The 61,415-nt window shown below is 37.9% G+C and overlaps 3 protein-coding genes across 4 annotated transcripts; 1 reads left to right on the plus strand and 2 right to left on the minus strand.

Moving 5' to 3' along the window:
* Positions 1–23,787: 23,787 nt before the first annotated feature.
* On the plus strand, positions 23,788–44,138 carry bmal1b (basic helix-loop-helix ARNT like 1b). 2 transcript variants are annotated; one of them, XM_058400796.1, is made up of 19 exons: positions 23,788–23,932; positions 26,344–26,403; positions 29,979–30,038; positions 30,142–30,289; positions 30,653–30,691; positions 30,824–30,862; positions 31,890–32,047; positions 33,647–33,726; positions 33,812–33,904; positions 34,052–34,169; positions 34,402–34,551; positions 37,301–37,547; positions 39,103–39,209; positions 39,425–39,575; positions 41,015–41,100; positions 42,112–42,220; positions 42,451–42,547; positions 42,646–42,739; positions 42,872–44,138. In XM_058400796.1, the coding sequence occupies exons 3-19, from the start codon at positions 30,026–30,028 to the stop codon at positions 43,030–43,032; spliced, it is 1,890 nt and encodes a 629-aa protein (XP_058256779.1). In that variant the 5' UTR covers positions 23,788–23,932; positions 26,344–26,403; positions 29,979–30,025; the 3' UTR covers positions 43,033–44,138. The 2 variants fall into 2 exon arrangements, with proteins under 2 accessions (XP_058256779.1, XP_058256780.1); XM_058400797.1 differs by lacking the exon at positions 26,344–26,403 and having other exon boundaries at positions 23,859–23,932.
* A 1,017-nt stretch (positions 44,139–45,155) lies between these two features.
* On the minus strand, positions 45,156–53,469 carry btbd10b (BTB (POZ) domain containing 10b). The gene is made up of 8 exons (XM_058400798.1): positions 53,288–53,469; positions 50,201–50,397; positions 49,180–49,447; positions 48,958–49,060; positions 47,518–47,638; positions 47,167–47,364; positions 46,964–47,074; positions 45,156–46,150 (listed from the first exon to the last, which is right to left on the minus strand). Exons 2-8 carry the CDS (start codon positions 50,352–50,354, stop codon positions 45,825–45,827), a joined length of 1,281 nt encoding a protein of 426 aa, XP_058256781.1. The 5' UTR covers positions 50,355–50,397; positions 53,288–53,469; the 3' UTR covers positions 45,156–45,824.
* Positions 53,470–53,577: 108 nt separating this feature from the next.
* pth1b (parathyroid hormone 1b) lies at positions 53,578–54,696 on the minus strand. The gene is made up of 3 exons (XM_058401307.1): positions 54,639–54,696; positions 54,430–54,538; positions 53,578–54,316 (listed from the first exon to the last, which is right to left on the minus strand). The coding sequence occupies exons 1-3, from the start codon at positions 54,694–54,696 to the stop codon at positions 54,112–54,114; spliced, it is 372 nt and encodes a 123-aa protein (XP_058257290.1). The 3' UTR covers positions 53,578–54,111.
* Positions 54,697–61,415: the final 6,719 nt, after the last annotated feature.

The raw sequence follows: 61,415 nt of genomic DNA on the forward strand, positions 1-61,415 counted from the left end.
TTCCACTAGTGTCTCCAATGCGGTCTCCAACACCGTCCCAAATAAAATCACTAAAACTGTATCCAACACAATCTTGATGTATCCAAACTCCAATACAGTCTACACAATCTCAAGCATAGTCACCAACAGTGTCTAATACAGTCTCTATCATTGTCTCAAACAGTCTCCACCAATACCTTTGGAACAGTCGCAAACCCAATCTAGTGTCTCCTCTACCATCTAAAAATACAGCGTCTTCAAGAGTCTCCAACAACATCAAGCACAATCTCCAACAGTGTCCAATACAGTGTCCTTCATTGTCTCAAAAAACCTCCACCAGTTTCTTTAGGACAGTCTCAAACACATTCTACAACAGTGTCTCCACTACCATCTACAATACTGTCTTCAAAAGTGTCCAGCAGTATCAAGCTCCAACAGTGTCCAGTATGGTCTCCATCACTGTCTCAAACACAGTCTCCACCAGAAACTCTGAAACAGTCTGAAACACTATCTAAACCAGCGTCTCCAATACCGTCTACAATACAGTGTCTTTAAAAGTGTCCAACAGCATCAAGCACAGTCTCCATCACAGTCTCTAACACAGTCTCACACAGTCTATCACAGTCTCAAACACAGTTTCCATCCTATACTATCACACGTGACTATCACAATCTCTACCACATTGTCAACCATAGTCTCCTATAGTCTCAAACAGTTTCCAACAGTTTCCAACATGCTATGCCTGTTATCAGTAACATCCATCCATCCATCCATCCATTATCTATACCCTCTTTATTCCGAATTAGGGTCACGGGGATCTGCTGGAGCCTATCCCAGCACACATTGGCACAGGTGGCTCAGTAACATATAAACAATATTTCAACCACGTTTAATGTTAGAAAATTTAAGTCAGAAAAAGTAAATGTAAAGATCCAATTCCAGCTGGGGAAGAGAAGCATCAAGGATCATTTAGCAGCTGGTTATGTAGGGTTATGTCCCTTTTGCTAAGGTATGTAGTCATTCAACATTAATGTTCTAGACCTCTTTCAGCAGACTAAATACAATTATCATCGACTTCCTAGTGCCGTTTACAGGCTCTTTACCTAATATGATCTTGGCAGGCAGAAAGCCTGCGAAAAGGTTTAAAAGTAAATACAAATATGTTCACTTGCTTTTAGTAAAATGTATTTCTTAATCTATATTAAGGGGTGTGTTACAAGAACAAAATAAAGTTTTAGCTATTTGCCAGAATTGAGCCAGATTGATACCTAAAAGCTTTTCTAGACCAGGAAATAGAAAATGCAACTAGTGAATATTTTCAAAATAATAAAATGCCATGACTGGCAGGGATCCTTTAAAAACATCTCTCTGTAAACAATATGTACTCCGACGCAAGTCATCTTTATTTTTAAGATCAATATGTCAATAACTAGGCAACTTGCCTGAACAAGACGAACGTGACAATATATTTCTCTAGCGCAGGATTTTACAATCTGGGCTTGTCATCAGAGCAAATTGTCTGAGTAAACCAGTTCTACTTTACTAAGGCTTAATGAATTTGGCATGCAATGAGAGCAAGTTTCTATGCAGTGTTCTGAATGTTAGGTAGAATTTGTTTGTTTTTACAGGATTATCAGAACAACTAGAAGCCCTATGAGCTATAAAATGGGAAAAAGCTTCATTATAACCTGTTCCTCTGCAAATTCCATAATACAGCTTGAATTCACTGAAATACAACTTAGTAAAGTATTCATTAATGATGGCATATGGAATTGTAAGTACAACATGTTTGCAAAAAATAATTATTAGTATTAATATTATTAGCATTAGCAGCACAACATTTTAGAAAATCTTTTTCAAACTTTCCGTCTCATTTGAAAGATGTTTGAAGAAAGCACTAGGGTGAGGAAACCTATTGTGTCCTGTCTGTTTGTCATCTACCTGTTTGTCCACAATCCATGTGACTAGCTATAAAAATGTCATCCATATGGTGGCACACCCTCACGAAGCTCAGTGTCTGTGCATGTGTATATTATGCGTGTGCCTACCTGTAAGGACGATGCCATATGTGTTTAAAGCACTACAGCCACCTGAGCTGCAATTAACCTGAACATGAACTTTGTTGTTTTTTGTTGGCTTGTAGATTTGCCATCAAGAACACCACGTTAGGATATCAATATACAGTCTCTATTGTTAATGGTCATTAGGTGGTGATTAATTACATATCATATATATTTTCTATAACAGCAACTCAGATAGTAGCTCTGGTTGTAAGGTTTATATTAATGTGACCTTTAATATATCATCCTAATAGCAATAACAATACACACACAGCTTGTATGACTGAGGCTCCAGACAAACTGATAAAAAATGTGTAATTGTATATATGGTAACGTTTTCTGTGACTTATAATTAAGTTAGAATTAGAATGAATTTCCTGGCAATTTTGACCATATAGTACACAGATATAGAAGGGAAATTGTTTTATAGTCACACTATCCCCCAAAATGAGGATTTTCAACCTGTTTCCTCTAAAGGTTTCTTCCTCATACCGAGTTTTTCCTGCCATGCTCAATAGGGATTTAAAATGTATAATTTATGTCAGGAATTTATATAGTCCTGTAAAGCTGTTCACTATTAAAAATGCTATGAAAACATTTTAATGTTTAATTTTTTTTAATTCTTTAATTCAAAACAATTACAAACATCTTTCATTATTTTTATTCATTGTACTTTTTCAGCTGCAAAACATTTAGACTTTCACATGTAAAAAGGCACAAAATTACGGCTTCCACAACATATTAAACTTAATGTACAGACTTCATTTAGCATCTTTTCTATGCCTGGAATACGCCTTTAATTTGGCCTAACGTGCAATGCTGAGTATAGAACTCAATGCAATAATGCATTACAGGTCAGATGAGGTTTCCTGAGAAACATCTTACAGAATAAACATCTCCACAGTACTGTACATGGCCCTGTGTTTGTTCAACACTTTGTAAATCTGCATAAATCTTGTTACTAAATCAGTCTTCGATGTCTTCTTTCATCTGCATGGAAACAAATGAGCTTGTGACAACCAGGTCATGTTTGTTCTATATTTTGTCTGCGAGTTTACACACTAGGATTTCTGTCAAGTTGTTATGTTTGCTTCCTGTGCTCTTGACAGCCTGCATCAATCATCTACGACTGTGTCATGAAGTTCAGCTCTCAAAGATGAACAATCATCTGGGAATTACAGCAACTTATTGCGTTTTTATGCCACTACAGAAAGCATGATTCCTTCCACACTTTATCATTCCTCAATGGAAACCTGAAATGTAATGTTACTGAAATGAGTTACACTCACAGGATATTAATCCAAATATCAGGATCTCTCTTTTAAAGTTTAAGATATTAAGATTTAAATCCCTTAAACGATCCCTTATACACTTTTATTAAATTTGGAAAATATGAACAATTCTTCTGGGTGGGGCACAGCATTGTATTTTATTTATTTTAATGAACGCACTGCAACTATTCAAATACTAGGCTGATTATTTCAAGTTGTACTAAAATACCCCTGTTAATGTACTTATTAAGAACTAATTGGAAAAGGGTCATGGTGGCTTAGTGGTTAGCACATCTGCCTCACACCTCCAGAGTTGGGGGCGGAATTCCCAATACCACAATGTGTGTGGAGTTTGCATGTTCTCCCTGTGCCTGGGGGTGTTTCCTCTGGGTGTTCCAGTTTCTTCCACTAGTACAAAGACATGCTGTAGGCTGATTGGTATCTCTAAATTGTCCATTGTGCCCTGTGATAGACTGGCATCCTGTGCAGGTTATACCCTGCCTTGTGTCCTAAGTCTTCTGGGATAATGGAGGGATGGAGAACAAATTTCTCTAAGCTGAGGGAATTTATAGTCCTACTATGTTTTTGTGTTTGGATTGAACTGTTTAATTCACGGGACCAGTCAAACTGGAAAATAACTATAAAGCTATATGACTCCTACAGCTATATAACAAATATATTAACTCTAATAATGATGGCTTATGATTTCCACAACTAGATTTTGTTTTTTATATTACAGACCCCATAGATATGCTTTCCAGAACATACTAAGGCATTATTGCTGTAAAAGTAAAATAACAGTATAAAACTGAAAGTCATTTAAACCTTTGGGGGTTTTAAAAAGTCCTAAGGGCATTAGAACTATGGCAAGCAGGTGATTTTTGCCCAACTGAATGTTCTGTACACATGTCCGAAACCATTTTACGAAACCCAACTGTTGAGTTCTTAGATCTGATTGGTTCGAATGCGTCTATTCATTTCTATAACAGCAGCTTTGACAGTCGTTTCAGCTGTAAATCAAGTCACAGGTTTTTATTAACGTGTTTGTTTTAATACATTACCGTTTCTATGGTAACAGTTCATAGCGACTTGAATGGTCAAAAAGCAACATGACTTAAGACTTAAAGATTTTTTTATTTATGGTTCTTTAACAAAGAAAAATGTACATTGTTGATATTGCCATGGGAAAGTCAAAGAATAGAGGATGTGCCATTTTCTGCTTGCTATGTGACATGACAAGCTGCATTTTTTGTCTTATTAAATGTCAAAAAGAGAGATTGGTGAAATAATAAGTTTATAATGTAAGAGACAACAGGATTTAACTTGTTTTGTAGATGTTGTACAGCATTAAATGTGAATTAAAGCAGATAAAAATTATGACCTGTCATTCTTTATTAGCTAAAAAAAAAAATATCATCTGTATCACACCACCATGTTGTTGATTATTTTTAGATGAGCACTATTGATTACTGAATCATCATGCCTCAGCGTGAATAAAAACTGTTTAACAATTGATCTTTATGCATGTTATTAAGGTTCACATCAATATATTTGCATGGATTTGATCACCTGAATCCCATAACTTAATCTAATTATGACATTTATAATCTTAAGATAACATCATGAAATAATGTTTGATGCTCAGTCAAGTTCCCAAATGTGGTTTGCCTGAGGATATTATCTCAACCTCAATCCACAGAGTGATCCAAGTGATCTTGTGCAACTCTTTGTAACCTGCCAATGAACCATGCCAGATCTTTAAGTTCTTTTGGCAACAATAAAGAAGAAACACAACAAAGGTTGAGAAAGACAGAATCTGCCCTAAGTATCAGCATGTGGAACTTTGCTGCATGCTTCACCTCGATGACACAAGAAATCTGAGAATCTGAGTCAACGTGACACCTACTTATCGAGCAGTTATGCATCTCTGGTCGGTGTATTCTACATCTATGGGGGTCTGAACATGACTTGCATGTCACATCCTCTTCTTGACCTTATAGCCTTGCCTGCTCTAGAAGGCCAGCTGGCTCTGAAATCCACATGCTGCTGTGAAAGAGCACAGCAATGTAAGGAGGGAGGGACACAGGGAGCGTGCAGGCTGCACACTCTCCATACGTCTGCTCTCAAACGGAACCCCTTTATGCTCAATCTGTCGTCTGTAAATACTATTTTGCATGCTTTTGTTGACAAAAGGAGGCGGTCCATCTGTGGGAAGCAGTTTGGCTTGATTTACTTCTTTTGTTCCTCTGGGCAAGTCCAGGATGAGATGGTTGAAGTGGAGTGTGGGAAACCTTATTAGGTGGTCTCTCAAACACAGTGTCCCATTTTAGTGGCTGGGCTGATACACAATCATGGTGAGCTCTTCAACTGATTAAATTACCAAAGGAATGCAAACTGCACTTAATGAAGGAATTAGTAAAGGCACTTTTTAAAATCATCTTGATGAATATTGTGCCTTCGGTATGTACAAAATGCAACTTGTGGTGTTTTTTTACTTAAAAGTCCAAAATACAAAATGATGTCAATGCAAGTCAATGAATTAAAAAACCACAACATGACTTACTAAACCTGAAAGTCCCACTGAGAATCACGACTACTAGAGAAAATGAGTACAACCGAAAACAGGTGCTATATTCAGTTTATATTAAGCTTTTATATTTATATTTATATTTTAGATTTATTCACCATATTTTGCACAGGACATAATATACTCTATTATTCCTTAAAAAGTATCAGCAACACACCCACTTTTTGCATATATACAAAATCCTATATCCATATGATCCCATGATTTGAAATCTTAGTAAATTACAGCCTTGCTTTGTTAAGTTAAATGCTTTTTTCTTTAATGGTTTATCTAATGATTTAGCCAGTACACATCTAAATATCTTATTGAAATCTATTCATTTTTTTTTATAAACCTTTGGGATTAAAAGAAAATCATCCAACAGCTTCCATCACACCCTATAAAAGCAAGTATATTTTTAGCAGAATGCAAAACACATACCTTTAAATCATTATATTCATTTGCTGCTATTGTTTTGAAGCCTGTTCTCGGCCTGCATGGCTGACTTAACAAAAAACTAATCTTAGGTCTCTGTGCCTTGTTGACATTTGAAAGCACGTTGTCACTTTGTTCAGACGGAGTCGTTTTTCTAGACTGTTCCACTTATAGCTTTTGACAGGTCAAATGTGTCACTGCAGATCTTAAGAGGAAATGAGGTGTTTATCCATGCCCTGTTTTCAGCAGCACTGTGTAAATGTTTGCTGTGGAGTTACTGCTCTGCCATAGGTACTAATAAACATCTCTGGAAATCTTCCAAAAAAGTAGCATCTATATTGTATATTGAGCTAAGGTTTTTTGTTATCTAACCCTGATGATCAGCCAGAGGCTACAGTGGCAAGGAAAGACATACTGAGACAAGTCATCGTCACAAAACTGTTCATTTCACATACACCATGTTCATTGTATTGTTCTTCCTGTAAAAGACAAAGAGTGTGAATGATAAGCATTTACACCGTTCTTTCATGAAAAGTGTAATTACTAGGTGGAGTCTTGTGCAGCTGATTTGTCCATTATTAGTGGGTGTGAAATGGCAAGGTCAAAGGCCAAAGCTGGTTTAAGAGGTCAAGCATGTCCCCAGGCATGGAAAACAAAGTTCGGCATCCCCCTGTTAAGAAATTCTTCTTTTGCCTCAGCATTGTGTGGAGTGCATAATCAGTGCGGAGCCTGATTTTCTATTCTCTTCACTGCAGACATTTGACTTGCACTCTTTGCCTGTATTACCTTGAAAATCTCATCATAGACAGGATATTAAAGTGTTATATCAAAACTTTATTGTGATGAAGTCATAGAACAAACAACAAAAATACATTAAAACAACAATATACAAAGTCTTGCACATTGTAGAACCATATTTGGCACTAATTCCAGCTGCAAGTCTTCTGGGATATGTTTCTATCTATCTATCTGGATCTTGCCAGTTATTCTTGGCAGAATTGCTGAGGCTCTATCAAACTGGATGAGGATTTTGATGAACAGAATCATTCAAGTCTTGCTACTTGGATTGATTTTCTTTTGGATTGATGCCTGGGCTTTCATTTGAGAATTTCAAACAGATTCATGTTCTTGGAGTTGAACCACTTCACTGTAGCTTTGGCAGTATGCTTAGGGTCTCTGTCCTATTGGAAGTTGAAGCTCCTGGAAAAGATTGGTACCCGAACATAATGCTGCCACCACTATGCTTCACTGAGGTAATGCACAGTGCTGCATTACGCCAAATTTTTGGTCTTAAAAGAGCCTGGAAATCTTTTTACATGTTTCCATCCAAAATATTATTTTATATCTGAACTGTGGATCTCTCCAGCTCCTTCAGAGTAACCCATGAGCACTTTGTTGCATCTCTGGTTAATGCCATCTTTAACCTGCCATTGATATTTGGTGGATAATATACTTTAGGCAGTCGTGCAGTAATCTTCACATTTTAATAATAAAATTAATGGCTCTGTAGACAGTTTGTCATCCATTTTTATAACCAAACCCATATTGGTACTTTTCCAGAACTTTCACCCAGACTTTGGTATGCTATTTGTATTGGTATGTTCTCAGGGGACTTTCAGGAACAGGTGTTTTATAGTAAGAACACACTACACAAAGGTGAACATCATTTAAATAATTATGAGAATGTTTCCAGTTAATTATGTAACTGGTTGCTCCAGAACTAATTTAGGGTTTTTATAGCAACAAAAGGTGAGCACTTATGCAATGACAACTTTTACTTTTTTTATTTGTAGGTGAAAATCCCAGTTAAATCCATTGCGGTTCCTGGTTGAAGCTGCAAAATTCAAAGTTTTCAACAGTTCGATCATACAATATACGTAGTCTCTCAGAGAGCTCAAAAAGAAGTGTTTACGTAAAGCAGATTTAAAATGCAAGACTTTATGATATTTCATTTACTGGTGTTATGTAAAACCTGTTCTGCTGTGACTGGTTGAGCAGAGACTGAGCAGGATTTTATGAAGTTCACATGAAACTCACATACTGAACAATAATTAATTTCCTTTCCTATCCTAAGGCAGGTCAATGTTTTGGCTTGTGCAATTTGTTTAACTATACACTTACAATCTATTATCTCATGTGTTTCCTCATTAACTGATAAAGCTGTAGTGCAAAACTCTGAACCTGTTATTTCTGTCAGTTTCTTATGATGCATATGCTGCCTCTGATTTTAATACGCCGTATCAGAAATTGTTTAAATATGTTTTAGGTTGGGCAGCTTGGTGGCTTAGTGGTTAGCACTGCTGCCTCACAGCAAGAAGGTCCTGGGTTTGAATCCCGGGTTTTCTGTGTGGAGTTTGCCTGTTCTCCCTGTACTTGCGTGGGTTTACTTTGGTTTCCTCCAAAAACATGTACATTAGGTTGATTGGTAATTTTAAATTGCCCTTAGGAGTGAGTGTGTGTGTGGTTGTCTGTCTATATGTGTGGCCCTGTGATGGACTGGTGACCTGTCCAGGGTGTACCCCTGCCTTTCGCTCAATGTGCGCTGGGATAGGCTCCAGCAGATCCCTGTGACCCTAATTAGGAATAAAGTGGGTATAGATAATGGCTTTAGGTCTGGGTTGCATAATAATGGAATGAGGTGGGGAGGAAGATGGGATGGAATAAATTAATGCTGATTGTAGTTCAAAAAACAATAAAAAGAAAATAAAACTCTAAAAGCATTCAATCTCAACATTTAATAAACAAGTCATTAGCTAGTTAGATACATGTTTCTTAAAAAATAATATTGCTGCATGTGTTACTGTGTGTTTTATGTATTAAAGTCTGACACATCATACATTTTATCCATTTCAAGTTACATTTAATATTGAATATGAAACCTTTGCTAAACATCTTACGCTATAGCAGCTATAACAGTTGTTCCCTTGCCTTTACCTCAAGCTCACATTGACTGAAAAATGTAAAGCACTAGCTTTACCTTTACAAAAACACTGATATTGGAGACTCCTTCTAAAAATGCAACAAAAACAATAACACCCACTACTACTACTAGTGCTATAAGAGTCTTTTGTTGAATTTACATCACAATAATCCTTCAAGATTAAAAGCTCTAAAATACTAATTTTATATCTCTGTTGATCCAAAGAAAGACTGCAAATCTTGTTGTAACTATGTTGCTGGTGTAAAGGTGCAAACGTCAAGAAATTGTTGTGTGTGAAATATTCAGGAGATCAGCAGGCTATAAAATACTCAAACCAGCCCATCTGGTACCATTATCCAATGCCACGAATCAAAGTCAAAGTCACAGAGAGCCCCCTCTTCATTCTGATGATTGATGTAAACATTAACCTGTATCTGCATGATTTTTTGCATTGCCCTGCTGCCACTCGATTCACTGATTTTGATAACTGCATGAATGTACAGGCGTTCCTAATAAAGTGGACTGTGGGTGTACATGTGAAATATACGGATACACATTGATACACAATTTATAGTATATTGATGTAGATGTGATATGTCAACATGAATCCAAAAAGAATGGGCAAAGGATTTAAGTTTTAGAATGTAGCTGATTTTTTGTCCTAAACCACATGTATGACCCCCTTTAGTGCCTCACAAATCAAGTCCAGTTTATAGGTAAGCTCACTAATTCTCACCAGCATTTCTCCTGTCAAAGTAATTACAGCAGGGGTTAAGTCTACATCTGTACATCCCTTTAGTATTGAGCAATTAGAAGGGTCCTTTGAAGTAAACGCTTTTCATCATGTGGGCTTGAAATGACCCTTCAAATGGCTACTGTGATGTTTTCATCTTTCAAGTCCCCTGTGTAAACTTTATCACTTCAGAATGGACCACACTAGAAGTATATGAGGGGTACAATGACAGCAGTTAACACTATATTGTATTCTGACTGTTTCATTTTTTGATAAACATTTCAATGGGAACGATCTCTTCCAGGATGACTCTAAGATGCAAACTGAGAGAATGTCTTATGGAAGAACAGTATTCACTCCAGTACGGTCCTAGAACCTTACAGATGCTGTACTAAGGTGCACTGAAGCTGTTCTAGTGGCTTGTGGTGGTTCAACACCTTACTAACTCTATATAACTATGTTGGTTTTTCTTTTCATTTGTTCCAGTTTTGTGTGTCAGCATATAAATAAGAAATGTAACGCACCACTAATGCATTTCATATCTGCATACCATGAAACACATGTAACTTTAATGTGTTACACTATATTTTTTGTTTGTTTCAATTCATTTCGGTATAAATGAATGACAATGTGCTTCATCTTTGTTTGGAATACAAAATGAAACCATTTACAGGTTCAGAAAATTCTGAATTTAATGGATTAAAGCAGGACAACTTACTTAAAGCAACTTAAATAGCCCAAGGTTTAAATGTTTTGAACTTATATTGACTTACTTGCTGTCTAGTAAATATTATTACTATAAGCTAATATCCAATACATTTGTCTCAAAATATTCATTATTAATATTATTATTAAATGTTATTAATATGCTAATTGTTAAGTTTCAATGTAGGGCTTTTATAAACTATTTGTTATTTTTATTTATTAATTATTTAAAAAATAAATCAAAATATCAACATAATATTTTAAAATAGTAAATATCTTAGATAAAACAATTATTAAATCGAAATACTGACAAACAATAGCGCTTACAATTTTTGCAGCAGTTCAGGGTTTCTGTACACTATTCATTTCTTTCTTTCTTTATATACTTACTTTACTATGAACAGTATTTACTACTTCATAATGCCATTTATGGAAGTTCATCATTGTACATGTTAATGCAATGTACAGTGGTGAATGTAGACTTTTACTGCAAAAACTGCATGGAAACTGATTTCATGGTTTATTTACTGTTATATTTTATTCCATAGCTTACACAATATCTATAGAGTTGCATTTCCCATTCATTATAAATACGGAAAGTGAGCTGTTAGAATTCGCCTCATGAAATTAATCCAAACCTTTTGTCACGGGAAACAAACTCCCCTGATACAATACTACAACAGGAGCAATTGTTGGGATAATATGATATTACGATAGTATGTCTTTTGCCCCAGGCCCATCCTTTTCACTCATTTTTTACAGAAAAGTTGATCATTCAGTGCAGGGCAGTGTAGTTTCTGTTACACCAAACAAATGCATGGGGCCTCCTGATATATTGTACATGATAAATCAAGCATTACTTAAGTGTTAACTCATTCAGGGTGTGGTTGCTAATTTAACCTGGGGTTTTGGCCCACTTTAACAGGAGGGTTTGTACAATTTAACAGCAACATTACCAATGGATTATCATAATGATGGAATGATTAGCAAGAAAAATGGGAATAGTCATCTATGAAAGCTTTCTATTGGTCATGTTTACCTAGTGGGAGTGTGCTTCAAAGATTATTATTTCCATTGATTCCATAATTACAAACTTAAATTACAAGTGTACTTCAGTCATATTATGTGATAAAGAGCAACTAAGAATGACAAAAGGAGGATTGGAAAAGCAACATAACCATTAAACTATCGGCTTTGGACTGCATTCAAGTCTCCGTCAGTGGGTTGGTAACTTCAACAAGATAGACTTCATGTTAAAACTTGAATGCATTTCCTAGTTAAATAAATGCATGTTTTTGACCCTATAGTACAAAGTTTTAAAAGGGAAATGATTTTTAATGACACTATCCGGTGTCACCCAAATGAGGTCGGGGTAGAGTCTGGTTCCTCCCAAGGTTTCTTCCTTATATCATCTCAGAGAGTTTTGCCTCGCCATCGTCACCTCTGGCTTGTCATAACGGATTAATTAAGAATTTCTATCCTGAATTTATATATTTCTTATTTAAGCTGCTAAGTGACTCCATTTGTTAAAATCCGAAACCGATGAAATTGAAGTGAAATGAATTCAATAAAAAAAAGTTATTATTATTGTAACTGGAAACTAGGCATTAGGTTTAACAACTAATGTTCATTGAGACATTTACAACAATGATTTAACATGCTGGTGCTTCTGAACCTTCTCCAAGACCAAACATGTTGATCTGATGGTATTTCCCCTGCTGGCATTGCCTGCCTTTCTCCTCTGGTCACACATCTGTGAGTTCAGACAAAACATCCAGAGCAAACAGCTTTAAAAAAGAGAGAGAAAAAAACCTGTTCATACCTGACATTCCTCTCTGTTCCCATGTCAGTGTGCAAGTGGCTGAAATTTCCTCAACAAGATCTGGGTCACTAAGGGTCACCTAAAGGGCTACTGCAATTCAACACGTCTTTGGCAAGCTTTAGCTCTTCATTCATCACCTGGCTTAAAGCTGTTTGCTTTTTAGTGCATAGGAAACCTCCTAAATAAAGCTAATCGAGCAAGAGATCAGTGAGAGTTCTCAGAAGGATAATGACTACATGAGGCTTTAATGAATCCCTTTAACCTAAAGCTATACAGTAAACTGAAAGTTGGCTGAGGTGAAATTTTTTAGCTGCACCATTTAGAAATGCCCACATTTAAATTCACTCCGGTGTATAAAAAGAAAAAGTTTTGCCATTTTGTAATTTTTCAAATTTCCTTTCAGTTTTAATATAATCAAGTTTTTTTTATATTTATAGGCCTTTTAACATATTGTCACAAAGCTGATTTACAGAAATCCATATTTACATTTAGATCCCTAAAGAGAAAACCTGAGATGACATGAGGAAGAACTCTTGAAAGGAACCAGACCCAAAAAAGGAGCCCATGACACTGGACAGTGTGGTTATAAATCATTATTCTTCCACACTTTATTTTTACTTTCAATGTGTCAAAAGGATGTTCATTACAAGCTAGTGGAGTAAAAATTAGCCTGGGTGGTAGCAGGTAGCTCAGTGGTTAAGACGTTAGACTACCGATTGGCAGGTTATGAATTCAAATCCAATTACTGAAATTGCTGGGCCCTTGAGTAAGGCACTTAACTCAACTGCTCAGTTGTATTAATGACAAACATTTCCCTTTGGGATGAATAAAGTATCTATCTATCATATCTATCTATCTATCATATCTATCTATCTGTCATAAGCCAAATCTGGATAAGTGCATCTTCAAAATGTCAAGCATAGATTTAAAAGGCAACAACTGAAAAGTATTGAGGCTGTACATGTACACTGGATATTGACTTATCGTACATTTTTGATCAGTATAAAGAAATGAATTATTGTATCACCACAAGTCTGATATGAAATAAATCATGACACCGTTGGCTTGATATGTGTGAGATATGTTTTTACCTTTTTTTGGAAAACAGAATTTTAGTGGTTGAAGATAACACCTTCAAATTTTAGATGCCCAAGCACTTAAGGGCATCTAGGAGAGCAGAAATGGGCTTGATCAGCATTTACTTTAAAGACAGAAATATTTGTGTGGAAAAAAAAGGTTTTTTAGAGCGTTTCAGTTAATATATTGCCCCTAGGAGGCTAGGTAAAAAACAGAATTTTTAAAGAAAAACTACACATTCACTACTACACAAGTCCTACTTTCATGAGTCATTAAGCACCATTGTGTGTCACACTTTAAGCACAAGTGTGACATGACAAAGAAATAACAGGCACAAATTTGATTTTTTGGGCTCTGGGAAAAAGAGTTAAGTACAATTACTTATTTGGTACAGATTACGGTATATATTCCAGGTTCTTTGTAGTGTTTTGGACAGGAGGTGCAATCCCACATGCCTGCTAAGTGCTTTTCGTATTGCATTGGTCTGACATTGGTCAGTTTTCGAGCTGTTTTAAGAGTTCAGAGGTGGAGCAGCTGGTTAATAGAGGGCCCATAAAGCCACTCTGTCTTCACTGAGCTGAACGGTCAGCAGCATCTGGCCTTAAAGAGAACATCTCTGCCGTGTTAGCCTGCCTGAGTTCCATCCATAAAACAATAGTTCTCAATAAATGCCCTTAAACAATGGACTTGTGACGCTGACTGTGATATTAAAGGTTGAGTGAATCATCCTTGAGAAGTGATTCAATGCTTTTGTTTTGACTGGACCTGCATTTGCTATGACTGCACATGTTGGTGATTTGTCAGTAAGAAAACCACTAATTTTGATAGATGTGGTGTGCAAAATTTGAAACCTGTAAGCATTACTCAGAAAGCAAGTTGTGTAGTCAGTAACTCGGGGAAAATTCCTTTTAAGCGTGTAATTCCAGTCAAATTCATAATTTCCGTTACCTCGGGCATGAAAGCATGATAAACTAATAAATTAACGCAATGTAATATAATTCGGGATATATAAAGCTCGAACTTATCAGATTTCTGACTAAATTCCTTTCATCATTGAAGTAGCTGCCAATTGCAGAAACCTGGGCGTTTTTATGGCACAGGACCAGCTTTATTAAGTATTGGATATTTATTTTGGCAGAAATCATTTTCGAGGTTCCAATGGTTTAAGCGATCTGTATTTCAAACTATTAGTAATGTTTGAGAGGAAAAAGATCATACTGCTTTTAGTAGCTACTCAAAAATGTAACACAGCTAACCAGAATTATTGGCATTATTCAAATTACAAGATGGCTGTAGGGATACAAACAGCAGTCCACCAATCTGTGCTAGGTTTTTGTTGTTTTCTGTTTTGTTCAGCATCTTGATTGAAGCTAATTTTATTACCTTATTACTTTATTACCTGATCAATAAACACTTTGCATTTATAAGTTTGGTTTGTTCACTCTCATCCACACTAATCTACGTGCTGTTACTTTTTTCATTTTAAGTGTGTAATATAGCAATAAATGGCTCAAGACCTCACTTCATTGTGCACTATGCATAATGATAATAAAGCTGGCTTTGAGTTTGTGTTTGAAAGAATAGGTATATACATATTAAATGGCATACACTGACTTAAAATTTTCTACTCAAACAACATCCTCTATCATCATCCCCTTTCCTCTAAAATAATTCTCAAGAATAAAAAAATGCATTTTCCCTCAAAAACATGCTTCCACTTCTGAATACTGAAAATAATCATGCAAAAATGGTCCTTGAAAAAAAAAGGAGTCATTTTATTCTTGTGTCTTAACCGTCCTGTTGTCATTGGGGTCAAATTTGACCTGTTTTAAAATGTTTTTATATCAGAAACTGACCATGAATTGTACTTTTTGTGGTAATATGTGTACATGAAGTTAATTAAAAGGGGTAACATAGAAATGGGTGATAATTAATAATTAATAATAAAATCTTACATTTCGTGCTTTAAAAAGAGTTAATAAAAGTCAATGGGAAGACCATATGAAGGTTAAGTAATTGCTTTATCCTGGACAGGGCTATGGTGGATCTGGAAAACAAGATGTTAAGATGTAACTATTATTTAATTGTTAATATTGGTCATTCACATGTACCTCAGAGGCTGTTCTGTGCTTATTTAATTCCAAATGCACCAAGAATTAATGCATGTATTAGTTCATTACTATAAAAACCTTAGTTTAGAATTGATATATGCTTATTTGCAGACCTTATAGTAAAGGGTTACAAAATATTTAGTCTGATTTGCAGCTGACATGAACTTCCTGACATGAACCCTAGCAAATCCTGTCCCCAAACAGACAATGTGATTACTGACACTATTCATATTCACCCCTCGATGGCCTATTGTAATCTGTTAGGTGAACTGTTTTACAATACCACACCTCTCTTGCTGTGCATTAATGATTCTCAGAACAAGGGGCCTTCTTGGGGCTGTCTCAAATCTGTCCATGAACAGGATCAAAGTCCACATCGGCGTCCTAGTGATGACCAAAGCTGTGACTACAAATTCGTAAATAGTCACACAATCTAAGGACAAAGTTTCAAACCACAAACAAGAGAACAATGGCGCTGTACCTTTTCTTATACATCATTCAGACTCCTACAAGTTTTTTGAGAAATCGTGTTGATCGAGCTCTTAGGGACCATGCTCTAATGAGATGGAGACTTACTTTAATTCCAACAGACACTCCATCGAGCCCCTCGTCTCTCAGCGCTCTCACACCCCGTGCAGGGAATGTGTCCCCCAGGCTCAGTACCCCCCCATTACAGCCACTGATTTGGGTGAAGTGCACTTGAGTGGGTAAGAACACTGCCGTGGCTGATTGGCACCCTGCAGGACTGTGGACGTTTTGGTGAGTTTTTAATGAAAGTCTGTCTCAAGGCCCTGCCTTCATTAGTGACCGAGCAGCCGAGCTTGTGAACAACGAGACACGGCAACATAAAGTGACACATTCCAGGGATTAGCAGAGGGTGAAAGATTATGCTACAAGGGAAAAAAAAAGCAATATTACCTAGGGGAGTCAAGTTTCATGGAGAATAACAACTTGAAGCAGTGCCAAACATGGTCATAGCTGTTCAGATAAACTAATCATTTGAACAGTCTTACATTTCTGGTTTGAGAACGAGCCTGTCTTTTGTCAACCTTTTTGTTTTCAATCCCCATTCAATAAGAAAATGTTTGAGGTCCTGAAAGAAGACTCCTTTTTAATAAAATTGCAGTTAGCTAAGTTACATCTGTACCTCAGAGAAATTTAGCTAGCATCACAACATGCTAAATAGCAAGAGCAGCTCAACTACTTGTAGATACTGCTTGCTACAATTTTTCCAGAACCCACAATGGCCAAGAACTTAGTAAGTTCTTCCTTAGGACCTATTCCTATACCTGCTATAGAGCTGGTTTTATATGAAACAGCTCATTTGTGTTTATTTAACATTAGTGTATGTGGTTTTAAAGATGGAAAAATGGTTTAAATTGATTTAAAACGAATCAGTAGTCAAATGATAAACTAGTGTGTTTTAGAGACTTTATCATTTGTTGTTTTTTCTCGCAGATGACATCTAGCAGTGTGCAGAACTCTGCAAAGTGACTTGATAAAAACATCAAATAATTTGTGCATACATCATGCTTTCTTTTAAATTGTGTCTATCAGGCACTTCTAGCATATAGATTACATAAGCTATTATATACTCAGAGTGTGCTGTGCTGTTATAGGAAGATAATCAACAACAAGATGGTGTGATGCTGCCCAAACGCAGATTATGTTCCAATAAAAGCATGTCCCAAAGTGTTTTATTGCTGACACCACAGCCATCTGCCCATTAAAGAATGACACATCATGCTTTTTATCTGTTTATAGTTATGTTTAATGTTGTAGAACAGCAATAAAACACATTTTTGTTATGACTCATGCCATATTATGCCATATTAAAAAAACACAGCCGCTTGCCATTTGGGCAGGGAAGCAGAAAGCTCTCTGTACTGAAGCCATGGAGCTGTTGGCACTGGAGACTCCCTCCGAAAATGATGATGAATAAATAAAAATGAATTAAAATAAAAAAGTAAAAATGAAACAAAATAATGAGCAGGTTCTGAAAGGCAGGTAGTACGTATTATAACTTATATTTATGAGTTATATACAATATTGTATCATATTCAGGTAGAAGGATATAAACTTCTGAACTGCTCTTATATATTTATTTTCCTACTGTTAATATCTTATTTTTCCAATTGTCTTGCTTTTAGACACCAAGACACCAAATCTCTTTTTATAATTTACCTAAACAGCTGTATTTAATATGCAAAATTATATTTTGTGCTCCAGCAAGTGAATATTTGAAATAATTTATGCATTTGTTCTACAGATTTTATTTTTTTGTCGTTAGTTTCATGTTGCAGTGTTTCAGTAACCCTCTATATTCCTGTAAGCCCACTAGAGAAGATCTGCTGGAATCTGAAGGGTCCTTTCTGACAAATTCCTCACCGGCTGATTTAATGAGTCTGTCTCCTGGCAGTAACAAGGAAGTATGCTCTCTTTTCCAGTTCTGCACCTAATTGCCATCTCAGCACAGAGACTTGGTTGCCACTGTATCAGGTGTACAGAGCTTGTGTTTGGTCCTTTTTACAGGTGCATCTACCATATAGGTGTCTTTGGGGGTAGTATACAATTACAGCTGCTTTCTCACTGGACAGGAATCACTATAGGAACAATTCTGATTCGTCACAACATTATTTGGGTTTTCTCGATATATCAGTGGCACGGACATGGTAACAAATGTATAGATACAAAATACACTTATTTAATATGTATGAATATATTACAGGCGACACAAGAGGTATGTTTCCTCACATGGTTAAAAAAAACATGGTTACAAAAATGTTCGGGTTATTAACTACACCTCAGTTGATTTCTTGAATCTGATTGGTCCAAAGGCTTTTCTATAACAGTTCTAACATGACTGCTGGCTTTAATTCAAATTACAGGTTTGTTTTTAAATAATAAATGGGTTAGAAATATATTGTTATTTAACAAAGGAAGCGCATAATCATGGATAGCTTTTTATAAGGAGATGTTTATTTAACATTTATGGAAGGAGTCTTGGGTGTCGGTGCTTTGTAAGAGCGAGCGTTCTCAGGAAAGAGAATTTCCTGCTTTCCGTTTTCTTGTTTCCGTTGTTTTTTTTGTTTTGTTTTGTTTTATTCCGACTAATACAATACAGGATGGAACGGTTACAAAGACTGCAGAATAGTGACACTGTCTGATATGAATTATTACTAAATTAACTATTCTCACCTCAAGTGACAGTTAAAGTTTTGGGGAAAGACTTTATCTGCTATTATTACAACCTACAATGCTTGTTACATCACTGTATTTTCTTTATTCATTGATAATTAGCGTAATGTCAACTCTCTTTACTTGAAGGATTAAGCGAAAGCCACAGCTATTTGTCAGTAATGAACCATACGTTTAGCAGACAACAAAACAATATTTAATGGACACATAAAGAGTTTTTTTATTCTTTCTTCAAATGGAAATCCCACTGAATGACACATTTATAATGGCAAACGAAGCTGTAAAAAGCAATCGGTGCCCCTCAGCCTTGCACTGTATTGTGAAACATCCTGCTATAACTCATTTTGTGCCAAACACACCCTTTATGCTTAAGTGCACACACAGAACCCTGCTCTGGCACAATGACCTGAGTCACACTACCTGACTTCCTCCTGTAACCACATAGTTTTCATTCAGTTCTGCGGTAAGGTGAGAATGTGATGCATAAGCTATCAGGTTTATTCTTGAGGACATCTTTTCTTTTACAGCTTGTCTATTTTTCAGTATTTCAGGTATGCTGTTTACACTGTGGACCAACCGAGTCAAGTATTTCTGTTTTCACATACAGTACACTTAGAGTTTTAGTTTGATAATATTGAAGATAATGTAGTTTGATAATATCGAAGTGGTTCTCATTCTAAAAAAATCTGCCTAATGCTGTATGTGGTTTAAATGTCTTAAGTGTTTATTACCTAGAATTGTTTTTGTTTTCCAATGACATGGATCTGTACTTACAGATTCGAATTAAAAATATTAAATAAACCTACATGTGTTTTACCTAATGATATGCCTACAAGGATATTAAAGGGCTATGCAGGATTTTCCCCCCTAAAACATCAAGAAAAACCCCTATTAGGATTAACCAAAACAAGCAAGAAAGTAAGAAAGCATGTGCTTAGATGAGGAGCTGCTGTAATGATCATGAAGACATATCGTGTGGCAGTTGGAAATACAATTCTCAGACATTGAAGAAAGAAAGAAAGAAAGAAAGAAAGAAAGAAAGAAAGAAAGAAAGAAAGAAAGAAAGAAAGAAAGAAAGAAAGAAACGAACAAACAAACAAAAACAAACAAACGCAGGGTGAATTTATATAGAGTGTGAGTACTTGTGAAGCTTCTGATTGGTCATCAGGAGGCAGCTGGAAACACAAATGTCCAGGAAGAAAGGTAGGAAGGAAGGAGATGGTTGTTGGTCATTCAGATTTTAACAGTGTATTTCAATACACTTTATTCTGAAAAGTTTACCAGAACATAAAACTCACTGAAATTATGTGTAAAATGCTGGTTGTACATTAAGTGAATGAATTAATTACATTAGGGATTGTAGGGATAACATGGGATTGTAATTCTTCATAGCCCTCTTCTACAAACTATAACCAATTTTAGTTCATTTCTTAAAACAGGGATATGTCTGACTTGCACAATTTATTTGCCAACATGATTTTAGTCTAACTTTTACAAAGATTAATAAAAGGTTATATAAAGGTTAAGGTTATGATTAAGAGGTAGAGGCAGCTCAGGTTGCAGTGGAATTAAAACTTGATACATGAATATAATTATGGGACGTATGGTGCTGGGACTTGCTCTCAGAGCACATGAGCATGATCGTGTCTTTTCCTGAGATCTCCTGAGAACAGAGAGTTGTATTGCAAAATCTAACATTTTGTCCAGGGATATATTGGTTTGTTTTACTGGTTACTGAATTAGTCAGTGTGTATGTTCTATGTGACTCATGTTTGGTGTAGTCATTCTGAGCTCCTCCATGGCCCACCTCATTCAGATATGTATATTTGTTTGGCTGCTCCTCTCCTTCTGTCATTAGGCCAGGAACAAACCCCTCACTTTTTGGTTTCGTTTTCAGATTTAAGTAAATCAAAAGGAATCATAAAGACATTACCATAAGTCACATTATGTCATCTAATTCACTCTGCTGCATGTGTGTATATAGCCACGCATATACCATCTGTGTGATAAATGGTGCAGAGAGTTAAAGGGACCTTTGGGATCTCAGGTTTTGTGTTTGCTCTGTTTAATGGAAGCCTGGACATTGTTTCTGAGGGTCTGCACTGGGCTGTAATGCAGACACACACACACACACACACAAAAAGGTTCACACTTGCACACATTTTTTGACCTTTTGATCTGAACTGTATCCTTTGTGTTTTGTGCGCTCTGCTCTTTTACCACTGTGAAACAAGTGTTAACTCCTAGAGCAGCCTATTATCTAGTTTTCTTAAAGGGAATAATGTAGGTAATAGCTATTTCCTGGGAATGTATTTGTACTTCTTTTCTTGTGCTAACTGGCAAAAAAAATAATGTAGGTAATAATGGTTGTTTCTAGGAAATATGAATGTGCTCGTCTTTTTCCTGTAATAGGAGAATAAGAATAATGTAAAAATAATGGCCCTTTGCCCTTTTCTCTCTGTGTTTAATGCAGAAACAGTGTCCAGACCTCCCTCAAATGATTAAATCATGTCAGATATGAATGCATGGATTTTGCAGACCTCTTTATCTTGCTGTGCTATTTTTTCAGCCATATAGTGCATGCATTTACAGACAATTTATGGTAGATTAATGTGTTCTGTAGAATGATGTGTGTGTGTGTGTGTGTGTTATTCTCTAAAATATTATTTGCTATAATTTTGAAATGCCTTTCTGAATAATTAGGGAAGAACACAACAGCAGCTAAAGGTCTGGCAGTTCCTTTGCATTTGACTGGATTCCTTCTTTCTACTTTCATCAATAGAGATTTTTAACTGGATAAAAAAACCAATTGGATATATATATATATCAAAAGTCAAAAGATCGAACATCAGAACTGAGAAGAAAGTGTGTGATTGCTGTTACTTTCTCAACACCGTGTTGATTCCACCATTCTGTGTATTCTGTAGATCACAGCCGATTCTGTAAAACTCCAACCAGCTTCTGTTACCAACATCCTTGCCACAACTAAAGTCACAGAGATCGTACTTTATCCTATTCTGAAATTTAGTAACTGTAGCCTTAACCTGTATCTGAATGACTGTTTCATTGTGCTGCTGCAACATGATTGCCTGATTAGATGACGCATGAATGAGCAGGTGTACAGGTGTCCCTAATAAAGTGGACAGCAAGTGTATATGGAGATACTGTTCACAGGAGGAAAAAGGGGGAAATCCTAACAAATGTCTGTTACAATACAGGATTCAGAGAGTGTAACCAAATCATTTACAGTTCACCAAAATCCAGTGTCACTGCCTTAACTATTATGCCAGAGTGTGATACTGTATTAAATAAAGACTACTTGGTTATAAGGACTGACCACTGGGAGGCCCAGGGTATATGGGAAAAAATGAATCAACATGTCAAGGAAATGTACTATCAGGGGTATGTGTACCTGACAGAGAAGAGATCCTTAAATAAAGCTTTTTCAGATGTCTCCAACATATATCCTGGTCATTCATTTATTTACTTACTTGCCTGAGCAAAGAAAATTACAGGTCAGTGACCAGGGATCTTTGAACAGTAAACTATCTTTCTATTAAGCATGTTACTCTGCTACCCCCATGTGGTAGAATACTGAATATCCTTTTTGTTTAATAATGTCAAAATGTATTTATTCATCCAGTCATCCTACCCAACTGACCCCACCCTATTAGCACTCGGTGTGAGGATGGAATACACCATGGATGGAATGCCAGTCCAGCACAAGGCACCATGCACACACATTCACACATCCACTCAATTCCAGGGGCAATTTAGTATAGCTGATCCATCCACTGCCAGGTTTTTGTAGGAGGTAGGAGAAACCGGGGAACCAGGAGGGAAACCCATGGGGACATGTAAAACACCATGACAGTAAATAACTCAGGTTTAGTCCTGAGATATAAAATATATGTAACATGTAACACCTAACCCCATACTGCATTCATCATGTGGTAAAAAGTCATATGTAATTGTACAGTTTTTGCAAGGATGAATATTTTTTTGGGGTATATATTTGTGTGTGTATTCTTAGATGGGTGCATAAATGTTGGGCACCAAAAGACATCTTTAATTCTGATATGCTGATTGATATATAGACTAATTAATAAAGACATATGGTGTATGTATGTGTATGTGTGTGTGTGTGTGTGTGTTGTATCTTCTAACTGTCTAACCTGCTGTAACACAAGTATTTCCCTCATGGGATCAATAATGTATATCTATCTATCTATCTATCTATCTATCTATCTATCTATCTATCTATCTATCTATCTATCTATCTAACCAACTTTGTAACTAATCAGTGTTCAGATTTAACTATGAGCACATTTCAAACATCATTTTATTTCTCCAAAATGAAAGAAAATAAATACTTGTACACACCTGACATTTATTTAATCTAAATTTAAGTACTGTGATTAAGTTGCTGTTCTTTAGCAGGCAGGCATGGGGCGCTACTGAGCATGCGCAGACGTAATTCGTCTCTGAACAAATTGATAGTGCAACAATTGCTATGAAACAAATATCTAATAATAACAGTCATGTGTAAACAATTGTGTAACCAGTGATCAACGACTATGTGATGTTTCTTCACCTTATTTGCTACGCCATGTCTAAAAACCTCGAAAACACCATGATTGCACTGATTTTTCCACTTGTTGTGAACTTTAACCTCTGTTTGTTTATTTATTTATTGTTTCTTTAAACCCTTTCTCTCTCTCATCATGCTCTCCGCTGCCTGAATGCTTTACCGCTGTTCAGCTCTCGCGCCTGCTTGTATTTACGCTACGACTCGGTAACGACGCGAAGCCACGAGCACATTGGATGCGTTCTTTTATCCTCGCAGCGTCATTGGCTGTCGCGTACATAACCCGCTCTCTGATTGGTCGGTCAAGTCAAGGCTCGCTCTGTGCTGGCACGGGATTGGTCCGTAAGTAGGTTAGTGGCGCTCTGGTTATTCAAGGCGAACGAGGAAAAGTAGGTCAGTGTAAATACTGACGTTCTCCGCCGTCCGTGTTACCGTGACCGTACATGTGCCTTTTCTGCCTTCTTCATGTGAGTACGACTCTTTATTTCCCCTCCCAAAGCACAACATTTTTAGCTGTAAATAAACGTTGACGTGTTTTAGCCATTTTCCTTCGTTTGGTAAGAATATGAAGCTGACTCGACTTTAATGTGCGTAACTTTTAAAAGCCCGAACAGGTGTGATTGGGATTTAATACAGCTTTCATGGATAAATAGGGAAATAATAACGAGTCATGTCTTGACAGCTGTGCATGCTTATACGCAGTGTTTTACAGATATGCGCATTTTGGACGGAGCCACTCTTAGTGTAGTCCATAACGGTTCACATTATGTATGTGCGTTATGTCCAGCATGTTATATTGTCCGTGATGCAGAACGACAGATATTCCTATCCTTGTTCATCTGTTTTGTTGTTGTCATTGTTGTTTACAATTCCTTTTATACATAACACAGGCGACCAAAGCGACCCACGCGCGTGCTGTTCATCATTATATTCCTGACACGTACTGGTGCAGCAGGATAACAAAGTAGCTCCTGTTTTCATACATGAAGGTTGCCAGATTTGTGTAATGATCAGCTGTGCAAGAAAAGCCATCCAAAGCCCTAAAACGGATCAATACTTGAAAAGTGTAGGCGGGTGCAGGTGGGTGGTGGAGGTCTGGGGGCGTGTCCTAACGGCTAGCATACCTTCCCCGCACCTGCGTTGTTGTGGGATTGATTTCCGCCTCCGCCCTGCGTGCACAGAGCCTGCCTCCTCTCAAAGTGCTTCAGGGGTTTCCTCTGGTTACTCAGGTTTCCTCTCTTAGTACGAAGATATGTGTGGTAGGCTGATTGGCATCTCTGAAAACTGTCTGTAATGTGTGTGTGTGTGTGTGTGTGCAGTTTTGCCCTGCATTGGATCCAGGGTGTCCCCTGCCTTGTGCCCCAGGTCTCCTGGGATAAGATCCAGGCACCCCCTGAGTAAGATAAGCAGTTCAGAAAATGGATAAATGGACTAAAAAAGTGGGTGTGGCAACACAGGACAATATGGCAAAAATATCTTATTACAATCCTTATGGACAATTTTGTTGTATCATAATATTAGGGGTTTTATTTCTGAAGCTAAATGAGAACATTTGTAGTATGATCCTGAGCTCAGGTTATTGTTTGTGTGGAGTTTGTTCTGTGATGGTTTTCTCCAGGATCTCCAGTTACCTCCTGAAAGAATGTTAGTGGTTGAACATTAAAATTGCGAGAGTGTGTGTGTGTGTGTGTGTCTGGCGCACTACAAAATACTGGCGTTCCATCCAGGGTGTATTCCAGCCTCATGCCTGGTGTTCCACTAGAGGCAGTGTATAATGACATCTGGAGAACATCTGCCAACAGTGTGAAATGACGAACATGACTATTCTACGGCTGCCCTGAGAAGTACTCACAGATAACCGCAGCACTCCCATGACTAGGAGGGGTGATGTTAACCCTAACCAAAATTAGAAAATGTAAATGTTCAGGGTTTTGTTTCCACCCAACAGAGATTTCGTAACTGCAAAATATAGAGGGATAGTTTTAGTTTAACATACACAATCTAAATGATTTTGATACATAAATCAAGTGGGTTTTATTGCCCCATCCGTGTATAATTGTACACAGAATGAGTTTGAATTGTTATCATTGGCATAGGTCTCATTTAAACAATTTGATAATTGGCCTTTTTGTGATCCAGTGTGGTGATCTGATCAGCCAGACATCAGGATGAATTTATTGTGATTGGATTATCATTAAAATGTGCAATTGTATTGATTTTATTGATCCGATTTGAATTCAGAATATGTTTACACATCTACCAGCAAACTCTAGGGTTCAGAGGATTGAGTGAAGTGTCTGCTCAATACTGTGTTCCTGAGGACAGAAGGCTCAGTGTGTGTTAGGGACATCTTAGCTGTTTACCAAGAGCTTTGGGACAAATCCATAGGAACAGACTGCAGATTAACAGAAGAAGATTTCTCTTTAGAAAACTGTTTAGTTTAGATGCAATGAGTCAAGCAAAACATTCAATCAGTCGTGTGAGAAATTGCGATAAAGTTCATTTATAAATTGTGATTAATGTTTTTGTTTTTTTCATCCCCAATTACACATTTACATGTTACATGCAGGCATGTTGGCATAAACCTATGCGGATTTGCAGATATAAAATTGGCTGCCCTCATTCTTCATCGCAGTGCTCCATCTGTACATCTGTTATTCATTCTGTCTTACTCATCACCCTGCCTTACTCATCCGTCATGTCGTAGGCATCACACTGCTGCTGCTGCTGCTGCTCCTAAACTGCACTGCAGTTTAAACAGAATACTGTGCTCTCACTATAATCGTGATTAGTGCACTATTATAAATGACACTTAATAAAGATGGCAGCTTTAACAGCCTCTGTCACTTTGTGGTTTTTTTTTGCCTCTTATCTGTAGGTTTTGTGCCTGCCTGCATGTGTTGGGAGGTAAAAGGCGGCGCTGAGGACTGGAATCTGGGTAATGTAACTTATACACACCTTACACATATCAGTTTAGTTTGCTGACGACTTAACATTTAAGACGTACGACGTCATCAGCTTAACGTAAAAGCCATTATATAGTATAATAGTAGCAACGTGACGCCTAGAGAAAATATCTAATAGGCAGAGTTTGGAGTCATTTGTTGCAGACATTAAATGTTCTTTATAGTGAGCTGGAGGTAATCAGGATCATTTTGTCCATTAGTGTGTGGCATTGCTTTGAAATTTGTTGTATAAGAGGCCAGATATGTAGGCTGCTAACATTATTAAGTTTTGAGCTGCCTTTTAGTGTTATATAGACGAGCATTGTAGCTGCGATTTTCACTGAGATTTTAATAAAAACATTTTTTGTTCTCTTTTCATTTTGTACATTGTTGTGGACCGGCTTTAGTTGCTATGGCACAAATTCACCAGTGAGACAGATGTATTAAGAGCTCTAAGACCACTTACAACAACGCACTACCACAGAATTCTCTTACGATGGTGCAGTTTTGGACTGTGACCTAAATTTATACACAATACAGCAGCATTTAAAGCTTCACTGGGTGCAAACTTGCATTCCTCGTTTATAAGTTCCTTTCCTATTAGTTTTATACTTTAGTTGCTGAATAATTCAAAGTAGCTGAGTAATATGCTTTAAGATAAATTGTTGAGTAATCAGGATGCAGCATTGAGGGCTGAGGTTGTACTTTTTGTTCTGTGTCAGAAATTTCAATGCGCTGCCCTGACAGCGTGCTTGCATTTATTTCTGTTACATCACAAGCTAAACTGGGGTTCGAGCTGATGTGATACTCTGGTGCAAACAGAATAAAGTGAAAACTGTAGGTTGTCTATCTATCTATCTATCTATCTATCTATCTATCTATCTATCTATCTATCTATCTATCTATCTATCGCACAGACTCTGGATAGACTGGACATGTAACATGATAATTAGATGTCACAGTTTTCTTTTATAGTGAAGCAGCTAGGTTGGACTTTATGTTGGTCTTTAACAAGGCTGTGTGTTAACAGAATTACCCAGCTGACCTACATTCTCCCAGTTTTTGCTTTTCCTTTCTTTCATTTTTGGCTTGTTTCCATCTAGCTGGCTTTTATTTCCTCGCTGCTAATGCAACCAGGTTTTTTTTGTCACTGGGTTTTCCACTAGCAGGGCTGTAATGATTGACAGTTTGACTCACACATCATGTTCACACATATTCTTTTATTCACTAGAATAAGGCTGGTGTTCTAAATTTATTTTCAACAAAATGTCCTGTCACCTGACAGGCTAACAGGGCTTGTTATAATGTGATGAGAGTCTCAAAGTCTCTCGGCAGATGTGATTAGTTAATTATTTGAACAGTAAGTGATTAAATTCTCCCAGGAAAATGTGTTAGTCCACTTGATTTTGCTTGAGAAAGGTGTGTAAGGTGGAAACATTTCTGTGGTGGAAAACTTGCTAATAGAAAGCTCTGAAACTGGAGACTCCTTCCATAAATACCACATAAACATGTCATTACAGTGATTTACACCATGACAATGGTGGCTTTTCTTTGTAAAATAGTACCACTGTTTATCAGTAGGCTGATATTTTACTTGCTATATAAAGCTGATATAGCTGCTATACACTTGCTATATAAGGCTGTATATGTTTGCTATGGCTGTATATCCTTGTTATAGAAGCTGATATATACTTGCTATATAAGGCTGTATATATTTGCTATGGCTGTATATCCTTGTTATATACGCTGATATATACTTGCTATGTGAGGCTGTATATATTTGATCTATATTTAACTACGCTATTTTGCATTCCCGTTACTTGTATAGCTCTAAGGCACCATGTGCTACTTTATATACAATATACAAACTAATGTGTCTCAAATCGTTCTACTGTAGACCCATATTGAGTACTAACGCAGTAGAAACAGTGTTTGGATATACCTCTTAAATGGTATTGGTTTGGAAGTTTTCAAGAGAAACAGAGCTCACCTGGGGGCACAGTGGCTTAGTGGTTAGTTGCCCCTCCAGTGTTGAGAACTAAATTCTCTGTCCTGTCCTGTGTGCACATTCTCCCCATACTTCAGGATTTTCTCCCAGTACTATGGTTTTCAAAGACATGCTTTGTAGGTTGAGTGGTTGATGGGTGTGTGAGTGTGTGTGCAGTTGTGCCCTGTGATGGGTTGGCACCCTGTTCATGTTCATGGTGTCACCTTTGGATAGCCTTCAGGTTCCCCGTGACCCTGTGTAGGATAAGTGGTAAAGAAAATGGATGGGTGGATGATGGATGGATGGATGAAATGACATGGAAACCAGACAGACAGACATGTTTTGGCTCTGACATGCCATTTGATCTTTCAAACATGTATATAAGATACGTAAGCGAGTATGTGAACGAAAACGAGTATGTAGCAGCTGCATGCATGCTTGTTCACGTGATTTATATAATATAAAAAACCAGATGATTCACTTTGAGGAAATGTCTCATGAAGCCATGACACCCAGTCTGATCTGGATTTGCTATGACATATTGAGGTAGTAAATAGGAAATAGGACACTAAAAATCAATTCTGAGATGACTCACTGCTGATGATTCAGCAGTACATAACCTGAGGTCACCTGCTTTTCACACACCTTCTTCAAGTCTTTAATAAAGCAGATGACCAAGTGCACACATGTGAGGGAAAAGCATTCACTAAGAATGTGCGATAAATCCTGTTAAAATGTCAAGGTCACTTGTGTTAAGCCTTTGGAGATTTTTACAAAAATTGGTGATTGAGTCGATTTATTTTTTTGGGATGACTAAAGTATCTATCTCTCTATCTATCTATCTATCTATCTATCTATCTATCTATCTATCTATCTATCTATCTATCTATCTATCTATCTATCTATCTATCTATCTATCTATCTATCTACAACAGCAGCTTTGACAGTATTTCTGTCTGTAAAGTGAATCACAGGTTCGTATTATTGTGCTCGTTCTGATATCTGTTATCGATTTTATAGTAACAGCTACTTCCTAGGGATTTGTATCTCAGACACTCCACATAAACCCATAAAAATAAATGTTTAATAGTTGTTTTGCCACGGATTTATTTAGTAGTTATAGAAGAAGATTCTAGTTTCAGTGGAGTGTAACAGTTGGTTTTCCACCACAGAAATGTCGTCAGGAGAAAAGCATTGTGCTTTACAGTTTCTAGTTTTATTAACTTCAGGAAAGACATAAAGAGGAGCTGGTGAGGAAGGATCTGACCTGTTTTGTGGACACTTTAAAACTGCACCTAGAAATGTAAAAAGTACGTCAATATTTAATAAATAAAAAATCTACTTCAAAATGTGCAAAATAATCAGCTTTAACCTGACATAAATCACACCACCCCACAGCTGAATATTCTCATGTTACACCACACCCCAATATATTTTAATGCAATAACATTTTTCTTTCCTTTTTAATTACTTCTGTTTATATCCTGCATCATCTTGATAGATATAATGAATGTTTGTGTTACTGACTGACATCGTTATTACGTATCCTCACTGTCTCACTCGACCCTCCGTTCCTTGCAGTTTTACGGACAAACACTTCATGAGATGGTCTGAGAACGACAGTCCTCATGAATCTTTGTGGTGAGTCGAGAAAGCAATTTTTACCATGCCAGGTCTATTCTTCTCCAGTTCAGCGCTTCAGATATCAGACCTCTTCGACCGAGTGGTGTGTTTATTTCTGCAGATGATCTCATGGCAGACCAGAGAATGGACATCTCATCTACGATGAATGAGTTCATGTCTCCCAGCTCAACTGAGCTCATCAGCAGTTCCATCAATACGTCCTCCATGGACTACACCCGCAAGAGGAAAGGCAGCTCCACAGACTACCAGTAAGTCCAACTCTGAATTACATTCCTGTAGGTCATGTTGTACAAGTAGCCTTGTCATCAATATATTCCTGTCACCACCTCAAGGTTGATTATTTTCTTGTAATAGCATGTCCCATGTTTTTTTGCTTTGTCCATTAAGCAAATTAAGCTACTGTATAAACACTGTTTTCTAACCAGACAGATTTTTAAGAGAATATCTATATCTGTGTTATTTATTTTTTATAAATCTGTTCTTTATTTTAGCTGATCTTTAAAATCTATTATAGTAATTGAGTTTTTCCAGGGAAAAATTCTTACATTTAATTATTGCATTTATATTGTAATATAAATGTTGACCAAATTAATGCGTTATCATTTGTCAAGGGACAGTATGGATATGGACAAGGACAAACAAATTGGAAGGTAACTATGACCATGTTAACATTTTAGCAATTAAAATATTAAATGATGCGCTGGGAAACATGAGGAAAAGTCCGGTTGGATTTAATTTCATTTTGTATATTATCTTTCTTTTTTTTTTTTGTCTTTTAACAGGGAATGTATTGATCAACATGGAAGGATAAAGAATGCCAGGTAGAATTTCTGCATCTTTACCTCTATATATACCTCTTCTAATCCACATCGCTCTGCTGAATAAATCATGACCATTATAAATTTTGGAGAGTCATTTAGGTTTACAGCAAGATTCAAAATGTTGTGAATAATGTCGTTTTTGGAGCAAGAGAATGTCCTTCTCCAATATAGATTATAATTGAATTTTTAATATTTAAACATCCACTTTTAGAATTGTACACAATCACACAGTCAGCCAATCATGACGCAGAAATGCAAATCATATAATCATGCAGATGTGCATAAAATCATCAAGACAGAAATGCCTCGTTGATGAGAGCGGTCAGAGGAGAGCTGGTTCACAGAAGCTGCTTAAATAACTGCTTTTTACAGTTGTGGTGAGCAGAAAAGCATCTCAGAAAACATGGCAGCATGAAGCTTAAGGCAGGTGAGCTACAACATGAACTCTGCAACTTCTTTCAGCAAACAACAGGAATCTGAAGCTATAGTGGGCACTGGACAGATAAAGATTGGAAAAAAAACATCATCTGGTCTTTTTTGCAGCCTGGCCATTTTCTTCTGACCTGTCTCATCACTTTATGTGTGATAATTATGTGTGGGCTGTTATGTGTGAAAATCCCAGGAAAGCAGCAGTTTCTGAAATAGTCATATTAGATGGTTCTGGCACCAACAGCCCTACCACAGAGAACTGAATATTAACTGTAGCTTTTGGCGTGTATCTGCATGAGTTTTGCACATACGTGATTAACTGATTGGATAATTACATGAATGAGCAGGTGTACAAGGATTTATATTAAATTATCTGGCGAGTCTTTTGACTCAACTATCTGATGGCACAAATAGTTTAATGAGAGTTATTTATAGATAAATAATTGATATCAAATCATCATTTTTTTTTTATATTTATTCATTTTTATTTGCTGTATCCCATAAATTCAGATGATTTAAAATTTATGATATTTTCTGACACTTCTTTGTAGATCCTTTTTTGGTTGCTTCATTGATCATATTCGCGTGCTCTTTGCAGGGAGGCTCATAGTCAGATTGAGAAGCGACGCAGGGACAAAATGAACAGCTTCATTGACGAGCTGGCTTCACTAGTGCCTACCTGCAACGCCATGTCCCGCAAACTGGACAAGCTGACTGTATTGCGCATGGCCGTACAGCATATGAAAACACTACGAGGTAACAGTGACGTACAGTGCTCAATGAACAATGAACAAGGTCACAAAACAGCTTTAGGGTTAGGGTTAGATGTAGATTTTAAGTCTCTAATGAGCCAGAGATGAAATGAGGATAACAGCATGAGGGGAAGTAGGCACTGGCTCGGAGTGAGATGAGATTATTAATCATGAGTATAGATAGAAAAGCAAACAGTAATAAATGGATTAAAGAATATGAAGTGTTTGGGGATGAACATTTACTGCAGCAGTAGGAAATGCACATTATTCATTATTCAAGTAAAAAATTCAAATGAAACAGGAGGTTATAGACATACACCTTTTTTTTGGGAGGGGCAAGTAATCACCGCAATTACTGTACGTGAGCTACAAGTACAGAAGGCACCCAGTGATTAAGCAGAAAAACATCTAGTGTAGAATGTTAAAATCAATTACTCAGGTCTGAAGGGCAAGAAGAGCCAAGGGAAGTGGAAGCTCAGAGGATGATCAGAAGGTTGCGAGTTTGATTCCCAGCACGATTAAAGCTGCCAATGCTGGGCCCTTGAGCCAGGCCCTTTACCCTCAATTGTTCAGTTGTATAAAATGTGATAAATATAAGTCACTCTGGATAAGGCCGTCTGCCAAATGCAATATGCCAAAGCAGGAAAAATGTGTCAGGATCACCCCAAGCTGCAGGAGTACAGGTTAAGGCCAACAGCCTTAGCAGCAAGAACTGTTTGTCAGGTATGTTTAAGAACATACAGTGGCTTAAAAGTTTTATATTTCGATTAGATTGCGAGTGGGGACAGCAGAGAGCCAGTAGATAGATCCAGTTTACTGTAGCTCTCGGTGCTCCAAGGGCTCACTAAGTCCATGAGAATCCAGATGTACATGAGCTGTCTGACTAAATAACTTAGAAGTTTTCAAGTTAAAGATCAAGACCCAAATATTTGCTATGCCATCTTCATGAGCCAACTTTATTTTTTGACTTGATTATGATATGTTATTCCACAGCACTATTGAAACCTGATTCAGTAGCAAAGCCAAATAACAGGTTTATATTAGTGTGCTCGTCTTGGTTATTGTTATTGTCTCTATATAGTTAGGAAATTACAAGGGGCTTGCATAGAGAACTCCCCACATTAGGTAATATAAACAGATTTTAACTGATGATTTGATGAAATTATCGTGTGTTTATTTCGGACCTTTGGAAGGCGTCTCCGATGTCAGTCTTGTAGCTGTCAGAGCTGAAGCTGCATGTTTTTCCAACACAGAAAGGTCTTCAGAATATCAGTAGTTTAAGCGTTGTGGTTTCTCAGTGAAATGACAATGAAATGAAATGACTTTTTGTCTTATGAACTTCAATAGAAAGACAAAAAGATGCTGGTGAGGACAATTTTAGAACTTCTATAACAGAAGCAATATCAGGAACTTCATCGCTGGACATTTTAATAGATATTTAATGTGTCGTTCAGTAATAAACAAAAAATTGTTCACTGTGGTAGTTTATACGTGTGTTGTTGGAAGACATTAAACCCCAGTTATTGATTATTTTGCAGTAACAGTACACCCTGTCACTTTTCTTTTATTATGCTTATTATTCACTGTTGTAATTGTTATTCAGGTGCTGCAAACCCTTACACTGAAGCTAACTACAAACCAGCCTTTCTGTCAGATGATGAACTGAAACACTTAATACTGAGGGTATGTACCAATGCTTTGTAAGCTTAAATACTCGGACTAATGTTGGGGTCTGGGTTTTGATTATCATTTCCTGTCGGACCTGCAGGCTGCTGACGGGTTTCTGTTTGTGGTCGGCTGCGATCGGGGAAAGATTCTTTTCGTTTCTGAGTCTGTGTATAAAATCCTGAACTACAGCCAAGTGAGTTCAACTGCTTATGCATGGTATGACTTATGTAGTTCTTATTTAACAGCACAAATTGTGTTAATGCTGTATACGGAATATGGAGGCAAGACTGCATTATCTGAGACTGCCAGCTTACCCATGTAACCTTCTGTGTCTTGGCAGAACGACCTGATTGGCCAGAGCTTGTTTGATTATTTGCATCCTAAGGACATCGCCAAAGTCAAGGAGCAGCTGTCTTCATCTGACACAGTGCCAAGGGAGCGACTCATTGATGCCAAAAGTATTTTGGATTACAGATTTCCTGTTGGCCACTAAAGGGGTTGGGGATTAAGGTTACAAAGTCATGGTGTACAGACATAATGTCTCAAGCATATAAATATACCTTTAATGTAGCTCTGGTTTTATAGTTAATTCATAACTCTGGGTTGGAAAACATGTTAATTTACATTTACAAGTGATTATGAAGCTTGAGTGACCGCCTCATCAGAATGCGCCTCGTGTTAATCTTTCAGCCGGACTGCCGGTAAAAACCGACATCACGCCAGGGCCGTCCAGGCTGTGCTCCGGGGCCCGTCGCTCTTTCTTCTGCAGGATGAAAAGTAACAGACCTCTCATCAAAATGGAGGACAAAGACTTCGCCTCTACCTGCTCCAAGAAAAAAGGTGAGAACATTTCTAATGGTTATATGTGCTCTACTAATTACATAATGCGCCATAATGACCAGTGAATTGTCTTTAAAACCCAATACAGCTGTCAAAAATGGATACACACACAAACCGGGGAGTTTTTGTGTCTTAGAGAGAGAGCGTGCACACGAGATTGAGAGAGCTCACATTTCTCCCAGAGCTCAAAAGCAATAGACAACTCCCAAATGTATTTTATGGATGTTCTCATTGCCTAGCAACAGGTCATACAATGAATATAAAAAAAAAAACTACACACCCCGGATAAAATGACCGATATCAGAACTTATTTCACTGTCGATGCAGAAGAATAAAATAAATATAATATAATAAAATAAATATAATATAATAAATAAAAATATTAAAAACGCTCAAACTTTTTTAAAGAAAAAAATAATAAAAGCCTACAATAACCTGCATAAAGGTGCACATCCTGAAAAGTAACAGTACTAAAAAATCTTATTTTATTTTATTTATTTATTTATTTATTTATTTATTTTTTACTAATGTGGTCCTTCTGATTTTATTACACCACTCAGTCTATCAGCATGGTACATCCTGACCTGGCACTTTCACACTTTGAAAAATCATTCTGGATCCATCAGATTATTAAGGCATCTCCTGTGCACGTCAGGCCTGCTTCAGGTCACCCCACAGATTTTTAGTAGGATCAGGTCTAGGCTCGGTCGATCACTGATCTTCTTTTGGTTAAGCTGTTTCTTTGCTGATTTGCAGTTCCTGATTTGCTTTTGGTCATTGTCATCCTGAAAGATCCTGAAATTCCTTTCCACCTTTATCTTACTAGGAGAGACGTGAAGGTTTTGCACTAAACTTTACTGGTATTTTTAGCTGTTCATGATTCCCTCCACCTTGAGAAAAGCTCCAGCTGAAAAAGGAGCACCAATGCGTGATGCTGCCACCGCCATGCTGCACTATAGATATGGTGTAATTTTGTTTTTGTTTTTTTGCACCAAACATGCCTTTGGGATTTACTACACTGTTTGGAATTCTCATCAGACAGTAACACATTTTGCCATGATATTTGGGGTGATTTAGTTGAGCTTTAGATGCTTATTTGTGAGAAAGGACCTCCATCTAGCTGTCTTACTCCATATCTCAGATATGTGTAGAATATGAGAGTTTGTTGTCACATGCAGAGAGCAATCAGATATTCCTGCAGCTCTTTTCATGTGGCTGTGGGTCTCATGACAGCCTCCTTGGTAAGCTTTGGTCTTGTGATTTTATACATTTTATAGGCATGTCTTGTTTCTGGTGATGTCACTGTGGCACTCCTTTAGTTTTTAAATACATAAATAATTTGAATAGTATTTGAACAGTATTTGAAGTATCATAGGCTTTTGGAATCATAATATCTGTCTACATATTTTCATAGTAAAAGTTATCGAAGGAAATGGCACTAAAATGTGCTTTAAAAAAAATCTTATTAAGAGGATTGTAAGAAACTACAGACTGCCCCAACCCATATTCCACTCCACAGTACACATCTGAAAGAGCTCATTCCCAAAAAGGCTTACATATCATATAGAAATATCTTTAATTCAAACCAGTTTATCTATTTGTGGGTATTTTTACCTTGGCTTAAAAGCAGCCTTACCAAACATTTAGAACACTTAATCCAATTAATTATTAGTCTGGGAGCGGCAGCAGGACATCAAGAACCGTCCCGGAACAAAGGGTATACGTGACCGTGATTAGCATTTAGTGGCACCCGACCATTTGGGTGATAACACCTAGAACAATACCTAGCCAAGGTGTACGTGAACGTGATTACCATTGAAGGACCTCTGGCTAGACGACAGTATCATCCAACCCTTTGGGAATACACAGTTCTTACTGTAATTTACATTTAAAGTGAAACTCATTTAAATTACACACAGGAAACTCTGTATAAAAGGTTTGAGCAGGATTTGTCCAGCGTTCTTTTTGACTCCGATGAACCCAAAGTACTTTATGTATTTTGTCACTGCGACGCTGCAATAAACTTCTACATTAAGATCTTCCACGCCCTCATCGTTTTATTTTTCTTACAGGATCATTCAGAGCAATTCAGAGGCAGTTTGTTGTTTCAAAATGCAAGATTCACTGTATGAAACGTTCACCTAGAAGTAATGTTAAGATAAAACTTTATTGATCCCACAGTGGGGAAATTCAATTGTCACAGCAGTTCAACAGACAGTTAACGTGCAGGTTTTTAACCTAAAGATAGATGGAAAGAAAGAAATTTAAAAAGACAGATAGTAAAAGAAAAGAAATTATGTAAAAAATTATAAAAGAAAATGAATAAATAAAAAATATTATTATTATTATTATTATTATTATATAATAATAAACTAATAGCAATACAAATAGTAAAAGAAAGTAAGATTCTATAAAATGATATATAAAATATTATATAAAATGATAAAATGGTAAAATATTGCACATTGGAACATCACTGTAATGCAATGTTGTAAAGTCTGACAGCCGCTGGTATGAATGACCTGCAGTAGCTCTCCTTCCCACACTGGGGGTGTAGCAGTCTGTTTCTGAAGGAGCTACACATTATCTCCACAGTCCCATACAGGGTTAGACATATTATAGCAACTGTATAACTGTTTTAGGTTTATCATAATATTCAACAGTACTTTTATGTCGGATTCTCAGTTTACTGTCAATTGCAATTTTGAATTTAATCACTGACCTCATGCTATAACCATGTCCTCTGCAGCCGACCGCAAAAGCTTCTGCACCATCCACAGCACGGGCTATCTGAAGAGCTGGCCACCCATGCAGAAGGGCTTGGACGAGGACAACGAGGCCGATAACGAAGGCTGCAACCTGAGCTGCCTGGTAGCCATCGGCCGTTTGCACCCCCACATCGTCCCTCAGCCAATGAACGGAGACATCCGCGTCAAACCGACCGAGTACGTCTCACGCCACGCCATCGACGGCAAGTTCGTCTTTGTTGACCAGAGGTGAGTGGAACAGGCTCAGCCAATTAGAAACCATATTAAAATCCCTGGAATACGCAAACCTTCAATTTGATCACAAGAACTGATTTCTTCTTTATGTCCAAGTTTGTTTTTTAAACCAGTAAATATTGCACCTAAGAATGACTTTCCCTTAATAAAATCACTGTAATACACATTGCTTGAAGTTGAAATAGGATTCAGATCTTTTATGATTCAGATCTTTTATGAAATGACATGGTAAACTGAGCATTTTAAAATAAAATAGAAAAAGTAGATTTGGACAAATGACCTGTTAATCTGGATCAACGAATAATCCAAGAATTAGATCATGTGGAAGTCTTAGGCAGGCTTTGTTATGTGTGTCACAGACCATTCTGCAGATATTAAACACTTATCGTATTAGTCGGGACAAAGTATACTTGGAAGTGTAATTAGGTTCTAGATTTCTGTGTGAAGATGCTGAGGTCTCCAGTATGTGTGCATTGAATACATTTCTCTCCACAAAAACTGTTCCAGCTGAGAGGAAGTCTGAAGAAACAACATGACGAGAACCTATAATGTAGTCTGGCTAATAACAATCTCTCTCTGCGACGCTGTGTGATACGATGACAGTGTTTTTGTGGGTCAGTAGAGCATTTGGACACTGGCAGGTTTTTATGCATCCTGGGAAAACCTTTCCCATGGTCAATATTGACATATTCTACTACAGTATATAAACGTTATGAAAACTACTGCGTTACTGAATGCAAATTTCAGTCACAAATAAAGTTTAAATAATTGAACAACAAAACCTGCATTTTAAAGATGCTAACACACTGATAGTCTAAAAGCAACTCTTTTTTTTGCATTTAATTTAATGTGTCATACAAATGATATACATTAAACATAAAATGATAAAATCTGTGTCTATCTTCTCTAGTGAGATGCATAATTATTCACACACACACCATTAAACTTGGAACTGAAGTGGATTTATTTTAAATGTCATGAATCTATACAAAATATCCTGGAATATTGAAGTGGGATTAAAAATCTGTATGGTTTTTCATAATACAGTAAATCATAATAAAAAAGGCCCCAGAGACAGATATAGAGATATAGAACATAACTTAGAGATAGAGAAGATAACGTAACTAAACAAAATAAATATATGGGTATAAAAGAAAATGGAACATAGGGCAATGTTAAATCATAATTCTTGGAAAAATGGAAAGAATATGACACAACCTCTATCCATTAAATATCAGTCAAGATGGCGTTAGTCAGAGAATCAGCCAAAAGGCCAAGGCCAAATAAAAAGGTTTTAGTCATGTTTAGACAGACTCACTGTTTTATTCTTTTCTGCTACAATTCTCAAACTGCCTCCTTATCCAACATGTGCAGACATACAACCAAGGTGAGATTAGAAAGTAGCCTAAATAAAAAACATTAAAAAAATTATACTACAGGTTTTGGGTCTGATTTTTCATTGTTGTTTCATGGCTGTTTTGCGATGGCCATGTCTAGTTTTATTTATAATATTTTCAGTCATCCATGACAACTTGTTTCATTCCTCCAGGGCCACTGCCATTCTCGCCTACCTACCCCAGGAGCTGCTGGGGACGTCTTTCTATGAGTATTTTCATCAGGATGACATCGGACACCTCGCTGAATGCCACAGACAAGGTAACTGTCAGAAGACTGATTTCTACAAACCTTTTGTAATGTGTGTTTGTTTTTAAATCCTACTGTATGAGGCAGAAGTGTGCTTTTGTTTAAACATGTTTGATGGAGTGACAAAAAAAGAGAAGTGCTTTTGTGCTGTTTTTAATCATTTGCAAAGTGTGTTTTATTTGGAAGAGAACACAATCATTATTTTTTGCTGTTTGTCCTCTTTACAGTGCTGCAGATGCGAGATAAAATCAACACTAACTGCTACAAGTTCAAGGTTAAAGACGGCTCTTTCATCACTCTGAGAAGTCGCTGGTTCAGTTTCATGAACCCTTGGACCAAGGAGGTCGAGTACATCGTCGCCACCAACACAGTCGTCTCGTAAGTGATCAACTGCCTCCGTCAAAGCAATAGGTATTCAGTCCTTTATGGCAGTGTGGAAGAAAAACCTGCAGTAGTGTGCTGTGTATTTGTCTCGGGTATTTAGGAATCTGAAATGTCACGTTGGTTGCTGTTGGTAACTACACCACCACCTCTGCTCTGATACGTGAGCAGTGACAGGAATAGTTCATAAGCCAGTACAAGTCTATTTGGAGATGCTGATCAAGCCTGATCACATCAGCTGTAACATTTAGTTTTAATGTTTTTAAAATTAAAACATATTTTTAATATTTGTCTAATGTTAGTGTTCATTCTGCCAAGTGGAACGGAAATCAATTTATCAGACATTTTAATCAGTATAAACAAATGAATTATTTTATCGCTTGAAGTCTGATATTAAAATGAGTCAGGACTCTGTTAGCTTTCAGTGTGAGATGTTTTCCCTCTGTTGGATAACCTTACACAGATTTTTAGTGACTGAAGATAATGAATTCAAATGTTAAACGCTTATGAAAAAGCACTTGGGGCATCTCCGAGAGCAGAAAATGGGCTTGATATCAGCATTTACTTTGAGGATTTGTGTGTGGAACATTTTAATGAATATATTGCCCATATTAGGCAATGTAAAACCTGAAATACTTGAAAACTACTTCCTAAAGCGCCAACTTTAATATGAGTCTTAACCACCACTGTGACATAACAAAGACATTCAATGCATTCAACAAACAGGCACAAATTCTAGTTTTGTCCTCTGGGAAATAGAGTTCGTTTCATTATCTGTACCGCTTATACGGTTTATCCTCGGGTCATGGGGAGCCTGTGCCTATCTCAGGCATCGTCGGGCATCAAGGCACCCTGGACAGGGTGCCAACCCATCGCAGAGCACACACACTCATTCACACACTACACAATTTAGAGACTCCAATCAGCCTAGAAGCATGTCTTTGGATTGTGGGAGGAAACCCACCAAGCACGGGGAGAACATGCAAACTCCACACACACAGTGAGCAAAAGCGATATTTCCAATTAATTTTGAGTTCATATAATGGCAATTTACATACAGAGTAAAAATATTAATGTACAAGTAACATAAGGTTAGTTAAAGCTAACATGACAAGCTGTGTTTTTGTGTTATTAACTCGTTAATTAAGAAACATTTAAATAAGGTATATATGCTGGTAGGGAAAAATAATCACTGACAGGGTGGTGTGGTGCAGCCCTACACAAACTGACACACAGTGCTTTTGTGTAAAGGAAATTAAACATCTATCTGCTGCTCTACTCATCCCCTGGCAGCTCTACAACCCATCATCATCTCACCGGTCATGTAGCTAAACAACACTTCTCAGTTACCAAGAGAATGTTACTCAGGCATTTTAGAAACAGAACTGAGAGAATGGATTGCAGGATTATTGAAGCACTGGTTTGTGGTTTTTCAGGACTGGTTCCCGTGATGGAGCTGATCCCAGCTATCTCCAGCTCACTGCCTCCCCCCAGAGCATGGACAGTGTCCTCACAGCTGATGGTGAGATAATAAGACACACTCACTGCTGCACAGGCTGTCCTTACTGCCCGAGTTTTATCATCAGCAGAGCACCCTTGGGAAATACTTTAAACAATAATCTTATGCAGTTGTTTTATTTTCAATTCATGTCAGAATATTTCCTTTCAATGTAAAGCGTAAAACTGGTTTTATACAATAAACGTTACAAAAATGATTGACATTTGCCTGTTAATAATCTAATAATTGGAGAATTTGCTTGAAACAATAATTTATTAAATTATAGCTGTACACTGTTCACTTCCATTATAAAATATCATGAAATTGTTTTAAACAAGGCTGCCAAAAATTCTGCAATCCACTGTTCACTGCAGTGAAGATTGTGTGTTAAAATATATTTGTACTTATTATTTCTGCCATAGTTATTTAGATGTTGCTTTTCTCCCATGATATATAATTTTTTTTTTTTTTAAAGATTTTGTTATGATGGGCTTGAATAAAAATAATAATAACCATAACATTAAATCCAGTGACAGGTGAAGTAAATAACATTGATTATCTTGTTACAGTGGGACCTGTCAAGAGGGGGAGATATATTAGGCAGCAAGTGAACAGTCAGCCTTTAAAGTTATTGTGTTGGAAGCAGGAAATATTGGCAAGCATAGGGATCTGAGTGAGGGCCAAATTGTGATGTCTAGATGATGGGGTCAGAACATCTACAAAACAACAGGTCTTATGAGGTGTTCCCGGTATGCAGTGGTTAGTACCTAGTCCAAGGAATGACAAACTGTGAACCTGGTGATGGGATCATTGACACCCAAGCCTCATTGATGTGTGTAGAGAGAAGAGGTTAGCCCGTCTGGTTCAATCCCACAGAAAAGTGACTGTAGCACAAACTGCTGAAAAAGTTACTGTTGCCATTTATAGAAAGGATGGACTACATAGCCACAGATCCCACATGTGTGAGATGTGCTGGACAAACAAGTCATGTTGTTGATGGATGTACAGAGATGAAGGTTTCTAATATAATTCCAGGTTCTGGGAAACGGGCTCTGCAGACGGTACCTGGCATTCCAGGGGGCACGAGAGCCGGAGCTGGGAAGATCGGCCGCATGATAGCAGAAGAGGTGATGGAGATCCAGAGGTGAGCTGCTCGTCTACTCGTTAGCTTTTTCCACTGCGCGGTGTAAACATTTAGTTTTGGAGTACTTAATAAAACACTGGAACGACTGTCAGAGCTGCTGTTCTAGAAAACTAATGTACACACTTTCATTAGATCTGAGAGTTGAAGAGCGCTGAGGTGTAACTACTACAGTTAGAATGTGTGTGAGTAAGTGCACATGAGCCTTGTCGATGGTTTGTTGTGATTAATAGGATAAGAGGCTCATCGCCCTCTAGCTGTGGCTCGAGCCCGCTGAACATAACCAACAGCACACCCCCTCCAGACACATCTTCACCTGGGGGCAAGAAGGTAAGAACATGGCGCAATTGATAATGTGATTTAAAAAATAAATATATTATACGAGAACCGTGAATCATTTTTATTTTGGTTGTATTTAATCTGATCAGATTCAGAATGGTGGAACTCCAGACATTACTTCAGCAGGGATGGTGTCAGGCCAGGACTCCATAGGATACCCTTACTCTAACAACTCGCTTTTAAGTAAGTTTCACATTGACAAGAAAACACAGAAATAAATATGCTGAAATGTTAGAAATTTCCAGATCTGCTTCTGTTTCTATACCATTTCTAATCTCAGCAGTGTAGTCACACATATTTGCTCGTCTCCTCCAGGTGAGAATTCTCACATCAGCATTGGGGACATCATGGACGAGCCCGGCTCCAGCAGCCCCAGTAACGACGAGGCGGCCATGGCTGTCATCATGAGTCTTCTGGAGGCTGACGCAGGACTCGGAGGACCCGTGGATTTCAGCGATCTGCCATGGCCTCTGTGAGAAGAGAATCTCGCTCTCAGGTGAGGGATTGGGACACAACCGAGAGAGCACAGCCCTCTTTCTTCAGCGTGTCCATCATCAGGCCCAGTTTTTTTCCATAAAGCCTCACAGACTAATGAAAGTGTTAATAGCGTACAGTCATAACTATTATTCTGACTTTTCGGAAACTTCCCAGCAACACAAATCATCTTTCAGGAATTTTGGCAGTATACAGAGTGGAAGACTGGAATCGTCCACTTTTGTCTACGTGGCACAAACTTCGGTGTATTTTTGGCACACTAGCCTGCAGAAATCTCAAACATACACTCAGCCACCACTTTAATAGGAACACCTGTCAATCACGTGTCAGAAGCACAATGTATACAGTCATGCAGGTCAGGTGCTTCAGTTAACGTTTGTCATTAGAACAGGGAAAATGTATTCACAGTGAATTTGACCCTGGCATGGTTCTTGGTGCCAGATTGAAAAGCTCGAAAACATCTAGCGAGTGACAGTTCTGCACATGGAAACACCTTGTTGAGGCCAGGGGAAAATGGACAAACTGGTTCCAGTTATCAGCACGGTTACCGTAACTGAAATTAACACTCTTTACAATGGGGCTGATCAGAACATATAAACCCTACAGCAGTAGGAGGAGTACAGCAACAGAATAGCTTCTGCTCAGTCATCCAAGAACAAGAATCCGAGTAATGAAAAAGGAAAAAAAATATTGCCTGCTTTTTATGTTTTTATTTTTCCATCTTGAGCTGTTCTGTTTCAGTGAGCCTGTGTCCACTGTAGCCTCACATTCCTGTTCTCGGCTGAACGTTTCTGCATGAAATGAACATGGGTACAGCTGTTCCTATTAAAGTGGCCTGTGGGTGTGTGATATTTTTCACAAAGATGTATGTATGTACGTGTACTGTTTGAGCCGTGATATATTTTTAAAATAAAAAATGATAGATGTTCCAGAAACATGGCATCAGTATGTTTATTATTCAGGTAACTCCAGAAAGGTGGCACTGCCTAATATTTTGAAATGCATGGTTTTATCTTATGTACTGTTTTCTTTTTTTTTTTCGCCCAATGTAATGAAATTATTGGTACCGTTATATTTTATATTTGCTGAAACTTCCCCTTTAAAGTACTAAAACATGATACAGGTTCTTCCTGGAATGTTTAACATGGCTATAGAAAATTATTTACTATACATTTCTCTGTTGTCGTTGTTGATCTTTTGGCTGCTCCCTACGCGTGTGAGGGGTCGCCTCCGCACAACAACTTGGCCCAGGTTTTATGCCAGATGCCCTTCATGACCCAACCCTCCCATTTTATCCAGGCTTGGGACCGGCGCTGCATCCAGTGGCTGGGCATGATGTATACTGAAATGTATATTTACTATGCATCATTTTACACGGGTTAATAATCTTAATTGCCTATAGCCATGTCTTGACCACGTCTCCATTCTGACTACTGATTAATTTTCCTTAACAGCAGATCTGGGAATAGTTCTGGCTGCAAGACAAATCACAGCCTTACCTTAAAGTAGTTGTATCAAGACACACTTTTTAGTAATAAATTAAACAGGGGTGTATAGTATGCAAGTTTTTGTAAGGAGACATTTATTTGTAGTTTCCCCAATAATGCAACTGGTAATCTACTTCATGTTGTGTAGAATCACACCACCATGTTTTTGATTATTTTTCTTAAACATACTCCCATGTGTATATTTTTGTCATTTTCCTAACATGGTTTCTATGCCTTCTCCATTCTTGTGGGCAAAAAAAAAAACACAAACACACACTGCAGCTCGGCATTGGTTTTGGTCTTTAACTGGGTGAAATGTATATTTCAACATACTGTCCTTATAATTTTTGTGTTTGAGTGGACAAACTTCACCAGTGATGGAGGTCAGGCAGTGGTTTGCTGTATCGCGAGTGAGTAAATAAACACATACCGATGGCCAGCTGAGGGGAGGGGGGGAAAAAAGGCACCACCTTTGCTATCAAAAGCAGCTGATGTAATGTTTATTTTGACTTGTGTTATGCAAGTGCACAGAATCTCAAGTTTCCGCTTCGGAAGCTTTGAATCTTTGTACGTGCAAAGTCAAGAGGCACATGATGTTACACTAACTGCACAACTGCTAAGGTTTACCACACAAGCCTGTGTGTTATAACTTTATTTATACAATGACTCAAGCTCTGAACAGTGGGATTTTGACCACATAAATGTAACACTGCATCCATTCAACAGGCAAAACACAACTCCTTTGGCTACAAAGGAGCTTCTGAGGGGAATCATCGACCCGGGATTGACAGAGCTTTTTTTTTTTTTTTTTAGCGTTAAAAAAATATTAAATGATAATTACACAGTGACACCACCCAGGATACATATCAAAAATTTACCAAATAAAATCAAATAAGATAATAAATCAATGCAATAATATAATGGAAATGGAAAAATAATAATAATAAAAATAATAATAATAATAAGCCAAATTACAAAATAAGTGAGGTTGCTTATTTCATTTTAAACAAACAAACAAAAAAAAAAAGTTCCTTTGGTCAAGTTAAATAAAAAAAAGAAAAAAGAAAAAAAAAAAGAGAGAGAGAGAGCACTGCCCATGTATCCCGAGTCCCCTCTTAGGATATTTTTTTTTTCATTTTCATAGTACAGTAGACTAGCTTGTTGAGGCTCTAAGGCTGCGAAAGGAGGTGCAGAAGGCAATCTGGTTAACGGTGTCACTCTCGCGCCATGCTGCAGCATGCTGTGGGAGAGGAGAGGAAGAACAGAGGGGAGGAAGGTGTGTGCATTCAGAGTGCAGGCGAGGCAGCGTCGGCGTCAGGCTCGTAGTTGTTGCTGTAGTGGTGTCCTGGAGCAGGGTGATTGGGCAGAATGTCCAACTCGTCCACCTGAGGGCCGGGATGCAGCACCACCAGTTGGTCCTGTGGAATGTCGGCCGCTGCTGCTGCCAGGTTCGTAATGGATTTGCTCTTCACACACTGGAAGTCCACGTGTCGGCTTTTACCCTCTTCCTTCTCCCAGGACATGCGGATGAAGGGCCTCTGGACGTAGTTGTAGATGACTTCAGGCCTACCTCCCGGCCGCTTCTTCACCTTTTCTTTGTAAGTAGGATATCCTACAAAATACAAATTCCTAGATATAACCTTCTCATTTAAATATCTAATGCAAATTGCTTAATTTACCTGTAAACCTTTGTCATTTTCTTCTCAATATAAATTAAATGAATTTTGATCTTGATACAGGAATGGCCAAAACCGACACTTCCAGCTTTCGCTACTTTTCATTTTACACACACACCATTAAACTCATAAACTCAAAAATTACTTTCCATGCTGAAGTTACAAAAAGTGCCAAGCAGTTTGTCTACAGTCTCCAGATTAGGGTGCCTAACAAGCAAAAAACACAAGTGCATTACATGGCTAACAGCAAACTGGCAACTTGAAAAATTTACTTAATTTACTTTCAGTTATGTTTCTTCCATATGTTTTATGTCCCTTCACTGTTTCAATGTGGAATAAAAAAGAAAAACAGTTTAGGAAGCTGTCCAGACTTTTTAGTTTCAGTGCATTACTGTAAATGAGCAGTCATTGTAACAAACAAGTGTACAGTTTCTTTACTTCCATCACAGATGGTTAGGAAATTGGGGTCAGAGCACAGGGTCAACATATGATATGATATCACTGGGGCAGAGAGGTTTGGGGGCTTTGCTGAAGTACTGAACAGTGGCAGCACAGCAGAACTTTAACCACTGAGCCACCACTGTTCTCTTTTTAATACAATCCCATAGATTTATGGTTTTAGAGACCTTCTTCAAAATAGAAAAAGCATATGAAATGTCGGATTTGTTAGTGATACCTTATTGATAGATTAAAAATTAATAATAAAATAGGTCCATGAGTACTACAGTGACTACAATGAAGAACCTTACCTTCAATGCCTAGTCTAATTTTCTTGAGTCCTCGTTCTTTTAAAACTGATTTGGCCACATCTCGGTTTTCAATGTACTTGAAGAAACGGTAGAGTTTTGTACTGTATATTACTGAAACACAAGATAGAGAATGATGTATTCAGCCAAGGAAAATTTCATTTTGAAGAAATGCAACAAAGATCTGTGTGTGTGTGTCCACTCACTCTGTGAATACTCCTCTCCCATCTGGGGTGGATACTCCTCATCCCAGTCCACCACGTCATCATCTGTGAGCACAACAATGTGACACTCCCTCTCTCCGCTCTGAGCGCTCGCCACCATCAGCGGCAGCACCATCTCCTCTAGGTAGAACTCAAACTGCCTCCGTGCACCATCATTCGACAGCTCGTGCATCAGTGCACCTGAATACAAACAAAAGTTATGTAATAAGTATAAAACAAGATAAAAGCAAAAAAAAAAACAAAACATCAATAGAAATAGCATTACATTCCTAGAATAAATCCAAATGTTAATCTTTCTATGTTTAATGCACAGAATGATGAGCATGCACTCACTTAGGTCCCTGCATTTGATCGTGCTATAGTCGAAAGAGATGCACAAATAGTCGCATGCTTCCCTCAGCTCAGGAATGGAGATTCCATCCGGACAGCGGATTATCCCGGTTTTGTAGTAATCCTAGCAGTTAGAGAGAAGGCATTAGACATTAGAGATGCGGCAGCATTCAAATACACCAGTCTCTAAAACCATAATGACATGAGTATCAAGGCTCACAAAGTGCTGACATGTTTATACAGTGCTGGAGAGATGAAGATCACTCGGCTATAGTTAAAAATAAGCTTTTCGGTGGCCACAGAGGGATGCGGTTTCACCTCCCACTCACATGCAAATTACATCCATCCTACATATCTGTATTGCAAGCTAGAAAAATAGCTTTGACGCAGAGGTCAACTATAAAATGTACTTCATAAGACTTAAAGGTTTCTGAGAAAGCACTGTCACAATCCTGTACTGCAGCAGTGTTGTTTTTGTTGTCCTGAATTGAACCTCTTTACATAACCGTCTGTAACAGACACCAGAGTGTGATTACAGCACCAGTTTGGCTGTTAGCTTTGAAACACCAGGGCCACAGTATGAGGCTTAAGCATATTGAGACAAAGCCGATGAAAAGGTTTTATCTCTATTATAATGTACATGCTGACATTTACACACAATGTTACCCAAAATGTAATGATTTTTAAAGTAAATAAACGTAATATGGTACGAAAATGGTCTCTAGGAATATAGCAACTTTTATTGGCACATCAGGGACATGCCAGTAACCCAGACGGTTGGAACAAACCGTTTTAATGTCTGAGCTATTCATGTCTTTGTGTGTGTGCTCGATGGACAAGCAGGTTCAACAACCAAATAAAATAAATGCCTGCTGCACCTACACACAGGCTGAGACATGATGTGGCTGTTGGTAAACTGGTTTATACTAGGCAGATAAATCGGTATAGAATAGACAAAAGATGACCTTTTCAGAGTCAGAAACAGAGCACAAAGTGGTAATAAAGTACAGCTAACACAACACGGTAACCTCCGAGTTAAACAGATCAAGAGAAATTAAAAGACACTAGCCAGACTCAAATATTTTATTTTAAAGTCCATCACCAAAATGTTCACAATTGACTTGATTATTTTCTTTTGAGGTTACAATGTGCTCTATCAAAAACTTTATTAGGAGAGGATAAGGACTGCAGCCACACAGTCATTCTCTCCCCAGGAATTCATATGCTTATGTATTTCCCTAACTCTTAACTAGCTAATTATCTAGTCATACCTTACTGCATTACCCTAGCTACCATATATTTAGCCAAGCCAATTAGGTTTTCTGCCATCTCAAACATGGGACTGGGCAGCACACTGGAGCTTCCACCAGCATGCTAGTCTAGCTAGTGAATTTACCATTGTTCCACCCATACTTAAATTTTCAATGTCTGGCAGCAACTCACCAGAATGGCCCTGAACACAGTGGAGCTGATGCCCTCTGCCACCTCGTACTCCCCCTTCTCATTGGGCCGTGTGAAATTGTGTTCTCGCCCTGAACCAAACATTCTGCAAAGCAACATAGACAAGATTTAATCAACAAAACATCCCATTCATTTTAAATTGAGATTACATTTTTGCTACACATTAAAAGCTGCACTGAAAGGCTGTGGTCATCTAACACAAACCTGCCCAGCATGGTATTCGGTTGTGCAGTAAAGATGGTTGGGTCCACCACAAAGCGCGTGTTGTCCACAATGAGCGTGACCCTCTCTGAAGTGCGCATACTACGAGCTCCTTCCTTAGCGTTTTCGTAAACAAACACCATTTCACCCGTGCCCATGCTCTTAAAGGTGCCCTCCGTGCTGGACAGGCTGCTGTTGCGACTGCTGGAGCCACTGGGAGAGACTCGCTGAGGCCTGGGACTGTTAGGCCGTGACGAGCCACCCTCCCGTTCTGCAAAACAAATGACCAAGACAGAAACGAGCAATTATGATAATCAGATTAATAATAAGATTGCATTTATGGCAAACATTATGGTGAGCTGAAATATACCATTTTTTCCAACACAGGAAGCTCTTTCCTCAGCTAATGCAAACCAACATTGTTTGCAAAGGATAATACAAATCAGTTTAAAGTGTTTTCCTTTAATGGTTTGTGACTAAAATGCAGTTAAATGCACTGCACAAGTCCAAGAAGAACAGAATTTGCACATAGCATTATAAATACATGAGATTAATCATTTGAATCTATTTTATTTTTCAATTTAATTGTATAGCACTTTTAACATTGTCTCAAAGCAGCTTTTCAGAAGTAATTCTAGCAATTCTAAGAAATGACCAGATTTACTGCCTTTTCATCTTTTTGTGACCCATACCATACAAGTTATTTTCTTATAATAAAAACAGACCTAAACCTCCACACCCCACCCCTTATAAATATTTTATATTGATATAGCAAGCACAATCCTCCTAGATGCAAATTAAAATTGTAAGTAAAGGTATATTGCAGCTCTTCTGTCTATTGTTAAATGGTGAAAATATACGGGGTTAAAATTTACATATCACTTGTCACTCAGCATCATGCAGGTTAAATGCTTCAGTGACTCAGCATTTTGTCAGAGATAGTCCAGTTGAATTTCCATTTCCAAAACATCTGCAAGTCTGAAACAGCCACTGAAGTATCAGTGTGAGTAATAAGGGATCTTACCACTAGTGTGTTGTCTTGTGGGCGAGGTGACATTGCGGATACAGGGGGTGAGCTGGCCTTCGCCCCGCTCGTGAGAGGAGTCACGGGAACGATCGCTGGAGCGTCGGCGATCCCTCGAGCGCTCACAGCCTCCACTCGCACTGTGTAGGCTCATCTTCACCTTCTCAGCCTCGTGTCCAGACTAGTGGGCCGGGCCGCTGAGGACGAGATGACAATTAATACATCTATTTTATTTTAGGTCCTCTGACTTCAGCCTGAGGAGACAGATTTTTATAACCTTCATATTGTTTCCCAAGTTACTGTTTAAACTTAATGCTAGAATACAATGCTTTCAAACCGCTAACCTTTCATTTGCCAATATCACAGATTTCGTTCATGCAACATTTAAGAAAGATTAAACCATTTAAAGGGGATTTAAAACAAATTACTGTATAAAATAGCATCTGGGAAATGTGAAAATGTTCAACTATTCAGATTAAATCTAGACTGAAACCAAGACTAACCAAATGACTACAATAAGTCTAAAACTATGGATTTTCATCAAGAGACTAAACAGATTAATCAGATTTAAAGCTGCAGTTAAGAGGTCAATTAAATGCTAAATAAAAATGTTTTATTTAGCATTTTTTTCCATTTAGCAATGTTTTGTTAAATCCCCAGCCTCGATCCTGATGCTTTACACACAGGCCTACAGTTTTCAATTAAAAACCAGGAAATACCAGAGATGTCTGTCCATCCAGAGGGATTTCTAAATATACACAAACAATGAGAGGAAAAACTGTAGGCGACATCCGGGTAAAGGCAAAGCTTCGTAAAGTGTCTGTATTGTGAATGTAATTTTCTTGTTTAAAAACACAATGCGTTCATAGAGTAAGAAAAATCTAGTTTAAGGTATACAATTTTAAACAACATGTAAAGCAAACAGAAGCTTTAAATCTGTTTGTATCCAAATCACCAGATCAGCGCTGTTTGCCCGTGCAGTGCAGTTTGTTTTCAACTCTTTCACAAGTAATAAAAGTGACTGAATTCGATCTGTCAAAAACTCACTACTGCTATCTGCACTGTTAGCAGAAATTAAAGAGTTTGCACAATACGTAAATAATTTTTAAACTGTTTCCTAAATTCGTAAAGCTTGTGGTTCCATAACCAAAAGATGTCTGCTTTCAATTATAAATAAATAATAATCGTATTTTCTATTCTGATGTAACTCTATCCTAAGCATGTAAACAATTGTCCTTTTTATATAACATGCTTTGTTATGCAAACAATCGAGGCGATTCAAATTAGGATGTGGCGTCATCTGGCAACTTCCTAGAGCATGCATTAGCTACTTTCCCAGAAAAGGTTTGGCAACACCCATTGCTCCAGTGGGTTTAAAACTGTACGCAGTTGATGTGACCTCTGAATGATTGATGTGAGTCATTTGAAATTTAACAACTCAAAAGCCAAAGCGTGGGCATTTAGTTAATCATTCAAAGCAGAATAAGGAAGTGCGACCTAGGTAAAGGATTAAGCAAACAAGGACTTTTACGTTTCCAACTTTTGTTTTCAAAGTTCAGTGTGCAATCGGGAAGAGTCAGTTTAACACCAGTTGACAAACTTCGTTGTCACCCTATTGCTCAATTTTCTTTGGCAGGTCATGAGACAGTGAGTGTTTTGTTACTATACTCACTTCAATAGTCAGATGTTCTTACCAGATGAAGGTAACAGCAACAGATACACTATATTGCCAAATGTTTTTGGACACCCCTCCAAATCAGTGAATTCGGGTTGTTGTTTTTCAGTGGGTTGGTCTTGACTCCTCAGTTCCAGGGAAAGGAACACTTTGTGGGAACAGTTTGGGGATGACCCCTTCCTGTTCCAACATGACTGCAGACCAGTGCACAAAGCAAGGTCCATAAAGACATGGATGAGTGAGTCTGGTGTGGAGGAACTTGACTGGCCTAAACAGAGTCCTGACCTCAACCCGATGAGAACACCTTTGGGATGAATTAGAGCGGAGACTGAGAGCCAGGCCAAAACTGGGACGTCTCCCTTTACATACACATGAATGTAATATGGAGTTGACCAAGAAACGCCCTGTACCAATCGCCAGACAGGTAACTAATAGGTAAAGGTCCATGGGGTAAAATTAGTCTTTTTCTCCACTCCAAGATTAGGTCTCTAATGGTTAGGTGCATCCAGTAGTTGAATGGTGCCCACAGGAGTCCCTCAGGATCTTTGGCCCATCAACAAGTGTCTCTAAAATGACTGACTTCATACAAACAAGCGGGTTTTTTTTTTCCCCCCAAAATGTTTTTCTCGGCGATTTAATAAACTTTCAATAAAGCCTCGACATAATCAATTGTTTTGTAAACAATGTTCTAAATATCTCCTAAGACGGAGCACTCAAAGAAATCGAATATTGTACCTTTAATGGTCATTATACCTCCCTTGTTAGGGACACGAGATTTAAGCCACATTCGCTCAAGCATAAAGAAAACAATGCTAATGCTCCAAAAACTGAATTCCCAAGCCTAACATGTGCTTGATTTTTATATTTTATAATATCTGAATAAAACCAACTCCAAACAGCGACCTGACAAAACCTGGCATCATCAGTCAGCGCCATAAAACAACGCTACGTATCTACTTTATTACACAATCCTGGAAGTTGTTCGCGTAGCTAGCTAACAAATACTACTTTACTGCGAAGTTTATTTTCAGTCCTAAATAGCTAGCACCCCCTCCAAAAAAAAAAGTCGTCTTTAAACATTAAACATTCAGCACGAAAGTTGGCTAGTCAGCTAGCTACGAGTCTTCAGTCAGGTAACGTCAGGTAACGTTAGCTACCTAGCTTCAAATAGAAAACACTCCATAAAGTTAGCCAGGAACTCTCCAGATAGATTCAGACAGTAGGCGATTATACTATCAGGCTGTAAACACATTTAGCCTATCTAGCCTTCCTGATGCTAAGAGCAAGGCACGAGCTAAAAGGCTAGCAAGTTAGCACATATTTTTTAAAGGAATTCGAGTCACGGGAAAAGTGAAGCCTCAAACGCTAACAATGAAAACTCGCACCGAGATGAAAAGTAAGCAGTTTCTTACCTTTATACCGTCTTAAGCATTGATGTTCAGATCAGTGTTTCTGATAAAAGAGCCAAGTCATCGAGGGGCAAAAAATAAAATTAGGAAAAATTCCACATATACGCCCGCATTTTCCAAAAATCTCTCCTGTCTGACTGGTAGCACTGACAGGAAATAACTGTAGACGACGAGAACATCTCGCGAGAACTGGAGAAAGAGCGCCGCATCGGTACAAATTTAAAAACTGCAAACTCTCGCGAGAACTCTTGCTCGCACACCTGAGCACTACGGTGCAGAGCGCTACACTATTGTTTTACAGTGTTCTCGTGAAGCAAAACTTTTGTTGTTGTTGTTGTTGTTGTTGTATTGCAGACTTTTTAAAATACTTTAAATATATTCATAAGAACATATTTTGTTGGTCCAAGACATTTTAGATACCATTATTAAGTTTATTTTATTATTTTGTAAAAAAAAAAAAAAAAATACAAGCAGTTTTATTCGGGCTACTTCAACATAATATTTCATAATAAAATAACATAAAAAAAATACTTGTTAAAAATAAATCTAATAAAAGGCATACAGAAGAAGCAGCGCCCTTCCTTGTCCTTGTCCTCTTTCTATATGGACTCATTTTTACAACTAGGCAAACGTTTTCAAAGGTGAATGAATGTCACTGAAATAGTTCAATAAATTACTACAAAACAATAAATAAAATAAATGGCAAATTAGTGCACTTCATCAACAAAGATTTGACACAGAGACAAGAAAATTTGCCTTATCTCTGTGGTATTAAAACATATATTTAAAAAAAAAAAAAAAAGACAAAACAGAAGGAGTTCCCAGTGTTAACTTGAGATCAGGACTGGACTTCCCCAGGCTTGGAAATTTGAAGAAAGAGTCCTGGTTTTCCCCTTTTGTCCTTTCTGTGAGTCATTGATACTGGGTATGATTACAGTCTTCAGCTTTACTTGAAGCCAGTCCTGTCTTTCCACTGCTTGCTTGTGTTCTCCAACATTGTGCATCAGCTGGACTTCACTGATGGACCGCTTGCTGTGAGAAGTGTGAATTATTGATCAGTCAACATCAACACAACCAATAGTAATACAAGTGAAGTAGAGCTGTCAGAATACGCTTAAATGAACCAAAACAAGAAGGCTTCTTACCTGATTGGCAGTCCTTCCAAATGCACTAGAATGCAAAGACTCCAGAAGAAAATAATTAAAATTGCTTTATCCATTGCATTTACTGGAAATGAGCTATTGGCTGTGAAGGCTAAAAAGAAATAAAGAATAACCAATTAGTTACCTGAATAAACAGACAAAACATTTCTGTGACTTGGGATATTAAATTGATTATAATACAATCAACTTACTTAAAAACTGTGATTTGCTGTTGCAATTCCCAACGAAGCCCCATGCGTCGGTCACCATTTCAGTCGTGGTGGGTGCTGGTGTCTTTTCCTTTTATTCCCAAGCCCCCCCCCTCCTCCCTTTGTCATTGATGAGCAATCCCGATTATTGATGGTGATGTCACCCCTTGCTTTGATGGGAAAAGGCATGTATATGACGACACCTCCAGTCACCCTCCAGCACTGACACTTCTGTTTTCAACACCTCGACTAAGACCTCTTGTGATCAAACTGTCATCAAACTAATACAATATATGGATGTTCAGAAAGAGTATGTGCTTCCTCTAGATGGAAGGTAGAAGATGGTGGAAAGTAGAAGATCTTAATTGTATTTGCTTGAAATCTCGGATTCAGAATTCAAACATTTAATAAAAAGAGACAACTGAAACAAATGATTTTATTTATTTATTTATTTAAATTTGTTGTATTTATTGTTTGTTCATTTTTCTCTTTATAAATTCTCCAGAGTTGTAAGAAAATAAAGTGGAGAAAAATCCCAAAAATGTAAAACATTATATTTAAATCTCAGGTATCTTTCTTGCCCTTATGCAAGATAGAATACATGAATGCATAAAATGCACAGTAGATATTATTGCTTTCACTACAGCAGATAAAGACGATTCCCATTCTATCCGTGGATCCATAATTTGGATGTTGCAAATTGATTACCATATTTGCCATATATGCACAGCAAAACAAGGCCTAGCTGATGCTTGCGTGATCTATAATGATCTATGAGAAGTGGACAACCTTGTCATACTCTTGTGGGGCACATTGGGTAACCATGAGAGAAGTTTTCTAAATGTGGCAGAGGAATGGCTATGTCATGACACAAGTAGTAAGTCCTAGAAACCATCCAAAGTGATATATGGTACAACACATCTCTTGTATAGTATTGAAACTCTTTTGTCTGAGGTCAGCTGACCATTGCATGGTTGCTTTGTTTCCCAATAGCACATACTAGATCTTAACTTTTACTCCTAAATTAGTAGGGATGAGCTATTTCTTCTAAATCAGGAAGCGAGAGCTTACATATTGAGGTCGAAAGGGCTCCACCCCCGGGGCCACATGGCATAGTGCGTAGCAGGGCATTTTTCAGACAACATTCAGCATCTCTTTTAAAGGGCAAGGATTGATTTGTGTATTGTGTGATATGTAAAAGCATTGGTAGGTCAGTATGGTGGCATTGAGTGCTATGCATCTGTTAATAATAGTAGCCTATTCGGTATCTGGTTAGCATGACATCATCATAGCAAACTTTTTCTTTTCTTTGAGTCATTTTAAGTTTGGGGAAGGCAAAGGTACTAACTCAAGTAAATTAAAACAGAATAATTTATTTGACTGAAGAAGAATTTTTTTCTGTTTTAGGCTTTAACTTGCTAGAAGGAAGAGAAGTAGAGGATATGTATTTATAGCTTAACTTTAATTTTTTATTTTGTGGCTTATTCTTATGGAGGATATATGTAAGACGAAAAATATTTGCAAGTTGAATTTTTCATGGAAAGGATCTACGAGAAAAAGAAATCTGACTTGGATAGTGTCTTTGGCAATTTTCCAAAACTAAACAGCGTCCACCTGGAACACGAAGGATATATTACTGGATTTATTCCGTATGTAAACAGCTCTGCCTTCCCACCTAATGCTGCCCTTGATGAGGCTGAGCACTGATGAGGCTGAGCCTGCAGCACAAGTGGAGTCCACTGCTAAATCGTTCTCATTACCTCATGCAAGTACAATGTGTGTCATCCCACTAATGGTATGTCACTGCAGTAGTTTGCACAAGAACCTGGCAGGGATTAAGGTGAAGAATTGCTTACAAACTATTAACTGGGGGTCACCCCCATGTTGTAATGACAGCCATGCAGCAATAAAATCATACAGGTCTCCCTGTAAAGTGGAACAGTGAGGTTGATACACACACACAAAAAAAAACAGATCTATATATAACCCTTTGTTCAACTTGTGCATGGTATGGTCCTTTGTTAATAGACAATGTTCTATTTATATCTGTAAGAATGTGAAATTTTGCACATGTGAGAAAGAGGCATCCTCCCAAGCATTTCAGTTATTCTCAGCAAGTCATAAATTTACTGCACCTCACAGACCAGAAAGTGATAGTGTAAGCATGTGCTGTAAAAAAAAAACAAAAAAAAAACACCCATGCCTTCTCCGATAATGTTTTTTTTTTTTAATTAAACATAAACATTAGCATTTTATTTTTTGCCCTTTGAGGATCAAGACCTTGTTGTGGTGAAGAGACTTCAGTGAATCTCAGGGCTTTGTCACTTAGAGTCACGCTTGGTCAAGAGTTATGAAGGGAGACGTCAGATGAAGAGTGATCAAAAAGGCCCTCATGAAAGGTACAAAAAAAGACAAAGTATGCCCTGTCCACTTGAGGGTTGGAGCCAAGCCCAGAATCATCTGATGACAGGGCCACCCATGCAACCATCATGTGGGCTCACAACTCGCAAGATGAAAGGAGGAGCAATGGACAGTGGGGAGAGGGCATAGAAAGACTAGACTAGACATTTGCAGTTAAAACCAGAGTTGGGAATGTCACTTTACTGGCAGCGAAATAATCAGCAAATGAATTGACTAAAGTCAGATCTACATCCATACATGGTATGGTTTCCAGTACAAATTTGGTGGTAGTGTCATCAAAATTAAGGGCATATGTTTAGGAAACTCAAATAAAGAGATGGGCAAAGCTGCCAACTGATCATCATCTGGATGTGAATTGGATTTAATCACAGGAAAGTTTTTGAGTCTATTGGCATTTGTCAGAGATAAACCACACCAACCTCCTTTCTTTTTCATACCGAGTGAGGTCAGTGACATTTAGTATGAAAGGACCATGTAGAGACTGCTGTAATCATAGGATGTACGGGCATACTCCAGTGATGAGGTACATCATTAAGCTGAAGAAGAAGATTTTCTAATTAATAATCACACAAGGTTCTCTTGTGTTTTTGAGTCCAGCCCTGTGCATGGTGGTCAGAATCCTTTATAGAGATTTGACCTGATGTCTTGAAGGAACTAGACAAGGTTGGGGTTGTGTAGGTAACACACTGGTTGTATATGGCATGGAAATGTGACTTTATCAAATAGATGTTGCACATTTCCTCAAAGATCATGAGTGTTTATTAATCCAGTCATGTGTCCTATGGATTTGAAGAAGGCTTGCAGAAGAAATTATATTTTCATGTCAGTCTATGGTCCTATAGTCATAGTCACAAGCTGTCAGTCGTAGCCAAAAGAATAAGGTCAAAAGTAGAGGCAGTGGAAATGTGGTTCCTCTACCAGGTTGCTGAGGGAACTTATTCTCCCTGATAGGGTGAGGAGCTACAATCTGGGACACACTTTGATTAGAGCTAATGCTCCCCCAAATTCAGATAGATAGATAGACGGACGGACGGACGGACAGACAGACGGACAGACAGACAGATAGATAGATACTTTATTCATCTCAAAGGGAAATCAGGGAAGTCAGTTATAATAGTGTGGGCAGGTGTATCAGGTATATTTCACAGCATGCACTCCCTGGGGCAGGCCCAGAAACCCCTGGAGAGATTATATGGCCAAATGTATGTGGATTACAGTAAGACATTAGAATATTCACACCCATGTGTGCTCATTAAACATCTCATTCCAGATTTAGCCCCCTGGGAATGCTTTCAGCTTGATTTTGGAGCTTGGGTGTGAAAATGAGTGAGGTCAGGTACTGATGTTTGGCGAGAAGACCTGGTGCAGTGTAAGCATTCCAATTCATCCCAAAGGTGTTCACTGGGGTTGAGGTCAAGGCTTTGTGTCTGCCACTCGAATTCTTCTGTGTCAGCCTTGGTAAGCCTTAATTTTACAGCATAGAAATTCATTCTAGACAATTTTTGTGGCAACAGTTTGGAGTAGGGCCAAATAAGGGTGTGATAGTCAGGTGTTTGCAAACTACTGGCCTGTGTAGTGTATTGTACAGTTCTGGGGGATGAGTTCTGGGGAACGGGGCAGAACCACAACTTTTTGACTAGAGTGATAAAATAACCGGTATTAAGGTCAAAGCAATATTAAATATTCTTGAAAAGCAAATACATAGTAGCATTTGAAACGAAATGAAGCATAAATACAGCATCCGAGTGTCTTATAAATAAACCTTTTATGGCCAGATTTATAGGAAAAATGTCTCACCATGATCTAGACCTATAGACATTTTGACATGGACTATGTATGTCTGTTTGTTGATGGTTTTAAAGCAAATATGGATAAGGTTAGATGGATAATACGTGTTCATTTGTTTACTGCTGATGCTGTGGAAGAGAGAAAGCAAGAAATATATACTACCGTATATAAATATATACGGTTATATAAACCGTAAAATAGTATAAATAAATACAAATACTGTACAAATACTGTAGAAATAATAGTGTAGAACTGTAATATTGCATAAGGCGATTAATGGGTGATAATTTTTATAAGTGATAATGTTTCCTCAGTCTTCTTTTGCAAAAGCCTCCAGTTGCTGGAAATTGGAAGGCTTCCTAGCCCTGACCCGGATCTTCAAGTGTCTCCACAAATCAATTGGGTTTAGGTCAGAGCTCTGACTTAGCCACTCCAGAACTTTTATTCAATTTAATTTAATTCAATTTTATCTGTATAGCGCTTTTAACAATGAACATTGTCTCAAAGCAGCTTTACAGAACATAGGAACAAAAAACATACCTAAAGTACTAGATGTTAGACAAAATCATCCCTAGTGAGCAAGCCTGTGGTGACTGTGGCAAGGACAAACTCCCTTAGATGGTATGAGGAAAAAAACCTTGAGAGGAACCAAAAGGGAACCTCATTCTCATTTGGGTGACACCAGAGAGTGTGATTATAAATTATTATAAACACAGAAGAGTGTGATTATGAATAATGTCCTTTCTGCATGTACAGTGTACAGTGTGATACAGCATATGTAGAATGTTATTGTGTGTATTAATTAGGAGGTTGTTGTCGTCCTCACAGTCCACACAGGGCTGGCAGCGTTGCTTTGATATACCCAAATCCTCACAAAGCAGAATCCAGCTGAAGTTGGTCCATCTCTGGATGCCTCAGGATCCTCGCAGGGTTGGCCTATGTCTACTGGAACTGGCACAATCTCCAGATGCCTCAGGATGGGTAGAAAATGGAACAGGTGGAAAGGAATTAGCGTAGCTGCTGATCATAATATTAGCAAGCACTAGATGATAATGTGCATTTGATCAGATGTACTGGAGTACGAGGTTATGGGATGTATTATGTGTATGCCAGGCTAAAGAGATATGTCTTTAATCTACTTTTAAACTGGGAGACTGTGTCTGAGCCCCGAACACAGTCAGGAAGACTATTCCAAAGTTTAGGAGCTAAATACAAAAACGCTCTACCCCCTTTTGTAGACTTTAATATTCTGGGAACTACCAGAAGTCCAGAGTTTTGTGATCTTAAAGAGCGTATCAGAAGACCGGTTAGATACATGGGAGCTAAACCATTTAGAGCCTTGTATGTAAGTAGTGCTAGTTTGTAATCAATTCTAAACTTAACAGGTAGCCATTGCAGGGATGATAATATTGGGGTTATATGGTCATATTTTCTTGACCTGGTAAGAAGTCTGGCGGCTGCATTCTGGACTAACTGTAGCTTGTTTATTGAAGATGCAGGACAACCACCTAGTAATGCATTACAATAGTCCAGTCTGGAGGTCATGAATGCATGAACTAGCTTTTCTGCATCAGATACAGATAAAATGTTCCTAAGCTTGGCAATATTTCTAAGGTAGAAGAAGGCTGTTTTTGTAATATTGGAAATATGATTTTCAAAAGACAAGTTGCTGTCTAATATTACGCCCAGGTCTTTCACTGTTGAGCTAGTAGTAATAGAACATCCTTCTAAATGCAAGCTGAATTTTGAGAGCTTTTGTGTACTGGTTTTTAGACCAATCTGTAAGTCTATTACTATTTAGTGATAGAAAATTATATGTTGTTATTTTATGTTGTTGTCCCTGAACCATTGCTTGACCACTCGCACCGTATGCTTTGGGTCATTATCCTGCTGGTAGGTTAAGCTTGTGTGCTGACGCCACCAGGTTTTCATTAACAATCTTGACATAGTCCTCCTTTTTCATGATACCATCTATCCTAACAAGGTTACCTGTACCACTGGCAGAGAAGCATTCCCATAGCATGATGTGACCACTGCCATGCTTGACTGTTTAGGATTGAAGGTTTCTCCTTTCTTATGCCAAACATATGCAACATCCATATGTCCAAAGAGCTCCAGTGTAGTCTCATCTAACCAGAGGATGGATGACCAGAGGTTCGGATCTCTATCTAGGTGACCCCGCGCAAAGGCCAGGCGAGCATCCCGGTGTCTCTGGGTAATCCATGGAGATCACCTTGATGCAGAATTCGCTGAACGGTGGATCTTGATACCGTCTCCTCTGCTTGCTTGAGGGGGTCTATTAGAGCATTGGTGGTGGTACGGGGGTTGTTGTTTGCATCGCGGCAGATCTTTCTAGCGACTCTAGATGATACTTTGCGTTTCCTGCCACGCCCATCCAGGTTTTTGACAGTGTTGAGCGTCTTGAACTTCTTGATGATACTCTGTACGGTTGATACAGGGACATCCAGTTCTTTCGAAATTACCTTGTAGCCTTTGCCTCCACTAAGGGCATTGACAACACGGGCATGAAGATCATGACTGAGTCCTTTCTTCTTGGCCATGGTGACAGTG

Source organism: Hemibagrus wyckioides, linkage group LG10 (assembly GCF_019097595.1).
Source record: "Hemibagrus wyckioides isolate EC202008001 linkage group LG10, SWU_Hwy_1.0, whole genome shotgun sequence".
Lineage (NCBI taxonomy): Eukaryota > Metazoa > Chordata > Actinopteri > Siluriformes > Bagridae > Hemibagrus > Hemibagrus wyckioides.

Bases quoted from the DNA above. Each gene is read 5' to 3' on its own strand.
- bmal1b (XM_058400796.1), top strand. The intron at 34,552-37,300 runs GTGAGAACATTT...TGTCCTCTGCAG, and splicing joins TACCTGCTCCAAGAAAAAAG to CCGACCGCAAAAGCTTCTGC. The intron at 42,740-42,871 runs GTAAGTTTCACA...CGTCTCCTCCAG, and splicing joins CTCTAACAACTCGCTTTTAA to GTGAGAATTCTCACATCAGC.
- btbd10b (XM_058400798.1), bottom strand. From the start codon at position 50,354: ATGAGCCTACACAGTGCGAGTGGAGGCTGTGAGCGCTCGAGGGATCGC. The intron at 47,639-48,957 runs GTGAGTTGCTGC...TCTAACTGCTAG, and splicing joins CTGTGTTCAGGGCCATTCTG to GATTACTACAAAACCGGGAT. The intron at 46,151-46,963 runs GTAAGGTTCTTC...TGTATTTTGTAG, and splicing joins AATTAGACTAGGCATTGAAG to GATATCCTACTTACAAAGAA.
- pth1b (XM_058401307.1), bottom strand. From the start codon at position 54,696: ATGGTGACCGACGCATGGGGCTTCGTTGGGAATTGCAACAGCAAATCA. The intron at 54,539-54,638 runs GTAAGTTGATTG...ATTTCTTTTTAG, and splicing joins CAGCAAATCACAGTTTTTAA to CCTTCACAGCCAATAGCTCA. The intron at 54,317-54,429 runs GTAAGAAGCCTT...CACTTCTCACAG, and splicing joins TTGGAAGGACTGCCAATCAG to CAAGCGGTCCATCAGTGAAG.